This window comes from Oryctolagus cuniculus, chromosome 1 (genome assembly GCF_051225735.1).
Source record: "Oryctolagus cuniculus isolate XC-2025 breed Fujian yellow rabbit chromosome 1, ASM5122573v1, whole genome shotgun sequence".
Lineage (NCBI taxonomy): Eukaryota > Metazoa > Chordata > Mammalia > Lagomorpha > Leporidae > Oryctolagus > Oryctolagus cuniculus.
In genome coordinates, this window is record NC_142867.1 from 9,299,181 (window position 1) to 9,371,269 (window position 72,089).

Below are 72,089 nucleotides of genomic sequence, written 5' to 3' on the forward strand. Positions count from 1 at the left end.
AAAGATAAGTTCTAATATATGCTTTGAATTCCCTGTGATCTTTTGCTGTGAGGTTTCCTTCCTTGGTTTCCTTCCTTTACCTTCTTTCATATTGATGACCGTGTTTCTTTTTTTCTGTGTGTAACACATCTTTAAGCATCTTTTGCAGGGCTGGACGAGTGGCAACAAATTCTTTCAATTTCTGTTTGTTATGAAAAGTCTTTATTTCACCTTCATTCACAAATGATAGCTTTGCAGGATATAATATTCTGGGCTGGCAGTTGTTCTCTCTTAGTACCTGGGCTATATCTCGCCATTCCCTCCTAGCTTGTAGAGTTTCTGATGAGAAGTCAGCTGTGAGTCTGATTGGAGATCCTCTGAGAGTAATCTGACGTTTCTCTCTTGCACATTTTAGGATCTTTTCTTTATGTTTCACTGTGGAGAGTTTAATTACAACGTGTCGTGGTGAGGATCTCTTTTGGTCGTGTTTATTAGGGGTTCTGTGAGCTTCCTGTACTAGGATTTCTCTGTCCTTCTCCAAACCTGGGAACTTTTCTGCTAATATCTCACTAAAAAGGCCTTCTAATCCTTTCTCCCTCTCCATGCCTTCAGGAACTCCTAGAACCCGAATGTTGGGTTTTTTAATAGTATCCTGAAGATTTCCGACAATATGTTTTAGATTTCTAGTTTCCTCTTCTTTTCTTAGCTCTGACTGTATCCTTTCCTGTTCTCTGTCTTCTAAGTCCAATATTCTCTCTTCTGCTTCACCCATTCTGTTCGTAAGGCTCTCTATTGTGTTTTTCATTTGATCTATTGAATTCTTCACTTCAGTCACTATCACAGTTTCCTGTTGTACTAGTTGTTTCGTTTCATTTTGATTCCTCCTTAATATTTCATTTTCATGAGAGAGATTTTCTATCTTGTCCATTAAGGATTTCTGTAGTTCAAGAATTTGTTTTTGAGAACTTCTTAATGTTCTTATCAATTTTTTGAGATCTGCTTCTTGCATTTCTTCTATGTCATCATCCTCATAATCTTGAATTGGGGTGTCTTTTTCATTTGAGGGCTTCATGGTGACTTCCTTGTTTTTATTACCTTGGTTTTTGCGTTTGTTATTTGGCATATTGGAGATATTTGGTTTCTTCACTGTGGTGCTTTTTCTTGTTATACTATGACTCTAGATTAAGTGGACTATCTGTTTTTGATGGAGCCTTAGGGCTTGAGATGGGTGTGGCCTGAGAGCTCTGTTTGGTGTGCCAAAGGTGACCCTCCCAGGTTAGGCGTGGTAAACCTCTCTCTCTCTCTCTCTCTCTTTTTTTTTTTGATTCAAAAGGGAAGTAATTCCACACAGCTGATCGAAGTTGGAGGTAGTTAGCAGGCAAATGATATACCCACAGGAGCCAGAGATCAGAAGCTCTTTCCCAAGGACCACACAGGGAATGTGTTCTGCCCTCAGAGTGGGCTCAAATTCTCCTTCAGTCTCCCACTGGGTTGCCAAAGTTACGGAATTGTAGCGTCTCTGGAGAGTGCTCACGTGAATTCCGTGAGTTCTCTCCCCCACCGTCTCTTTTTTCACAGTCTCAGTTCAGTAGCACCACAAATTTACTAGGTCCTAATCTCCTGTTAATTTGCCCCGCCCAGAGTCAGGTTTTTCTGCTAGGCTCAGGGCCGGTGCAGACCTGAGTTCGCTCTGCTTATGACGTATGTCCAAGATGGTGCCTGCTCTTTGTCTTGCTCGCCCTTGAGAGGTGAGCGGAGAGAGAGAAACCCGTGTCCGTACCAGTCACCTTTTTTTTTGCTCTCTCTCCCAGGTAGCCTGGTGAAGTTCCCCCCCCCCGGGGGGTCGTTCCCTCTAGTCTCCTCTCTCCGCTTGCCTGCCGGTGTCTCAGGCTATTGAGGTTCGGCTCACCTCGCGTTCCAGCGCTGGTGTGTTGAGTCTGCCCCTGGTGTCCCGAACTGTGGGCTCCCACGCTCTCCACGCAGGTCCACTCCCCTTCCAGCGCCGATGTGTGGACTCGGAGCCCTGGACATCCCAAATCTCCCCGCTGTTGTCTGTGTGTCACGCACTCCCCTTCGAGCACTGGCGCGCAGACCCTGCAGCTTGCGCAGCTCGGTCCCGCGGCTCGGCTTCTGCGGCTCGGTCCCGCAGCTCGGTCCCGCGGCTCGGCTTCCGTGTGGTGGGCGACCTTGTTCTCCCAGTAGGTCCTCGGATTCACGGCCACTGGATCCAGAAGAGTTTCCTCTGCAATATTTTCCTGGTTCTTTTTTCTGAGGCTACCTTAACTCCCCTTTTATTAAACTAAATTTTCCCGGACTATCGGTGCGCGCCCTCACTATTCCGCCATCTTGGCTCTGCCCCCCTATTTTTTACTTATTTATTTATTTATTTTTTGTAACTTGAGTGGGCTGGTGTCAGCGCTTTGAGGTACCAAATCCGCTGCTTTGGGGGCCGGTTTCCTTGTTCCTATGTTCGCCCTTACATGTCTGTGCCTGGGGTTCATTGGTCAGCCACTCTCTTTCACTGCACCTCCTGTGTGAGGGGTGTCAAGTAGCTCCAGACTACCTTTGGACTCCGCCCCTGCTGCTTCCTCCTTTGGAGCAGAGGCCAGCCTCCTTTAACCCTGAATGTAAACAAACAAGATGGCTGCACTCTGCCCACTGCAGCTCTGATTGTGGGTTGGGCAGCTCCTAAGGATCATGGCATTTTTGATCCCTCAGTTTGTCCCCCTGGATCCTGCCCTCTTCCCGCAGGCGCTATTCAAAAAAAATTTTTTTTTTCTGGTAACTTGAGTAGACTGGTGTCAGGGCTTTGAGCTGCCCTCCCTCGCTGCCTGCCCCTGCACAAGGAGTGTGGTGTTCTCCACTCCACCTTTGGGCTCTGCCTCGGAAGGTTAGTCGGAGGCAGAGGCAGTTCTCCTTTAAGTCCGAATGTAAACAAACAAGATGGCTGCTTCCCGCCCACTGCAGCTCCGATTTGGAGGAGAGTTCCTGGATTGTTTAGTGCCTCAATTAGACCCCCTGAATTGCGCATTCTTTCTGCAGGCACTACTCACTCTGTTCCGTTTTCTATTTCCTCCCCCACTCAGTTGTGCGTGTCTCAGTGTCTGTCCCAGGGTTGGTTGGGGGAGGGGTGGTGGTGGCTGTTGCCGAGGTGCTGGGCGATTGCCCTGTCTCACCTTGGCTTCCAGCGCTGGTGTGTACACACTCCTGTTGGTTCCCTGCTCCTCAGGCACCTGCGTCCTCCTCGCAGGTCCACCCTGTCTCCCCCGTTTCAGAAGAGCTTCCCTTTCCCAGAAACTACAAATTCTCACCCCTCTTTGAACCTTCCCTTCCAGGACCATCGGTGTGCTCCCTCCCTATTCTGCCATCTTGGAACACTCTCCTCTCCTTTTTCAAACCCTAAAATCCTTTAATCAAATAGCATGACTGTATAATTGGCATGAATTAATGCTATAGAACTGATGTCTTAAAGCTAACTTGTATGGAAGTTCTGTACCATTTTTTCTAACAATCTTGGAAAATTGGAAACATTCAAATATGTCTCCTTTTTCTCCTAATGTTATGGAAGGCTAGCATTCAGAGATCCAGAGATTACTGACCCTTCCTGAATGGGTATAAAAAAAAAACATCTTCCTGCTACAACATTGCACACATATGAGTTTATAAGACACTGGTTAGGAGGCCAGCATCCCATATTGTCACTGGAGGGAAGGCTGTGGAAGCTGTGGGGTTCTTGTTTTTGTGCAAGAAAGATTTCAGGTGTGAGACAGAGAGTGGAGTGATAAGGCTTTATCGGGGACAGGGCATCTGTCAGAATGGAAGGGAAAGAGAGAGTGCCCAGTTGCTTAAGATTTATGATCAAGATCATTTTTAGATATTTATGAGCATATTAATATGCATTTTTCAAAAACCTCATTGTCAGAAGATTGGGCTTCAATTTTAGGTCACTGTAACTTTGGCATTCACACTTAACTTGTAGAAAACTCTGTAAACAATATTTTAAAATTATAAACTTTTCTTCTAAGATTTATTTCTCTCAAACTTTTTGTGACATTAATACCTTCTGAAACTTAAACCCATAGTTACTTTTACATACTCTTAAGTTGTCGTGTATGGACAACCTATGAGAATACATGTTAACAAGCCTGAACAGTCTCCCTTACAGAATTTAAGATGTTAAAAGTACACATAATAGGGGCCGGTGCTGTGATGCAGCAGGTTAATGCCCTGGCCTGAAGTGCCAGCATCCCAAATGGGCGCCAGTTCAAGTCCCGCTGCTCCACTTATGATCCAGCTCTCTGCTGTAGCCTGGGATAGCAGTGGATGATGGCCCAAGCCCTTGGGCCCCTGCACCCGCGTGGGAGACCTGGAAGAAGCTCCTGGCTCCTGGCTTCGGATCGGCGCAGTTCTGGCCATTGCAGCCATTGGGGAGTGAACTGTTGCATGGAAGACCTCTCTCTCTCTCTCTCTCTCTCTCTCTGCCTCTGCCTCTCCTCTCTCTGTGTAACTCTGACTCTCAAGTAAAAAATAAATACATCTTAAAAAAAGTACACATAATACGTTTTCCCAAGTTCTACTTAGCAACGATGCCTTGATGACTTAAGACACTGAGATATTAATGAATACCAGGCCATTATCTGAATTATCTTTAAGGTTGAACTTGCACTTCTATGCTCTTAAGTAACTGACAAGGATAACGCCTCCTGAACAGCAAACACAGACACGATAACAGCTTTGAAAAGATCTTCATCTCTTAAAGAACCAAGTTTAAAGCATATCAATGACATGCAAAACTGAGTGAACCAAAAGGCATTTGGAGTAACCCAATTTTCTGAACCAATCTGTATTGGCTTACTTTAGTTAACAACATAACGGCTTGTATACACAGAATTTACTTTCATTTTTATAAAACCACTCTAGCTGGAAAGCAATAACATGAATACAACATAGCTATGACATAATTTACAACGTTTTAATGTACTTTATATAATCTGAATCGACTCAAACAGCTGTTATTTTAACAAATTAAGATTCTCATCCTTTGAGAGTTCCAGGGATCTGATTGGAAGCCTCAAAGTCAGAAGACTCGCTGTAGAACTTAAACTGTCAGAGAGTCAAACTGTTTAGCCAAAATAGTACACTTAACCTGAGCATTTTTACCAAGGCTATGGGCTAGATCTGATCAGAGTTAAGGTAATTTCTTAAACATTACAAATCGGCAGATAACGTAAACAATGTCGAGCACAGTTTTCCCAATCAAGACAGTACTGGCAATAGAAAAACTCAAAACCTTTAAGAAACGTGAAAACTCTCACCAGCTAAGTCAGGGACAGCAGCACAGAAGAGAACCAATTATCAGCATATAATCCCATTGCTTAGGACAGTGAAATACATCATGAAAACAAAGAGGCAGAGAATCAGCCTCCTGTGGGGCTGCAGAGAAGAGAAAAACCCATCTGCTGGGTTGTAAAGGGTTAATGGATTAAGGTTTTCCGATTAGGTGGAGAAACCTGAAAGGTCAGCCTTAGACCAAGGCACTTCCCCTCCCCCTCCTAGTGAGGAGGGGTATTGAATTGGAAATGGAGAGAGTACATATCCCATAGTTTCTTTACTCTATGGAACACTATACGGCAGTGAAAAACAATGAAATCCGGGCATTTACAACAAAATGGAGGAAGCTGGACAACATCATGCTGAGTGAAATAAGCCAGTCCAAAAGGGACAAATATCATATGTTCTCCCTGATCGATGGCAACTAAACGAGCATCTAAAATGATACCCATTGAAGTGAAATGGACACTATGAGACAATGACATGATCAGCCCTTGTCTAGACTGTTGAGGAACAACTTACTATTTTATTCCTTTTAGGATTTTTGTTGCTGTTGTTGTTGTTGTTGCTCTGTTTGTTCTACGTAAGACCACTGGTTGAACTCTGTAAAAAACGCACAATCATTCTTAAGCGTTCAAAAATTAACAGAAAAGTGATCTCTGTTAAACATAGGAGGAGAATAAGAGAGGGAGGAGATATATAGGTTGGCACATGCTCTCTTGGACTTACCTTCAATGGTGGAACTAGAAATTCTCAGGGGATTTCAACTCAATCTTACCAAGGAGGCAGGTACCAATGCCAGTGCACTTGGTAAAGTGATAAGTATAAATACACAACCGATCAAAAAGATAGGGTAAGTGTCGATGAGATTTCACAAGTAAGACCAGTGTAAGCAACTAATGAAGGATAGAATTAAAAGGGAGAGAATGATCCTGCAGGGGAAACGGGACCCACAGCAGACTCATAGAATGGCAGCATTCCTGCCTCAGAATCAACCCTTGGGACATTCGGATCTGGCTACAAGGTCCATGAGAGTCTCACAGGCATGGAAAGCCATGACACGGTGGCAAAAAACAATCTAAATGAAAGATCCTGGTGAACAAGACCCCAGCAGAAGGAACAGGCCCTCAAGGAGGGAGGCGCCTTTCTCTGAAGGGAGGAAGAAACCTCCACTGTGATACGGCCTTGACTAAACAAGTTCAGAGTCGGTGAACTCAAGGGGCTTCCATAGCCTAGAGAGCTCGTAGCAAGAGTCTCAGGTGATTGCTGACGACATAAATAAGAGTGCCAACTGTTAATCAACAACGGGAGTCACTGGGTACATGCTCCCCACGTAGGATCTCTGTCCTTAATGTGTTCTACTATGAAACTTAAAAACAACACTACTAGTCGAACAATACCCTATACCTTGTGTGGTTGTGTGAGTGCAGCCTGTTGAAATCCTTGCTTAGTATATACTAAGTTGATCTTCAGTATATGAAGGTAATTGAAAATGAAACTCGATGAAGGGCAGGATGGGAGAGGGAGTGGGAGAGGGGAGGGCCACAGGCAGGAGGGAGGTTGGGGGGGAAGCCACAACAATACAAAAGTTGCACTTTGTAAATTCACATTAATTAAATAAAAAAAATAACTATATAACAAACAAACAAACAAACAAACAAAGGAAATGGAGAGAGAGGAACAAAGCAGCCCTGGAGAGCACTCTACATTTGCCAAAGATATCCGGCTGTGCCTGCGTGGGTGCAGCAGGCCATGTTGACTGGAAGAGAGCGCAGGGAAAGGCCATGGTGCCCCATTTACAGGGAAGACTGTACACGCCTGGGCCTAGCAGGACTGGCCATAGGGTTGGGTAAGCACGTTGTTTCACTGAGTGCTCAGAACCTCCTGTTGCTCACGATTGCCTACTACCTTTGTTGTCTGAGTTTACCTGGGGATCCAATATTAGCCTCCACTGAAGCTAAGCCCCACTTGTGTAGCAGTGGGCAGTGTGATCAGGTGTCTCTCCAAGAGAGGCAAGGTCATTGGGTTGCAGTCCTTCTGCCAGAAAGCAAAAGCGAGCTAGGGGGTTTCTGGGCTCTTAGCCAACTGCCATTCCTAGTTGCCCTCCCCATTTCTAACAATACCTCTGGAGTTTTGGCGATAGCTACACCAGGGCCTAGGGGACTCAGTGTTCTCATAGAGCTGTGGGGCACCAGACAATCAGCAGTCATTCCCAGCAGATCTGGTCCTGCTTGGGGGAAGGAATACTGACCTGGATGGAGTTTTCTTTTAATCCCTTACTGACCCCTTCATGAATTCCCTCATGGGTTTCTTCGTGGATCCTTTGTGCATGGATCCCCTCATGCATGGAGTCCCTTCATGGTCGCCAGAAATGCCACCTGAGGGAAGGCCATGGAAGCTGCAGGGTTCTTGTCTTCACACAAGAAAGAATTCAGGCGTGAGACAGAGAGCAGTGTGATAAGGCTTTATTGGGGACGATGCATCCGTCAGAACAGAAGGGACAGAGAGAAAGTGAGGTTACATGGTTGAATGGAGAGAACACACCTGGGCAGGCCATCAGGCAGTTCAGCCGAGAGCAGAGTTCTGAGTGCGCAGTCTGTTTGGACTCCCTAGGTCTTTTTTTTTTTTTTTACAGGCAGAGTTAGACAATGAGAGAGAGAGAGAGAGAGAGAGAGAGACAGAAAGGTCTTCCTTTCATTGGTTCACCCCAAAATGGCTGCTACAGCCAGTGCACTATGCCGATCCGAAGCCAGGAGCCAGGTGCTTCCTCCTGGTCTCCCATGTGGGTGCAGGGCCCAAGCACTTGGGCCATCCTCCACTGCCTTCCCAGGCCACAGCTGAGAGCTGGACTGGAAGAGGAGCAACCAGGTCAGAATCTGGCGCCCCGACCAGGACTAGAACCCGTGGTGCCGGCGCCAGAGGCAGAGGATTAGCCTAGTGAGCCGTGGAGCCGGCCAACTCCCTAGGTTTTTAAGGGAGTCTGTTACCCACCTCCCTCTCTCTTCCAGGACAAAGGATAGAGAGTCCTGGTGGAAGAGTTTTTTGGGTGAAAATTAGCAAATTCCTCCCCAGATTTGCTGGTGCCCGTGCAGAGTAGCATGGCTTCCCTTAGGGCATCTGAGAAGGTTTTATTGCTCCATGTTATCAGGTACCCCTTTTGGTCCTGAGGAGAGAGAATTCTCCTGGGAGCTTTTCTTGGGGGAAGGGCTGGGACCACCTGGGAGGTTATCGGGGTCTGAGCAGGACTTTGAAGTGCAAGATGCTGGGCTTCTGGAGCTTCTGCAGTAGGTGTTGGTCTTCAGGCCTGTCTCACAAACACAAAGGCTAAATTTCTGACTTCCTACCTAACAGTATCAGACTAACTGTGTTTGATTCCTGGCTCTGACTCTTGAAAAATATTTCTGCTAAGGTAGATCCTGAGAAGTAACAGAATGGCTCATGTGACTGGATTGCTGCCACCCACATTGAAGATCTGGATTGAATTCTCAGATTCCAGATATCATCACCTGCCAAGTACTGAACACTGAGGACATTAAAGGAAGAGGCTAGAAGAAGTGGACTCTTGGTGTTGTAGATAACATGCCAGTTAAGATGCCTATGTACCATATCAGAATGCCTGAGTTCAATACCTGATTAAGAATCCCAACTTCAGCTTCATGCTAATGGAGACACCAGGAGGCAGTGATGATGACTCAAGACATGGGTTCCATGACACCACCCAGATGGAACCTACATCAGACTGCTCAATCTTGGTTTGGGTTATGCCCAATAAGAGTCATTGTAGGTAGCTCAGAAGTACACCAGCCCATATGGTAGGATTTCTTTCTCTCTCTCTTATCCCCCTGATTCTCAAATAAATATATAAATTTTTGAACTATATTAAAAATAAAAGAAACTTGAAGAGGGCAACTGTTTATCTGAAGACCAAAATGCTATTGAGTAGCAGACCCCAGACTCAGACCCAGACCCGTTGTACTCTGTTGATTTGGGGTATATATAGGTCAATCAAGGAGTGAGGCTACAGCCTGTCTCACTAAAATTTCTTCCATTGATTTTCTTGCCAATACTTCTAGATGTTTGAAAATATAAAAGTGAGCCCTGGATTCCTGGGTAACTCATACATACCCTGGAATTATAATCTGACCCAGACACCACCCCATTACAAAAGTGTGCACAGAAAAGTGTTACCAGGCCCACCACCAATGATACTGACATTCATAGTAGCAATGGAATAGAGTGACAAGGAGGAAGTCTATTTTTCTTTGAGCTTTCAGATTCAGAAACTAAAAGGGGATCTGACATTGTGGCAAATGAGTTTCAGGTGGCTCTTGGGACATCTCACTTCATATTGGAGTGCAAGTTCATATCCTGCTACTCTCCTTCTCATCCAACCTCCTGCTAATGCATCCTGGGAAACAGTAAATGAAGCTCAACTATTTGGACCCCTGTCACCCCTTGGGAGGTCTGGATGGAATCTGGGGCTACTGGCTTCATCCTAGCCCTAGTTGGTTGTTGCAGGTGTTTGAGGATTGAACTAGTGGATGGTTAGAAGAAAGCCATGAGAGTTCTGTCCTCCATACCAAGAACTGTGGTTGGCTATGGATTCCAAGCCCTGAGTATCCAGTGAGCTTCACTGTGCTGCCCGCCATGGCTCAAGGCAGGCTACTAGATCTGGTTTCCAGGCATCACTCCATAGGGAGGGCTGATGCCATACGTTGGAGTGAATCCTCACATTCCTCCCATCTTGACAAGGCACCTCTGCTCTGTCTCCAAGGAGTACACTCTCAAGCCCTAGAAATGAGGCTTGGGGCCTATTTTTGAGTCTGTGCACTCTTTGTTTCATCTATCAATGCAGACCACAGATGTATTCCCATAACAGGAAGACGGGACCAGAAAATTTAGGGAGCTGGGGAACCACACATTGGCTATAGGTGTGACACTCAAGACTCCAATATCCATCCTTTGCCTGTGTGACAGCTGACCAGCAGTGTTTCAGTTGTACACTCCTCCTGTCCAAATAAGAATTTACCTTCCATCACCACCTTACCCACACAGGTCCTTAAAACATTGCTGAATTACCTCACTCTGGGAGAAGTCCCTTTGGGGGAACAGTTGCTATACCTGTTTATGTTGGCCTCATTCATCAACCAGTTTCACTCCTTATGTTTCACCTGGACACTCTTCAGAGGTTAATGTTTTCAGTCTGTTAAGAGTAAAGCTAGGGAGTGATGTCAGCAAGTAGGCATGGCAGGAACTTATAGAGGCTCCTTTCCCTCATAAACACAGAGGGGACCAAAAATTCAAAGAAAAATTTCCTTTGTGGAAAATAAGAAACCAGCTGAAAGAATTGTATATCCAGGTGAGCACAAACTCAGATGTTTGAGAATAAGTAGGAGGCAACCTGGACATCCTTGCACAGGATACCATGAACCCAGTGTGACCTCATAGATCTGGGAGATAGCCTAGTTCCTAGCTTCACTCAAGCAAGGGAACTGACCAGTGTCCAGCATTGCCCAGGTGACAACACAGGTTCTGCCTTTTGTTTTGAAGTCTTGGGGCCAGCATGGCTCTGATTGCATCACCTAGGCAATAATGAAGCTACTGACTTGGTTTCCTAGACATCATTGACTATTGCTTATCAATAAGGAGTGCACCCCCCACCCCAATTTCACATACACACAAAGAATCTATCTCATGATCTTCCCAGAAAACACAATTTAATCAAGGCAACCAGGAATCAAAATATATCAGAGGGGGAATAAAGCAACCTGTCCAGCCATGCATCCTTAATTTTTAAATGTATTATCTGCATCTGCACACACAGGCAGGCGGTCCACGAGGCCTTTAATACCTCCACTTCTATGGGAGAAGAAAGAGAACTTCAGCTTTTTTGCAGTGAATTTATTGAAATTAAGTGTACTTTGGGTTTCAAAAACTGTCTTGCAGATTATTGATCAAAGGGGAAAAATAAGAAAAAAAAAATTGTACTGTATGTCAGCCTGCAGTTGATTGGATGCCACAGTCTGGATTCCTCTTAGTCGCAGGTCTTGGGACCACTAATATGCAGCACAGTAAAGGCTGTCAAATACTGCATACTGCAAAACAAAAGCAGACAAGTCATCTAGCAGGCCACTGTTCTCTTCAATGATCTAATATTGAAATCAAGATGCTTCTTATATTTGTCTCACATTATAGCTAAGCTAAAAGCAAAATTGGAATAATTTTTCCCATTTATTCTGCCCTCCAGGAGACACTTATGGATGCCCTATAGAAGTCAGTACTTTGAGTACATTCTCTTTTTAGGGATTCATTTGCTGGTTTTTTAATCCTCCAAAATTACTATTCTTTAAATAAACTAGGCAGTACAGATGCTTTCTGTACTATTTGTTGAGGGCCTACCTATTTGAGTTGTTTCTGAAATCACATTTCAACACAGAAATCTGCAATCTGAGCTCTCACACAAGGTATGATGTTGCTGAGTTCCTGTGCGACTTTAGGTTGAAAACTATTTTAATAGTCTGTCCACCATTAACTTTGGAACTTACAACACACAGCAGCAATACTTTAAAAATCATTACACTAGACTATGTTTTCATTGTTTCTTGTCTTTGGTTGTTCTGAGTGCATTTTAAAACTATTTATTTGTTTATTTAAAAAGGAGCATTTACAGAAAGAGAGGGAGAAGCAGAGAGAACAAGATAGATAATCTATCCCTGGGTTCACTCCCCAAATGTTCCCAACAAATGGTGCTGGGCCATGCTGAAGCCAGGAGATAGTAGCTTCATCTGGATCTCCCATGTGGGTATCAGAAGCCCCAGTATGTGGATCATCTGGTGGCTCCCATGAACATTTGCATGAAGCTGGACTGGAAGTGTGGAGTAGCCAGCGATCCAATCTGGCACTCTAATATGAGTGTGGTTGCTTACCCTGCTTAGCCTCAACACCCATCCCTTGAGTACATTAAAACTTTTTATTAATTTTCACTTCATTTCAAAGCCAGATACCCAGAAAAGAAGAAAGAGAGAAACAGAGATCTGTCTTGTGTTTCACTCCCCAAATGCCCACGATAGCTTAGGGTAAGATTGACTAAAACACTGGACACTGGTTCTCAGTCCTATACCCTCACATGGCCAGTAGGGACCCATGTACTTGAGTTATCATTTCTTGCCTCCCAGGGTACAAATTAATAGGAAGATGGAATCAAAAACAGAGACAGGATTCAAACTGAATCACTACAGTTTGAGATGTGGATTCCATAAATGATGCCTAAATAACTGTGCCAAATACCTATCCAAAGTGTATTTTTGAACATACAATGACTCCACTATCCTAAATTGTCTACCATGTTTGCTTAACTCATTATGTCTGTAGGTATAATTCTACATTTCCTTTTGTGGACTGTTTTTGGTGGATATTGATATAATACTAAAAAACAAAACAAAACAAAACAAAAAAACCCAAAACTAAAGGACAAGGATTTTAGGCAGAGATACCCATTGTTACCTTTGAGGTTTGAATTGAACAATTCTGCCACCCATGCTGATTTCACACTCATGTTTGGCATTTGTTCCCTTATGAGGTGCCTGGTGAAATGTTGCTTGAACTCAACCACGTATCCTAACACAACATGGTTGCTTGCATATGTTTTTATATTATTTACATATATAATTATGTATAATTGACAAAAATACTATTTTCGTGGACTCAAAAAAATTTTAATACCTTTCCCACGATTTCCTTTTTGAAAGAGGAAAGTTTCTTTGCTGGTTGGTCCTGCAAATAAGTATCTCCTCAAGCATCAAAGCTTTTCTCTTAAACAAAAATATATGTATGTTTCCGTGTGTGAATCTTGTCTCTGTGTTTGTGTATTTGAATCAATGTGTGCATGGACTTGGTTAAGCATTAGTAAAGTTATTTCTAAAGCTCTCTTGTCCCTACTTGGACTTTTAAAATTACTACTAATCATAAATTCCAGAGCAAAGTATCAAATTATGCTCAGGCAACATTAATTTTACTGACACACACACACACATACATATGTACATATACATGTATGAATACATTATATATATCTATATATACAGATATATATCAACATATATATGTATTATCTATACATATATAGGGGTGTGTGTGTGTGGTGTGTGTGTGTGTGTGTGTATGTGTGTAAACCAATTGTTTGTCATTACTGATAATGAACTTGGAACTTACTCCTTCTGGGTGAGTGAATCATAAGGCAGAACCTGAGGAAATCAGCATTACCTCCAAGACCTTAACGTTGGCCAGAGTCTCATTGCTTTGGCTGAGGAAGCACTGTTTTAACTCCTCCAAGGCTACTTTAGCGGCATCAGTGAGGATGTACTTCTGAAGATACGTTGTATAGTCCTCCACAGAAACTGAAGGATCAATGGTCTTGTCAAGGACACTCTCCAGGATAACGCAGCCAGAACCTGGGGAGAAAGCATGAGAAAAGGGGCTCATAGCCTGAGATGGGTACAAGGTTTATGAGTCCTAGTTGTGTTAGTCACTTTTCTACATATACATATATAATGGATTAAAAATGTTATGCAGTGAAATCCAGTGTTTTTAATTGTAGATGGGGGTTCCTTTACTGAAAATTTGTCTTACACATATTCTTCTACAATTATGACGCCTGGGTGTGGTGCCTGTGTGAGACAGCTAAATTGGAGTAGGATGGTATGTGGAGCCCCCATGATCAACTCATGGTGGCTTTAAAAGAAAGATAATTGGGGACTGGTGTTGTGAAGCAGTGGATTAAATCACCACCTATGATATCAGGATATCATGCAGGTGCTGGTTCAACTTTTACCAGCTCTACTTCTTATCCAGTCTCCTGCTAGTGCACCTGGGAAAGCAGCAGAAGATGGCCCAAGTACCTGGCATCTCCCAATCATGAAGAAGACTTGTGTGGATTTCCTGGCTTTTGGCTTCAGTATGACCCCATCTTGGACACTGAAGCCATTGAGGGAGTCAACCAACAATAGAAGATCTTTAAAAATGATAAAAAAACCCTAGATGGACATGGAAGACAGTCTGATTCCAATCTGTCTCTCTATTTCAAAGTTTACCAAGTGGCACTCTGCTATCCTCATCAAACACTAGACTAACTTGGATTCTGGATGTTAAACTATGAACCTCCAAAATTGTGAGCAAAATTGCATGAGGAAATGAATAAATTATGTATATTGACAGGAAGTGTTTTTGACATCTGGGACAATTTCTTTGAAAACTGAGAGTGGTTATATTGGTGATTTCCCTTCCTAGGACTGATACATACCCTCTTTCTCACAACCTTGTTAACACCATGTATGTTAAACTTTCTTACATCTTGTGTTATAGAGGAATAAACAATGGGAAGTCATGAAACTCCAGGAGGTACTTCAGACAACACCCCTGAGGAAATCCACATTCTACCATGGACTTAGATTAATCATCAGAAGAATACCAAACTGTTTCCCTCAACTACTCTACTTCTCAGCATGAAGCAGCCAGAAAGCTCATCACTCCAATATCGCTAATGGCAATTAAGGCTCATTTTTCTAGGGGAGGGAATGGGAGATAGATGACCAATAGGTCATTCCTCATCAGAATGAGGAAAGAAGTATCTTTAAGAGGGTGAAAAATGCTTGCTTATCTCCAAAAGCTATGTTTAGTAAGATAAGTAAGATAAGATAAGCTGAGTCCCATTCCTGAATTTTCAGTTTTAACACAAAAATAGCAAGGAAGTAGTGATTCTACCCTTCTGAGTTTTGGTTGTCATGAGAATAGAAGGGAGAAATTACAAATCACATCTTTCTAATGGCTGTTAGCTTTATCATGAGCAAGCTAGAAAGGATAGACAGTGTTACTAATCTCGCCTTTTGATGGATATTGTCCAATCCTCTGATTGATTGTTAGTTGTTCATCTGTTTTTTCTCCCTCAAAATTGTGCTTAAAGACTCCATTTCCACTAGTTTCTTGGGTGTGCCTCTCTTGGAGCCACCCTCCTGGCTCTGTGGCAGGAGGTCTCTGATTTTAATGAATCTAACTTTGCTAAAAAAAATCCAAAATAGCAGCAACAACAACAAAAATATGAACCAAAATAAACCTTGCTTTTTCCTCTCTGTCTCTCACTGTCTGTAACTCTACCTGTCAAATAAAAAAAAACACCCTTGCTTTGTATGTAACTAATGCCAATATTTTAGCTAAAGTCATGAAGAGCTGACCAGTACATCATTTCAATATTATAATTCAGAGCAACAACAAGATTTCCTAAGAGCATAGATGTACTGAGTTTAAAGAGTGTTCATTAGCTATATTAAATTTGTTATTTGTAAGTAATGCAACACAAAATGCAATGCTTAGGAAATTATCTGATGTGACCTGCACTGTGCGTGAGGGTAGGGCATCAAGATTTGATTTCCTCACTGGAATTCTTAATTGACCCTGGAATCTTTTACATGATTGTGATCATATCACTTTTACTTTTTCTACTCTTCTGCACTATCTTCAGGAATCAGTGATGTGAGCCCTCATTTGATGCGGGGCATTGGGTCACACAGTCAACTCCCTGGCCTTTTGTTAGTGAGGTCCCTGGTCTCATCTCACAGTGAAGAGTTTCCAGGAGAGCCTCAGACAGGAAACTCAACTGGATCAAAATGTCAGGGTGCCATGGAGTCAAGCCCACCTTTATTCCCCTGAAGTAGTTACATCTAACATTAAATTCTGAGATTCGTCCTTGTTTTCATGGTGTCCATATCAATGGTGAGGCAACATGGCATAATATACAGCTCCAGAGCAGGGTCAAAGCCTATGAGAAAAAAGTTGAGATACTTACATGCACTGAGGCTGTCCTGTACTGGGATAAAGGAATTAGGATGTCATCCGCAAGGGCCCAGGTAACAACTGCTATACAAAAGACAGCCCTCCTGGCACGTAACCCACCTGCATAGCAGTAAAAGGGAAGGGTAGCCAGCACCAGCACCAGCACCATCATCAGCTTCATGTTGAGCAGCTTTGTTGGTTCTTCACCCGTAGGTGACTGAGCTGAAGGAATTCACTCTGGAGGCAGCAGGGAGTACTGTTGTATTTATTTCACTGGGGATCACTGCGCCTCTCCCATGAATGAGAGGAGGGGTCATGGATTTAAGCTGAGATTGAAAAGGAAACATCAAACTACCCACATGGAATCCAGCCAGCCTGATCTGTTTGCAAAAGCCAGGAAGTAGTGAATTTGGATCCATGACTACTTTGAGATTGTCATGATGATACAGTTGTATTGTGTCATTATTATAAATTTGGAATTGAAATGCTTCCTTTTCTTTTCTTCTACTTAGTTCTTATCTTCTTCATCCTCATCTTCACTGACTTTCACTTCTCCTTCTTCAGTGTGGAAACAATTTCATGACCTGTATGTCTGGGGCTCCTTTAATCAAACAGCTGGGAGCATTGCAATGGCAAACATGCCAAGATGCAGGTACTATTTTAATTGCATGAAGATGTTCAACAAATGTTCAGTTACAGAGGAAAACAAAACCATTATGTAGGAATACTCAACAGTATTCACAGGGGGCCTATTTAATCTGCACCTCAGCAATGGAATAAATGGCAGGACCACTTATTTGTTCTTTAATCTGGAGCACCTTGCAGGATGAAAGGAGACATGAAATGAATTGGTATGCCAGTAAAACAAGCATCTGACTGTCCTGACTAAGATGGGATATGTGGTCAACTCTCTATGATGTGGGGACATCATTTATCCCCATTGATGCAAAATGCAACACACAAACAATTCAACTTCCCTGAAGATGTTAAGGAAGCAGCAGAGGCAGGATATGAAGTCCAGTGTTCTGAATCTACAGGAGGCTTTCAACTCATCATGTCTAGTGAGTATGACTGTCAGGGAGGTACATCATCTGTTGGGTAGACCTTTGTGGTCAGACTGTTACACTTGTCCTATGTGAATTCCATGTTGAATTTTCTGAAAGACCTATAATGTTCTGCCTGAGACCTGGGATATCTGTGGTATCCCTTCCTCTAGTGTATCTTTCATTATGTCAAGAAACACCTTATTCCGCCCCAGCTGGACATGAAACAGAGCCCCATACTTAGCGCTATCTTGTCTCTTGCATCTCCACGTGTCTACTCATGCATAAGACCTGGTGGTTCTCTGAGAACTTCTCTCCTAACATCTCTAGGACCCTGTCCACTGACATCTTCATACTGTATTCAAACTCCATGAGGACATTCACCTTGCAGTTCTTGTCTTCATACAATTATTATACTGTAGTTGTCTAATACATGATTGTGTAATTGATTTGGGTAGGGTTACTTAACTTATTCTCAAAGATTAATGAATATGTTCTAAGCAACCTTCCCAGGTTTATGGAGAAACAGGAATTTATCTCAACAAAATGCATTGGTAAAAACAAAGATGACAAACACTCTAAAACCAGTCATCAGTCCCATCCTGGCTCCTGACATGTTGACATTTGATTTTCTGCTTGAGGGCTTGGGTGTCTTGAATGAAGGAGGCAGGTGGGCAGAGGATGTAATTGAGCTCCTTCATGCACAGCCTGTGTCATCCTTGGTCCCCTTCTCAACAGTGATCATTACCTTATGATCTTCCCTGGGTCCAGCTATTGTCTTAGGATTGTAACCAGATTAGATAACAGAGCCTAGGTCAGATCATGACTAATTCTTCTTGACTCCTTCACAAAAATTCTAAACTTTATGCAAGTTGAAGTTACTTGATATGCATACTTAAATATTTAATCTTCACACTCATGTGAACATTGGTTTGGACCATTAGCTGTTTTCTTCAACCTTTCCTCTGATGCATGAGTAATTTGTTTTTCCAATTCAGTGCCAACATTTTCCTGCTGACTGTAGTTCCTCATGTTTGTTGTCCTCTAATGCTTAGATGAGAAGCATGAAAGGAAGTGGATGTAGAATATCCTCTGTTAAAATAGTTCTGCTCTGCTAGAAGCAATTCATTTCTTTAGTCCATCTAGGAAGGAGTGATTTTTGGTTTCAAGATCAGTGGTGTCTATAGAGAAAGTACTTCTGTACTGATTAAAGCCAGTATTGTGAGCTTGTGCTGTCATGATTGTTAAAGGCCCATATTCAACCTAACACCAACACTATCAGTGTGACATTATGAGCACTAACACCAGTTTTGCACTTTCCTGGATGAGGAACTGGATGAGGGAGGAAATAGGTAAGGAGATGAGATGGTTGGGGACTGGGTTGACAAGGGCCTCTGTTTCCCTTTTCTTCTGATGTGATCAGTTCCATGACACAATCTAACCTGGTTGCATCTACTGAGCTTGAACAAAGATGTACTTAGTGGTAGGAAAAGGGTCAGGTGTCAGTCCCTGGCTGAATCTCCTTGGTTCTTTTTCCAAAGCCGTGAACTTTATTCAATTTGACATTTCCCTGCATTGTTTGGTAATAAGATTAATCTCTCCACATGTGACTGTTGATTTTCTATCTGAATAGACTCCATGAGGTTAGTAATTTTTTTCTCAATAATCAGATGGTCCTTCTAGCTATATTGCTTTCACAGTTGTGAACCTATAGTTCAGAGGGGCATTAGAAAAAGTATGTAGAGGAACTGATAGGGAGATTTTTCCCCTGCTAGGGTAGTGAGTCTGTACTAGACACATAAATCCACACATCCACTCTCCCTTGAGGATGTAGACTAGATACAGTTTGGTTGTCACAGTTAGTTGGTGTTGGATGTGTTTGTGACATCATGTGTTCAGGACCAGGTTGATTCTCAATATTTCCCATTCCCCAACATAGGTCAGCATCTAACAATAAAAATTATCCATTTTTCTTTCCTGAACACAGTGTTATTTCTATTTACTGTTGAATTCTTTCTTTACTGAAGGATTAAGCTTGTGATTATAAAGTAAATTCAAAGCATGCTATTGCAAAGATTAATGAAAGATAAGAAAAGAAGAAATGAAGAGGGAGGGAAGTAGAGAGAGAGGGTGTGAACTTTCAGTATGGTCTTAAAATTTTGTATATGAAATACATAAAATCTGTTTTCTGTATAGATATAAAATTGTTCTAAAGATTTTTCTAAAAATGTTCTCTTCTCTGAGCAATAAAGATTAGTGAGAGGGAGATTCACACTAATGTGATTGACAGTAGGGTCCCAGCATAGCGAGATGCTGGTGGGAGTGTGGCTCTGTCCTCTAGTGCACTGAGATCAACCTGATGATTAGTCCTTTTACCAGGCTGCATCACACACCTGAGGGGCTTTACTTCCTCCTACTGTCATCCTCTTGTTCTAGGTCCTCCTCTGTCCCACTGAACCATCATTTCTTCACAATCATTATTCTTCTTGGAAAATGCCCATGCCAAATGCTTTTATTCTTTTTTGAATATCTAGAGGGCTTTGTTTTTATGATAAAGCTTCATTTTAGTAATATACTTTGTGTTTATTTTCATTACTACATCTTAGCACTCAACTTGCTAATTAATTATTCAAAGAAATTCAGCAAATAAAGTGTATCTTCTCCTGCTTGATTTAATGCAGTATAGATTTCAGTTTGATCTAATATTTACTGGCAGCATATTAACCTCTTTCTTTGACACTACTACTGGTTTTTTCTCCATCCTTTCATAACTTTTCATTTATGCCAACCATTTTCTATATTTTTTAACTTTAATTTTTATTATTTATTTATTTTTTTTTGAGAACTAGAGTAACAGACAGAGAGAGGGAGAGACAGAGAGGAAGAGAAAGAAAGGTTTTTCATCTGCTGGTTAACTCCCTAAATGGCCACAAATGGCTGGAGCTGGGCCTATCCGAGGCCAGGATCCAGGTGCTTCTTCTGTGCCTCCCACATGGGTACAGGGGCCCAAGCACTTAGGTCATCTTCCATTGCTTTCTCAGGCCATGGCATGGAGCTGGATTGGAGGAGCAGCAGCTGGATCATGAACTAATGCCCATTCACAATTTGGTGAACCAATACCCATTCACAAGCTGGTACTGCTTGTGGATGCTCAATGTACTATGCCATGCTTGGTCCCAACAGAATTTTAATTTTTAAGATGCACTATATATGCACTCTTGGGATAGGAAAAAAGGTTTCCAATGTGAAATATTTCTTCCTTTCCCTATAGAGACACCAGGTCCCACCCTCATCTCCCCTGATTTCATTATGTCTTCTGTTTCAAACTGTTGCCTACTGAGTCATCTGTTAACCCTTATTTTTTAATTTTAGTTTTATTTGCTAAAAGACTTTTAAATTTATTTGCAAGGCAGAGGTACAGACACAGAGAGGGAGAGACATAGAATGAGGTCTTCCATTGCTGGTTCACTCTCCAAATAATTTCAATGGCTAGAACAGGGCTATCTAAAACCAAGATCCAGGATTTTCTTCCAGGTCTACCACATGTTGCAGGGGGCCAAGGACTTAGGCCATTTTCACTGCTTTCCCAGGCCATTAGTAAGGAGCTGGATCAGAAGTGGAACAGCCGGGCCTTGAACCAGTACCCATATAGGATGCTGGTTTCACAAGCAGAGGCTTAACCTACTACACCACAGCACTGCCCCCTTAACCTTTATTCTAATTCACTATTTACCAGTAGTACTATGTCCTTATACATCTATATCTACTCTATTTGGTGGAAAATCTTCTAACAACTTATAGAGAATGTTTCATTGGAGACAACAAGTTTTGAGAATTCATACATCTGGAACTTCCATTATTCTGTCACCAAGTTCCAATGACAGTAGTCTGCATAAAATTGTTCATTGTGGCAGAAATACAGATGGAAATCTTATGAATTCATAAGCTTATTCCTTTACTTTCTAGTTCCCAGGTTAATTGCATTCCTTCCTAGGTCTTAATGTTTCTCTCTGGATATTCCAAACATCACCAAAATGTCCCTGTATGTGAGGAATCATTTTTTTCTATGATATTTTCAATTATTTTTCTGACTTCAGAGGCAAAAATACAGAGAGAAAAGGAGAGGCATAGCGTAGTAAAGGTTTTCAATCACTGAGTCTAAAAATAACTTCTGTAGTTCAGTCTAGTTGAGGGAATACATTTCAAAATTCCAAGGTGCAGATACAGAATCCAGTTATTTGAGTCTTAAGCTTTTCTTCCCAGGCTCTTCTCTGACAGAAAAATGCAATTAGGTGGGAGTGCCAGGATTTGAACCCAGACACTCTTAAGTGAGACACAGACATCTAAATCACTAAGCTAAATGTATAGTGTCACCATAGATCTTTCATTTCACATGTTTTTTTCCCCTGTATTATATTTTCTTATACTGTTTCTTTGTAGATTTTCTTCCCAATATCACTTTTCTCAGGTGCAATGCTATAGTTCAGATTAATGGGTTCATCCTCCATGGATATTTCCTTTACACTCAGATCTTATTTATTTTCTTTAGGATCTTTCCCCTACTTTGTAGCACCATTTTCGTTTTCATAGTCAATTATTTTTAATGGTTTTTTAAAACTACAACATTGATAATTTTTCTAAAACTCCGCTGTGTGTTGATTATTTTGTAAACCATAAAAGGAATGTGATATACTCATCCTGTGTGCTTTGAGAAGTTCCCATAGAACATCCCATGAGGCAAAGCACCCGTAATACTCAGACAACCTGACCAATCAGAGAACCTGATGACACAGTGAGAATTTCCTCAGTACCCTATATTTCCTCTTTCCTGGAAAATCACTCAGTGAAAAATCTGGTTTAGATGGTGGGTAAGCAAAAGTAGATGGCCAAAGAGAGACAAAAACAAAACTTACAACTTTGAAGATAATGTGAGGGTTGAATATTACAAGTCTCGGTATCCTAAACTCACAATGATATATTGAATTTTCTTTTTACAAAATGTAGAGTATAGGGGTTGGACAATCCATGCACTGTGACTTGTGTCCTCTATCACAGTGCATGGATTCAACACATGGCTCTGGCTGCTGATTCCAAAATTCTGCAAATGTATACCATAGGTAGTATTAGTGATGGCTTAAATACTAGAATTCCTGCCACATAAATGGGAAACCTGGAATGAGTTCTGTTTCTTAGATTTGTCCCCATGTCTATCATGAGCATTTGGGGAGTAACTCACTCAGCAAATCTCTTCATTTCTCTCTCTCCCTCTCTGTTACTCTATCTTATTACTTTTAAACTAAGATTTTTTTAGTGAAGGTTCCTTGAACTTTTACTTTTAGGAAGTTGAAACAAACAAGAACTATTTTCTGGAAGATCAGCCTTGCCAAGGAGTGTTAGGTAGAATTTATGAAGTTGTGGGAAGAGGGGAGCCCCAGAAGAGTTGGATCACATTTTTGGCAAGAGAACATGTAAGATCTAATCTATTAGTAATGACTATGAAAATAGTCAACAAAACATGAAATAAAATTTTTATACATGAGTCATTAGATGAATGGCAATCTTGTTAGCCAATTTAATTTTCACACTGGTCTTATAAGTAGGGTGACAATAGTATTTGTTGTAAAATGTGGGTTCTTAAGGAGCGTGAAATAGAACATCACGTGTATGGGATAACAGAAGAATGAAAAATAGGACTGTCCTGAGCAAACTCCATTGTGGTCAACTCACTGTGAGGTGATCGTAGTATCTCATCACAGAACAAGAAAGGACACAGACATTGGCCTCAGTTTCCAAAGGACACAACTAATAGGTGGCAGAATCAGAACTTGAACTGCTGTGTTGTCTCTAAGGACTGCTCTAGCTTTATTCCTTACCTTGAACCTTGGAAACCTCACATTAAAGTTCAAATGCATCCTGATAGACGTGACTGCATGACTGTGCTCTGTGAACAGTAGGTTAATTATTCACAGCGTAAATTTCTGCACATGCCAGTGCAGACAGACTAAGCCGTCACGGGTTTCCTATATTAAGTCCTAATTTTAGCTTTCCATATTTGTTGAAGGAGTCAAAAGTTAATATATTTTGAAAGGAATGCTGAAATGATAACGATATACCATTTCTCAATGACTCAATCATAATTAAAATATATGAATGTGGATGTGCGATTAATAATGAATTCTCTAGTTTTGAAATGCTTAGGCACACATTCCAAATCATTATTCTGGGCTACTGGGGAGACAATCAGGGTCACATTTCCACTTTAAGGAGATCTTTGTTGTGTGGATGGGGAGCGTAGAACAGGGACTGACAGCCATATAGGTCTTTGATTTGGATCCAATTCAGCTTTTGTATGAGCAGAGAAAGCTACAGCCTATATGGTGGTGGCTGGAGGGATGGGAATGAGAACCAGAAAAGTGATGCTGTGCTGTGGAAAGGAAAGATTTACCAGGCTGTTTTGGTTGTAACTGCCTTGTAGTATGTCTTGGAATCTGGTCTTGTAATGCCTCTGCCTTTGTTTTTGTTGTATAAGATTGCTTTTGCTATTCGAGATCTCCTGTGCCTCCATATGAATTTCAGCATCATTTTTTCTAGATTTGAGAAGAATGTCTTTGGTATATTGACTAGTATTGCATTGAATTTTTAAATTGCTTTTGGAAGAATGGACATTTTGATGATATTGATTCTTCCATCCATGATGATGGAAGTTTTTTCCATTTTTTGTGTCTTCTTCTATTTCTTTCTTTAGTGTTTTCTAATTCTCATCATAGAGATATTTGACATCCTTGGTTAAGTTTATTCCTAGGTATTTGGTTTTTTTGTAGCTACTGTGAATGGGATTGATCTTAGAAGTTCTTTCTCAGCTGTGGCATTGTCTGTGTATACAAAAGATGTTGTTTTTGTGTATTGATTTTTTTTTGACAGGCAGAGTGGACAGAGAGAGAGAGAGAGAGAGAGAGAAAGGTCTTCCTTTACCGTTGGTTCACCCTCCAGTGGCTGCAGCAACCAGCGCACTGCAGCCGGCGCACCACGTTGACCCAAAGGCAGGAGCCAGGTGCTTCTCCTGGTCTCCCATGCGGGTGCAGGGCCCAAGCACTTGGGCCATCCTCCACTGCCTTCCCAGGCCACAGCAGAGAGCTGGACTGGAAGAGGAGCAATCGGGACAGAATCTGGCACCCCAACTGGGACTAGAACCCAGTGTGTTGGTGCCTCAGGTGGAGGATTAGCCTATTGAGCTGCGGCACCAGTGTGTATTGATTTTTATATCCTGCTAATTTGTCAAACTCTTCTATGAGTTACAATAGTCAAATCTTTTGGGTCCTCTCTATATAGGATCATGTTATCTGCACATAAGGTTAGTTTGACTTCTTCCTTCCCAATTTGTATCCTTTTGATCTCTTTTTCTTATTTAATAGCTCTGGCTAGAACTTCCAGGAATATATTGAATAGCAAGGAGACAGTGGGCATCCTTGTGTGGTTCCAGATCTCAATGAGAATGCTTGTAACTTTTCCCTATTCAATAGGATGCTGATCATGGCTTTGTCATACATTATTTTGATTGTGTTGGGGAATGTTCCTTCTATACCCAATTTGCTTAGAGTTTTCATCTTGAAAGCGTGTTGTATTTTATCAAATGCTTTCTCTGCATCTATTGAGATAATCATATGGTTTTTGTTCTTCAGTTTGTTGATGTGACTATCACATTGATTGGTTTGCATGTGTTGAGCCATCCCTACATACCAGGGATAAATCTCACTTGGTCTGCGTGGATAATCTTTCTGATGTGTTGCTGGATTCTGGTCTGCGTGGATAATCTTTCTGATGTGTTGTTGGATTCTAATGGCCAGAATTTTGTTTGAGGATTTTGCATCTATGTTCATCAGAGAAATTGGTCAGTAGTTCTCCTTCTTGCTTGCATCTTTTCCAGGTTTAAGAATTTGGTAAAGGTGGTTTCATAGAAAGAATTTGGTAGGATTCCCTCTCTTTCAATTGTATTCAATAGCTTGAGAATAATTGGAGTTAGTTGTTCTTCAAATTCTGGTAGAATTCAGCAGTGAATCCATCTGGTCCTGGGCTGTACTGTTTTTGGGGGGTCTTTATTACTGATTCAATTTCTGTCTTGGTAACGGGTCTGCTTAGGCTTTCTATGTCTTCATGGCTCAATTTAGGTAGATTGCATGTATCCAGGAATCTATCCACTTCTTCTAGGTTTTTCCAGTTTGTTGGCATACAGCTCTTTGTAGTAATTTCTGATGATTTTTTATTTCTGTGGTATCTGTTGTTTCATTTCCTTTTTCATCTTTTATTTTATTAATTTGGGTCTTCTCTCTCCTTTTTTGGTTAGTTGGGTCAATGGTTTGTCAATTTTGCTCATTTTAAAAAAAAACCAACTCTTCATTTTGCTGATCTTTTGTATTATGCTTTTGGCTTCAATGTTGTTGATTTCTTCTCTAATTTTAATTATTTCTTTTCTCCTACTCGTTTTGTGTTTGGTTTGTTGTTGTTTTCTAGATCCTTGAGGTACATTGATGGTTCATTGATTTTGTGTCTTTCCAATTACTAGATGTAGGCATAAATTGCTATATTTATCTTTTTTAATTATTTATTTTTTATTTTTTCCTCCCACCCTCAACCCTCCCATCTCCTGCTCCCTCTCACATTACTTTCACACCAAATTTCATTTTCAATTATCTTTTTAAAAAACTTTTATTTAATGAATATAAATTTCTAAAGTACATCATATGGATTACAATGGCTTCCCCCCCATAACTTCCCTCCCACTCGCAACCCTCCCCTCTCCGATCCCTCTCCTCTTCCACTACATCAAAATTCATTTTAAATTATCTTTATATACAGAAGATCAATTTAGCATATATTAACTAAAGATTTAAACAGTCTGCACCCACACAGAAACACAAAGTGAAAAATACTGAATGAGTACTAGTTACAGCACAATTATCTTTATATACAAAGATCAATTTAGTACATATTAAGTAAAGATTTCATCAGTTTGCACCCACATAGAACGTAAAGTGTAAAATACTGTTTGAGTACTAGTTATAGCATTAATTCTCACTGAACAGCACATTCAGGAAAGAGATCCTACATGAGGAGTAAGTGCACAGTGACTCCTGTTGTTGGACTTAACAAATTGACACTCTTGTTTATGGTGTCAGTAATCTCCCTAGGCTCCAGTCATGAGTTGCCAAGGCCATGGAAGACTTTTGATTTCGCCGACTTCGATCTTATTTAGACAAGATCATAGTCAAAGTGGAAGCTCTCTCCTCCCTTCAGAGAAAGATACCTGCTTCTTCGATGGCCCCATTCTTTCCTCTGGGATCTCACTCACAGAGGTCTTTCATTTAGGTCCTCTTTGTTTTTGCCAGAGTGTCTTGATTTCCATGCCTAAAATACTCTCATGGGCTCTTCAGCCAGATCCGAATGCCTTAAGGGCTGATTCTGAGGCCAGAGTGCTATTTAGGACATCTGCCATTCTATGAGTCTGCTGTGTGTCCTGCTTCCCATGTTGGATTGTTCTCTCCCTTTTTGATTCTATCAGTTAGTATTAGCAGACACTAGTCTTGTTTATGTGATCCCTTTGACTCTTAGACCTATCAGTGTGATCAATTGTGAACTGAAATTGATCACTTGGACTAGTGAGATGGCATTGGTACATGCCATCTTGATGGGATTTTATTGGAATCTCCTGGCACATTTCTAACTCCACCATGTGAGGCAAGTCGGTTTGAGCATGTCCCAAATTGTACATCTCCTCCCTCTCTTATTCCCACTCTTATATTTAACAGAGATAACTTTTCAGTTAAAATTTAAACACCTAAGAATAATTGTGTGTTAATTACAGAGTTCAACCAGTAGTATTAAGTAGAACAAAAAATACTAAAAGGGATAAAGTATTAAATTGTACATCAACAGTCGAGACAAGGGCTGATCAAGTCACTGTTCCTCATAGTGTCCATTTCACTTCACCAGTTTTCCTTTTTGGTTCTTGGTTAGTCGTCACAGATCAGGGAGAGCATGATATTTGTCTCTGGGGCTGGCGCCACGGCTCACTAGGCTAATCCTCCGCCTAGCGGCGCCGGCACACCGGGTTCTAGTCCCGGCCGGGGCGCCGGATTCTGTCCCGGTTGCCCCTCTTCCAGGCCAGCTCTCTGCTGTGGCCAGGGAGTGCAGTGGAGGATGGCCCAAGTACTTGGGCCCTGCACCCCATGGGAGACCAGGAAAAGTACCTGGCTCCTGGCTCCTGCCATCGGATCAGCACGGTGCGCCGGCCGCAGCGCACTGGCCACGGCGGCCATTGGAGGGTGAACCAACGGCAAAGGAAGACCTTTCTCTCTGTCTCTCCCTCTCACTGTCCACTCTGCCTGTCAAAAAAAAAGATTAAAAAAAAATTTAAAAAAAAAAGATATTTTTCTCTGGGACTGGCTTAATTCATTCAGCATGATGTTTTCCAGATTCCTCCATTTTGTTGCGAATGACCGGATTTCATTGATGAAAACTCTAAGCAAATTGGGTATATACCAGGGGATTCCAATTCAATCCCATCAAGGTGGCATGTGCCAATGCCATCTCACTACTCCAAGTGATCAATTTCAGTTCACAATTGATCATAGTGAAAGGACTAAGAGTCAAAGGGAGCACATAAACAAGTCTAGTATCTGCTAACACCAACCGATAGAATAAATAAAGGGGAGAGTGATCCAACATGGGAAGTGAGATACTCAGCAGACTCATAGAATGGCGGATGTCCTAAATAGCACTCTGGCCTCAGAATCAGCCCTAAAGGCACTCGGATCTGGCTGAAAAGCCCATGAGAGTATTTCAGGCATGGAAAGCCAAGACACTCTGGCAAAAAGATCTCTGTGAGTGAGATCCCAGTGGAAAGAACAGGTCTTCAAAGAGGGAGGTGCCTTTCTCTGAAGGGAGGAGAGAACCTCCACTTTGACTATGACCGTGTCTAAACAAGATAAGAGTCGGAGAACTCAAGGGGCTTCCATAGCCTTGGAAACTCATAACTGGTGCATAGGGAGATTACTGATGCCATAAACAGGAGTGTCAATTGGTAAAGTCAACAACAAGAGTCACTGTGCACTTACTCCTCATGTAGGATCTCTGTCCTTAACGTGCTGTACACTGAGGCTTAATGCTATAACGAGTACTCAAACAGTATATTTCACTTTGTGTTTCTATGGGGGTGCAAACGACTGAAATCTTTACTTAATGTACACTAAACTGATCTTCTGTAAAAAAAAAAAAGAAAGAAAGAAATTATCAATTCCCAACTTGACTCTCCCTGGGATTAAACATGACAATAGGTCTGATCTGATTTCATCATCATTTAAAAAAAATCATCTATTATGTTTCACTTTATGTTTCTGTGTGGGAGCAAACTGTTGAAATCCTTACTTAAGGTATACTAAGCTGATCTTCTGTATATTAAGATAATCGAAAATGAATCTTGATGTGAATGGAAGGGGAGAGGGAGTGGGAAAGGGGAGGGTTGTGGGTGGGAGGGATGGTATGGGGGGGGAAGCCATTGTAACACATGAGTCGTACTTTGGAAATTTATATTCATTAAATAAAAGATAAAAAAAAAATTGGGTATATAAAGAACATTCCTCAATACAATCAAAGCAATTAAAAAAAAACAAATATAAGTTGGCTGTAGATGTTTGGATTGATTTCTGGTGTTTCTATTCTGTTTCATTGGTCTATCCATCTGTTTCTGTACCAGTACAATGCTGTTTTGATTACTACTGCCCTATAGTGTGCCCTGAAATCCGGTATTGTGATGCCTCCGGCTTTGTTTTTGTTGTACAAGATTTCTTATCTATTCGAGGTCTCCTGTGTCTCCATTGGAATTTCAGCATCATTTTTCTAGATCTGAGAAGAATGTCTTTGGTATTTTGATTGGTATTGCATTGAATCTATAAATTGCTTTTGGGAGAATGGACATTTTGATGATACGGATTCTTACAATCCATGAACATGGAAGTTTTTTCAGTTTTTGGCATCCTCTTCTATTTCTTTCTTTAAGCTTTTGTAATTCTCATTGTAGAGATCTTTAACATCCTTGGTTAAGTTTATTCCAATGTATTTGATGTTTTTTGTAGCAATTGTGAATGGGATTGATCTTAGAAGTTCTTTGTCAGCCATGGAATTTTCTCTGTATACAAAGCAAGGTTCTTTCCCTAATTTATTCCTAAACAGAATCAGCAGAACAGGGCATAGGTCAATGTGCAGGGAGGCTCCATTATTATTGTTAGCACTGGATGGATATGTGGATGAATGGTGAGTGGATGGTAGCTACTTCCACAAGCAGTAAATAATTCATAAATTTTCATATTTGATCACATGATAGAAACTTCATCTAGAGCATTTAACAGATCTGGAAAATCAGTATTATTTTATTAATATATTTTAAAAAGAATCAAAGAAAGCTCCATGTCACAAGCACTGTCACTTGCATAAAGATACATCATGAGCAGATATTCTTTCCAGGATTCAAATCTACATCCTGCGGAGCACAAATATCAACCTCACTCACTGATCAGCAATTCCTGCGCTAAAGAACTAGGTACTCCACTGATTCTGAGCAATCTTTGAAGAAGTGGAAGGAACATTCTAAGTAGCCACAAATGAGACAAGGAAAAAAATTCATAAATTTATAACAGAGTCAATGTCTGAAATTGAATAAACGGAATTGCTGTTAAAATTTTTAGAAAGTTTTTTAGTGGTGATTTGATATTATTAGTAAATTTTGTCCAAACAAAAAGCCCCTTGTGAAACTGTAGTCTATGAGTAACTGTAGATGTACTGCCAGAGGAGTATTTCAGAGTATCTCTTCAGTCCACACTGTTTACTAGGAGAGGCATGCAGGGAATGACATCAGCAAATGAGAAATGATGAGAAGAGCAAGAAGAAGAAGAGGAATAGGAAGAAAACAGGATGAGCAGCAAGTAAGAAGAGGAAGAACAGACAGCACAGTAAAGTCTGAAACACTAATGAGAGCTTAAGATCACACTGCGAGGTTTGAAAGTGCACAAGCACTTTCAGATTCATTTCACTCCAAGCCTTATGTCATCATTGCAGACTCGAATGGTTTGGGAACAGAAATTACTACCTTCCTGGGTAGATTGAAGGAATGCATTGAGCAGAACTACTTTAGCAGAGCAAATGCTCATGTCAACTGCCCCTTATACCACTTCTCATATCCTAAGGAGAAGAAGCAGCCCACAAATGTGGAAGAGTATGATCAACAGGAAAAAATTGGCATGGAATTGGAATAACATATTATTCACGCCTTGCTGAACAGGTTGATGTAATATATCTAATGAACCAAATCACTTTAATAAGGATATAGGGATTAAATGCTTAAGTACAACAAATATTTGAGTGCACATATCACATAAGGTCAAGCTTTGTAAAGTTTAGGCATTTCTGAAGCAGTAAAGAAGGATTAGTCAGTGCCTTGCTCCTGACCTTGGCTTGCTTTCTAATCTGGTAGTGATCCCAAGACATTAGATAGATCTGGATTGGAACATAAGGTAAGATCACTGGTATACAAGGAGACCTGAAATGAATGAGGCCCAGCATGAAAAGGGCTCAACTGAATTCTCCATTCACCTTCGTCTTTCATACAAGACACCCACATTTTCAGTCAGAAAATGAAATGTGGCTGGGAGATGACCCAAGATGTTAATCTGTTAAGCTGATGCCTGGTTTTAGAGTGTACTGTGATTTTTGTCTTTACTAAGGCTTTATATATAAATGAGGTCTTGTTTCTCAATAAACCTAGGAAGAAAGCATGCAACATAATCAGCAAAGTTTTTGTTAAGCTAAATTTTACTCCCCCAACTGATGCCACAATTATTCTTGGCCACTATTTTATGACTTTTTTAAACAAAGGAGAGTCCAAGGCCTGCACCCTCAACGCATCAGAAATAGTTTGAAGAGGCCAGTGATCAGGATTTTGGAGATGTTGAGAGAGGGTTACTCTCAGAGCCAGGGGTCCTGTGAATGAGGGGATAAACAGAGGTGGAGGAAATAAGAAAGAGACCAAGGAGTGGTGCCTTTGGGTGAAGGGAGTGTATAGGGATCAGTGTTCTGAAGCAAAAATCTATGGGACTTCTGCAGATACAAACCAGGAGTTCACGTATCACAAGTGTGAAAATCGAAGTCACAAAGATCCATCTGAGGCATCATGGAGGTACCTGGTGGTCATAACCATGAAGTAAGACAAGTCACATATAGGTCTATAGAGCAAGAACACCGCACTGCATATTCTGGGTCAGCTACTTAGTAGCAGTGTCCCAGGGAAGTTGAATTATCTCTGTACTACACTTCCTGAAACTTGGAGAAAGGATGGGATCCACTCACAGGGAGTTAGCTCCACACTGCACCTTTCTCAGGACCATGAGGTGCATTTCATGTCGCCTTTCACCCTGCAAGATGCACCATATCAAGTAAATTGAATGGTCACGCTCCCTAAGGGATTGCTGTAGTACATATTAAAGAACCCGCAGTCCCTGCCACTGAGTGGCGCTATGGAGTGGCTTTCCATTCATATTTCAGTGAGCATTTCTTAGCATTTTAACACTATTAAAACGGAAATTGCATGTTTGGAATTTTACATTCTTGCAACCATTTGTGCTGTTTGATTAAAGGATACCAGACATACAGGTTACAGATTTGTTTCCTATGAAGATTAAGGAGAGGTAGATGTGAAAGCCAATTGATACAAGAATAGAAATGGAGAGAAGAGAAGGAGAATCATTTGAATTCCAAATTAATAATAAAAATGCTAACACAGGACAACACACTGCTGTGTTTTACTTATTTTAAAAAACATTCCGACTTCATTTTCCCAAAGGAAGTGTCACGATGACAGTCTAAATGTTGTCCTGAGTCCAAATTTGCTCTCTCCAGGTCTCTACAAACAGATTAGACTGGCTGGGTTCCATTTGGGGAGGCTATTTTTTGTCCAATCCCATGACACATTCTTTCATTTGTGGGAGGGGCTAAGTGACCACTGGAGGAATAAATAGAGCAATTCTGGGTGCTGTCCTCCAGAGTGACTTCCTTGATTCCTGTCACCTACAGGGAAGAGCCAAACACAGCAGCCTCAACATGAAGGTGGTTATGGTCCTCCTGCTTGCTGCCCTCCCCCTTTACTGCTATGCAGGTGAGTTCTGTACAGGGAGGGCTGCCTTTGGACTAGACGTTGTTAACTGGGCCTCCAAGGGTCCCAGCCAATCCCTTAGTGCCAGTCCAGGTGAGCTTCAGTAGAAAGGGCCAGGTTTAATTGACCTACAAATTACCATTAGTTCCAAGAAAGAACTATTTTCTCAGGGTCTTTTCCCCTGCACCGAAACTGTGTTATGTTTTGCTCCCATTCATTGTGCTCCACCATTTATATAGCTACCATGAAAACCAGGATGGATCTTGGGGTTAAATATTAGAATTGAGTATTTCAGGAGAGCATGAAAGGGCAATACTGATGGCACCATGACATTGCAATGCAATGGAGCTTCCTGAAGTAGGCACTCACAGAATCTCTCCACTGTGAGAGGAAGCTGGAGACCTCCCAGGGGAAACCTTAGGCTGCAGTGTGTAACCCAGTGTCCCACATCAGTTCTGGGCCCACTTCACTTATTGCTTACACCAGTGAAGATGGGTTTTAAAAGTGATAGGATTACATTCAACTAAATAAAAAATCCTGGAGCTGATGTAAGAATTCATTTAGAGGGATCCAAGCCCTGAGCTCTTTCTTCTCCTGAACAGAGTGATCCACAACAGATTCTTTCATGAGGCTCAAATTCTCTGTATTTTTTTTTTTTTGCTTAGAAATAACAGAGTGAATAGAACTAATGGACACTATTGTACTCCTCCTACTTCTGCGGTGCTGGACATCTGTCTGATTGCACTGAATTATAATGTTGAAGTATTATATTAGTAAACTTTTCCTTACTTTACTGAAAAATCCTTGAGACAAGTAGGAAGAAATTTTTAAATATGTAAACATTTATCTATTTTCATGGTTTTGAATGCTCACACTCTAAAATCCAGGAGCTTGTGGGTTTGGCATTTGATGATGGTGGCAGAATTCTTACTCAGACAGTGTCTCATCCTGAGCTCGGAAGCACAGTGAGACCGAAAGCATGCTGTATTCCGTCTCTCTCTCTCTCTCCCTTTAAAGTTTTTGCTCCTAGGAGAGAACTGTGGGAGCATTTCAGGCCTTTTGCCTCTGCTGGTACCTGCCTTTGTTTTTTAAAAAAGATTTATTTATTTACTAGAAAGTCAGAGTTACACAGAGAAAGAAGGAGATGCAGAGACAGAGGTAGGTCTTCCATCTGCTGGTTCACTCCCCAAATGCCCACAGTGGCTGGAGCTGTGCTGATCCAGAGCAAGAACCAGGAGCATCTTCCCAGTCTCCCATGTGGGTACAGGGACGCAGGAACTTGGGCCATTTTCTACTATTTTTCCAAGCCATAGCAGAGAGCTGGATCAGAAGAGGAGCAGCCGGGACTCTAACTAGCCAGTAGTGCATGCCTGGCTTTACCTGCCACACCACAATGCCAGTCCCCACCGTATCTATCTTTTAAAACCACCATGCTTTGATCTTGGTGACTCTACCCCGTCATTTTAATCCAATATAAGCATTTTCCAAAGGCACAACACTCAGATATCATAATCGCATAAAATTTCCACCTTTCATTCTTTAATCATTAATCAATTTCCATTAACATAAGAATTGGCAATACTTTAACACTTGGGCTTTTGTGGGCCACTGAGACTAGTGTTATGTCTAATGATATTGAATAAACACAAAAGGTGTCTTATATGTACTCCACCAAATCAGAACATATCATTTCTTGAACTGCTTAATTAAACTAATTTGTACAGTTTGTCTTCTTTTGGCAGAAAAGAGGAGGTCAGGAAAAGCATTGTCAGTATCAGAGGTGACCCCAAGAGCCTACATTTCCTGTCCTAGAATTGAGAATACTGGACCTTGCTCCTAAAGCTTTCTGAATCCACGTTTCCATGGACATGTATGAAGATGACTAATATCACTAGGACTCCACAGAAGTGCGCTCCCACCTCCTGGAATTGAGCACATGTTGTCATGCTTACTCCCCAGGTTCTGGTTGCGTTCTTCTGGAGAGCGTCGTGGAAAAGACCATCGATCCATCGGTTTCTGTGGAGGAATACAAAGCAGATCTTCAGAGGTTCATCGACACTGAGCAAACCGAAGCAGCTGTAGAGGAGTTCAAGGAGTGCTTCCTCAGCCAGAGCAATGAGACTCTGGCCAACTTCCGAGTCATGGTGGTATGTTGATTTTCTCATCTTCTGTCGTGTAAATCACAGACGAGGAAGGAGCAGGTTCTAAATTTATCATCAATAATGACAAACAGCGTGTGAAAAGGTTATGTAACTATAGATCTGTCCAGCTATCATAAGTTTAATCTTGTCCTTAGGGTGATTTGGCACTTCATTTCAGGAATGTTCAAACAATGATATTTGAAAATGGCCAAATAGGGAAAAGAACACTTCAGAAACGCCTTACCTAACCTTCACTCTCAGGTCCATGCACACAGAAACACACAAATTCATACATATAGATTCAGGGTGCACAGAGAGGCCCTCACACATACACACACACACACTGGGAGAGACACATTTTCTGTTAAGATGAAAATGTGACACCTGAAGTGACACACATTCACAGGAACAACCAAAAATAAGTTTCCTCTTTCAAAATAAATGGTAGAAAAGTCCTTAAAAGTTCTCAGAGTACAGCAAACAACATGTGTGCAGCTCTTGCTTCATTTTATATAAAGAATTCAAGTGCACATGCCACGAACCATGATTTCTTTGCATACATGACTGAAATCAATGCAACATTTCTATATGGATCTCATGCATGTACAACTAGAGGTCATGGGTGTGAAAGAACCATGGCTGAAAGAATTGTTGCAAGCAGACATCAAGAGTAATGACAGCAAATGCTTTTTAAATTTCAGTGTTCTTGAGATTTTTAAAAGTTTTTCTAAATATCCAAATATCCTATGAATACATTACATAATAGAAAATTTAGAATTATGTCATAAATGTAGGGAGAAAAAGAGTAATGCCTGCAATTTAAGATGGAGGGGTTATTTTATCTTGAACAATCCACTTTGAATGGTTGATTTGTGTAATTAAGACATTGCTTAGGATTCGTACATATTATTATTATTATTTTTTTGACAGGCAGAGTGGATAGTGAGAGAGAGAGAGACAGAGAGACAGGTCTTCCTTTTTGCCGTTGGTTCACCCTCCAATAGCCGCCGCGGACGGTGCACTGCGGCCGGTTCACCACGCTGATCTGAAGCCTGGAGCCAGGGGCTTCTCCTGGTCACCCATGCGGGTGCAGGGCCCAAGCACTTGGGCCATCCTCCACTGCCTTCCCAGGCCACAGCAGAGAGCTGGTCTGGAAGAGGGACAACCAGGGCAGAATCCGGTGCCCTGACCAGGACTAGAACCCGGTGTGCTGGCGCTGCAAGGCGGAGAATCAGCCTAGTGAGCCGGAACGCCAGCCCCCACATATTATATTTTAATGGTTAGTTTTGAATCTTGATTCTGCCTCCAATTGCAGGTTCCAGTTAATTTGCATCCTGGGAGTCAGGAAGTTGTGACTGTAATGCTTAGGACCCTGCCTTCCAAGTGGGAAACCCAGATTAAGATGCAGAGTCTTGGCTTAAGCCTGACCCAGACTAGGCTGTTACAAGTATTTTGGAAATGAATCAACAAATGGGAGATCCCTCTGTATGAGTCTTTCTCTCTCTCTCTTTTGCTGTCTCTCTCTCTCTCTCTCTGTCTCTTTCTCTCTCTCTCTCTCTCTCTTCCTCCCTCTCTCCCCTCCCCCCACCTCTGGTTTCAAATAAAGTAAAAACAAATAAATTAAAAAGTTAAAATGTATTTATATGGCAGGCCTGGCAGGTCAACAGGTTAAGCTGCCTCCTCAGAGGCCACATCTCAGATTTGAGTGTGTGGTGGTAGTCCCACTTCTGACTGCACTTCCTGGTAATGTGCCTGGGCTGCAGTCAGTTCTTTCCAATCACATGGGAGAATCAGCTGTTGCAGGCATTTGGAGAATGGAAGATGGAGATGGAAGATCTCTATAGCTCTGTGTCTCCCTCTGTTTCTGTTACTCTTCCTTAAAAATAAATGAATTCATATTTATATTTTTAAAGTTATACCAAAAGAGACAACTAAAAGCAAATGGACAAATCTTATGAATATACAGTTTACAGATAATACGGTGGCTCCTAAACATGTGAAATATCAGTAATAATAATACAAAAACTGTAATTAATACATTGATGATGAGAGCTAAAGCAATTTCTGCAGAAAAAAACCACAACAATATAGTTAAATATTAAATGGGCACATTTTCCCCTTTTTCTTTGAAATCTTTTGTAATTTTAATGATCAATGAGGTTTTCACAGACTCAGTGTGATTTGCAGATTCAATTCTAAGAACAAAATGATATTCCCTTCCCACACGTTATCTACATGACACCTCCCTTATGTTTCCATTTCTTTGTCTATTTTTAGTTTTTGAAATAACATATTTTTTATTTGACAGGTAGAGCTATAGACAGTGAGAGAGAGAGAGACAGAGAGCAAGGTCTTCCTTCCGTTGGTTCACTCCCCAGATGGCCGCTACGGCCGGCACTGCGCCAATCCGAAACAAGGAGCCAGGTGACTCTTCCTGGTCTCCTATGAGGGTACAGGTGCCCAAGCCCTTGGGACATCCTCCACTGCCCTCCAGGACCACAGCAGAGAGCTGGACTGGAAGAAGAGTAACAGGGATTAGAAACCAGTGCCCATGTGGGATGCCAGCACTGCAGGCGGAGGATTAACCAAGTGAGCCACGGCGCCAGCCCCCTGAAATAGCATATTTAAATTACATTACAGTAAAAAGGCTTAATACTTCATCAAATAAGATTTTAACAAGTAAACAGTGAAAAGACCTTGGTTTAATGGGAACATAGATGATAACTATGAACAAAAATTAAATGTGATAATGAATTAATATTTTTAAAAGGTGTACTCAATACCAAACCACCAACAAAGGAAGACACAGATTAGTGGAATAATTCCTAGCACAGTGCTGTTTTAATTGTAGGTTCCAAAGTCAATGATGGATATCCCCAGACTATTATAATAGTTTTCAATCTAAGGCCATTGAGGAACTTTGAAACATCATACCTTGTATGAAAGCAGAGGTTGGAAAAACCCTATGTTGAACAGTGGTTTCAGAAACAGCTCCAGTGTGTAGATCCTCAAGCAAAAGAACAGACAGAATTTGTACTGGCTAAATTATTGCAAAGAACAGTTCTTTTGGAGAAAAGAAATATTGACATTATCAATGGTAGGGAAGATTCCCAAAACACCAACTTCTGCTGTGAATCCAAAAGTGTCTCTCTTGTTGTAGAATAAGTGAGAACATGATTCTAATTTTGCTTTCAGTCCTAGTTTCTTAGATGTTTACCTTTTTAAACAAAGGCAAGGGAAATGACAAGAAGCATCTGGATATCAATATTTCCTTTTCAAAGAGAGTGTTGAAAGCCTAGGTGATTTGTCTGCTTTTGTTTTGCAGCATACGATATATGACAGCCTTTACTGTGCTGCGTATTAACTGTCACAAGAACTTTGGCTCAGAGGAATCCAGACGATGCTCACAACCCGACTGTGGACTGGCAGAAATCTCAACTTTTCCTTTTGACTTTCCCCTTTGATCAGTAATATGGAAGACGTTGTTGAAACCTGAAGTATAGTTAATTTAAATAAACCCACTGCAAGAAGTTTCCTTTTTCTTCTCTCATAGAAGTCAAGGTTTTAGAGGCCCCTCCCACCTGTCTCTGGGTGCAAATGTAGACAATGCATTAACAGAGTCAAGGGTGTGCAATTGGGCAGCTTGCTTTACTCCCCCGTAATAGATTCTGGGGTGCAGGTTGCATGTATCAAAGATTTCTTTCTCTGCACAGCTCATGAGCTGTGTTTTCTAGACTCATCCTTGTTGAGAAACAAAGGTCAATGGTATCTACCAACCCAAGCCACTACCTAAGTTCTTTGTTGGGTTACAAGGTTCTACCAGAACCATCCCAGTTCCAAGATTTCAGTATGGAGGTTACCTGTTGTTATTTCACCGAGGAAATGTGAGAACTGGACATGAGGTCTGAGCCCTTCCTAAGCCTGAGTGAAGCTATGAGCTTTCCTGATCTTTGCTGTTGCCCTGTGATCAAGGTATTCTATGCAAGGATGTCCAGAATTCTTTAATTTGTTAGAAAAATCTACAGTTTCTCCTGAGTTCCACAAGGAGTTCAACTCATTTCTCATTTCACAAAAAAGAAAAAGGCATTTCTCCCCAAATTTATGCTTGCTCTGTATCTTTGTGAGGGTAAGGAGCCTTCAAAAGTTCCTGCTATGCCAGCTTGGTGACACCACTCCCTAACTTTTCTCTTGGTGGAATGAAATTTGAATTTTCTTAAAGTATCCCTGTCAAAGTTAAACAATGAACCTGGTTGAGGAACAAAGTCGTCAAGACAAGGGTAGCAGTTGTTTTCTCTGAAGATAATTCTCACTAAGTAAGATCTTCAGCAATGTTTTAAGGTACCTATGTGGTTAAGGTGATGATGGAAGGACAGTTCTCTGGACTCAGAGTGGGTAACTGAAACAAACCTGGTCAGCTATCACTCAGGTAGAAGGGGGGCAATGTGCGATCTTGTGAGCATACATCCCATAACTGATGTGTGTTTTCTCAGATTTTGGGTCCCCTCATCCTATCTTCCTATTAAGACACTACACCTGTGGATCTACATGGATGGGGCAAAGACACGATGATCAAACTCGTAGAATAAACTGAGACTCAAGGAGTCAATTCTAGGACACATGAATAGAACCCTTGGGGACAGAACAGAGATGCCTCAGGCTGATACCCTGTGAGGACTGGAGATGTGGGGATTGATAGTAATTCAGGGATCAGTTTTCCCTGAGGAAGGAGACCTGGAAGCCAGGTCTTGGGATTTGCCATGAGCCTCTGTGGGCAGCCTTCCTGAGGCTCACTGGGCACATATAGGCCTGGGATCCTTGGCCCCACAGTTCCTGGTCTGGAGGACTGATCTGTCTTGGTTTTCTCTTTTTAAAATGTTGATTTATTTATTTTTCATCTATATGAAATATTTTTATTATTTTTAACATTTATTTAAAAATATAAATTTCCAAAGTACAGTTGATGGATGACAGTGGAATTTCCCCCCCAAAAACATCCCTCCCAACCGCAACCCTCCCATATCCTGCTCCCTCTCACATTCCATTCACATCAAGATTCATTTTCAATTATCTTTATATGCAGAAGATCAATTTAGTATACATTAAGTAAAGGTTTCATCAGTTTGCCCCCACACAGAACACAAAGTGCAAAATACTGTTTGAGCGCTAGTCAGAGCATTAATTCACATTGAACTACACATTAAAGACAGAGATCCTACATGGCGAGTAAGTGCACAGTGACTCCTGTTGTTGACTTAACAAATTGACACTCTTGTTTAAGGTGTCAAATCTCCCCAGGCTCTAGTCATGAGTTGCCAAGGTCATGGAAGCCCCCTGAGCTTTCCAACTTTGATCTTATTTCGACAAGGCCATAGTTAAAGTGGAAGATCTCTCCTACCTTCAGAGAAAGATACCTCATTCTTTGATGGCCCATTCTTTCCACTGGGATCTCATTCACAGAGATCTGTCATTTAGGTCCTCTTTGTTTTTGCCAGAGCATTACTTCACATTGGACAACACATTAAGGACAGATCCCACATGAGAAGGAAGTACACAGTGACTCCTGTTGTTGACTTAACAATTTGACACTCTTGTTTATGGCCTCAGTTATCTCCCTAGGCTCTAGTCATGAGTTGCCAAGGCTATGGAAGCCTTTTGAGTTCACCGAGTTCAATCTTATTCAGACTGGGTCATAGCCAAATTGTAAGTTCTCTCCTCCATTCAGAGAAAGCTACCTCCTTCTTTGATGGCCCCGTTCTTTCCACTGGGATCTCACTCACAGAGATCTTTCATTTAGGTCTTCTTTTTTCCAGAGTGTCTTTGCTTTCCATGCATGAAATACTCTCATGGGCTCTTCAGCCAGATCTGATTGCCTTAAGGGATGATTCTGAGGCCAGAGTGCTGTTTAGGACATCTGCCATTCTATGAGTCTGCTGTGTATCCCTCGTCCCATGTTGGATCGTTTTCTCCCTTTTTTATTCTATCAGTTAGTATTAGCAGACACTAGTCTTGTTTATGCGATCCCTTTGACTCTTAGACCTATCAGTGTGATCAATTGTGAACTGAAATTGATCATTTGGACTAGTGAGATGGCATTGGTACATGCCACCTTGTTGGGATTGTACTGAAATCCACTGGCACATTTCTAACTCCACCATTTGGGGCAAGGCAGCTTGAACATGTCCTAAATTGTACATCTCCTCCCTCTCTTATTCCCATTCTTATATTTAACAGAGTTTGCTTTACACTTGAATTTAAACACATAAGAATAATTGTGTGTTAATTATAGAATTAAACCAATAATATTAAGTAGAACAAAAAATACTAAAATGGATAGAGTATTAAATTGTACATCAACAGTGATGACAAGTGATGATCAAGTCACTGTTTCTCATAGTGTCCATTTAACTTTAACAGGTTTACTTTTTGATGCTCAGTTAGTTGAAACCATTCAGGGAGAACATATGATATTTGTCCTTCTGTGACTGGCTTATTTCACTCAGCATGATGTTTTCTGGATTCTTCCACTTTGTTGCAAATGACCGGATTTCATTTTTTTTTTACTGCTGCATAGTATTCTATAGAGTACTTGTCCCATAATTCCTTTATCCAGTCTACTGTTGATGGGCATTCAGGTTGATTCCAGAACTTAGCTATTGTGAATTTAACTGCAATAAACTTTCAGGTGAAGACCGCTTATTTTGTTTGCAAATTTAATTTCCTTTGGGTAAATTCCAAGGAGTGGGATGGCTGGGTTGAATGATTGGGTTCTATTCAGGTTTCTGAGGAATCTCCAGACTGACTTCCATAGTGGCTTGACCAGTTTGCATTCCCACCAACAGTGGGTTAGTGTTCCTTTTTCCCTACATCCTCTGCAGCATCTGTTGTTGGTAGATTTTTGTATGTGAGCCATTCTAACTGGGTGAGGTGAAACCTCATTGTGGTTTTGATTTGCATTTCCCTGATTGCTAGTGATCTTGAACATTTTTCATGTTCCTGTTGTCCATTTGGATTTCTTCTTTTGAAAAATGTCTCTTGAGGTCCTTAGCCCATCTCTGAAGTGGGTTGTTTGTTTTGATGTTGTGGAGTTTCTTGATCTCTCTGTAGATATCTGGTTATTAATCCTTTATCTGTAGCAAAGTTTGCAAATATTTTTTCCCATTCTGTCCATTGAATCTACTCTTTCCTGGTTGTTTCTTTCTTTTTTTTTCTTTTTTTTTCTTTAACTTTTATTTAATGAATATACGTTTCCAAAGTACGAATAATGGATTACTATGGCTTCCCCCCCATACCGTCCCTCCCACAGTTTGCTCCCACACAGAAACATAAAGTGAAAAATAATAGATGATTTTTTTTTTAATGATGATGAAATCAGATCAGACCTATTGTCATGTTTAATCCCAGTGAGAGTCAAGTTGGGAGTTGATAGTTTCTTTTCTTTTCTTTTTTTTTTTTTTTTTTTTTTTTTTTTTTTTTTTTTTTTTACAGAGGATCAGTTTAGTATGCATTAAGTAAAGATTTATTTTTCACTTTATGTTTCTGTGTGGGAGCAAACTGTTGAAATCCTTACTTAATGTATACTAAGCTGATCTTCTGTATATTAAGATAATCGAAAATGAATCTTGATATGAATGGAAGGGGAGAGGGAGTGGGAAAGGGGAGGGTTGTGGGTGGGAGGGACGGTATGGGGGGGAAGCCATTGTAACCCATGAATCGTACTTTGGAAATTTATATTCATTAAATAAAAGATAAAAAAAAAAGCAAAAAAAAAAAAAAACCAGCTCCTCATTTGGCTGATTTTTTGTAATTTTTTTTTTATTCAATCCTGTTGATTTCTTCTCTGATTTTAATTATTTCTCTTCTCCTACTAGATTTGGGTCTTGTTTGCTGCAGTTTTTCTAGATCCTTGAGATGTGTTGAAAGCTCATCTATTTGGTGCCTTTCCAATTTCTTGATGTATGCACCTATTGATATAAACTTTCCTCTTAACACTGCTTTTGCTTCGTCCCATAAGTTTTGGTATGTTGTGCTGTTAACCTCATTTACTTCCAGAAAATCTTTATTTCTCGTTTAATTTCTTCTATGACCCATTGTTCATTCAGGAGCATGTTGTTCAGTCTCCATGTGTTTGCGTATGCTCTAGGGGTTCCTGAGTTGCTAATTTCCAACTTCATTCCACTATGTTCTGAGAAGCTGCATGGTATGATTCTAATTCTTTTGAATTTGCTGAGACTTGCTTTATGGGCCAGTATGTGGTCAATCCTAGAGAAGGTTCCATGTACTGTTGAGAAGAATGTAAAATCTTTAGCTGTAGGACTGAAAGTTCTGTAGAAATCTGTTAGATCCATTTGGGCTATAGTGTCGTTTAAATCTACTGTATCCTTGTTGATCTTCTGTCCTGTTGATCTGTCTATTTCTGAGAGTAGAGTATTGAAGTCCCCCAGTACTATTGTATTGGGGTCTAAGTCTCCCCTTTTTTTTTTCCTGAGTAGCACAAAGATCAGAACTTGAGTTTATTTTTTTTGTATTTTTTTAACTTTTATTTAATGAATATAAATTTCCAAAAATACGATTTATGGATTACAATGGCTTCCCCCCCATACCGTCCCTCCCACCCCAACCCTCCCCTTTCCCACTCCCTCTCCCCTTCCATTCACATCAAGATTCATTTTTGATTATCTTAATATACAGAAGATCAGCTTAGTATACATTAAGTAAGGATTTCAACAGTTTGCTCCCACACAGAAACATAAAGTGAAAAATAATAGATGATTTTTTTAAATGATGATGAAATCAGATCAGACCTATTGTCATGTTTAATCCCAGTGAGAGTCAAGTTGGGAGTTGATAATTTCTTTTTGTTTTTACAGAGGATCAGTTTACTATGCATTAAGTAAAGATTTCAACAGTTTGCACCCCCATAGAAACACAAAGTGAAATATATTATTTGAGTACTCGTTATAGCATTAAATCTCAATGCACAGCACATTAAGGACAGAGATCCTACATGAGGAGTAAGTGCACAGTGACTCCTGTTGTTGACTTTACCAATTGACACTCCTGTCTATGGCATCAGTAATCTCCCTATGCTCCAGTCATGAGTTTCCAAGGCTATGGAAGCCCTCTGAGTTCTCCGACTCTTATCTTGTTTAGACAAGGTCATAGTCAAAGTGGAGGTTCTCTACTCCCTTCAGAGAAAGGTACCTCCTTCTGTGAAGACCTGTTCTTTCCACTGGGATCTCACTCACAGAGATCTTTTGCCAGAGTGTCTTGGCTTTCCATGCCTGAAATACTCTCATGGGCTTTTCAGGCAGATCAGAATGCCTTTAGGGCTGATTCTGAGGCCAGAGTGCTGTTTAGGATACCTGCATTCTATGAGTCTGCTGAGTATCTCACTTCCCATGTTGGATCACTCTCCCCTTTATTTATTCTATCGGTTAGTGTTAGCAGGTACTGGACTTGTTTATGTGCTCCCTTTGACTCTTAGTCCTTTCATTATGATCAATTGTGAACTGAAATTGATCACTTGGAATAGTGAGATGGCATTGGTACATGCCACCTTGATGGGATTGAATTGGGATCCCCTGGTATGTTTCCAACTCTACCAATTGGGGCAAGTCAGCCTGAGCATGTCCCAAATTATACATCTCTTCCCTCTCTTATTCCCACTCTTATGTTTAACAGGGATCACATTTCAGTTAATTTTCAACACTTAAGAATAACTGTGTATTAATTACAGAATTAAACCAGTCATATTAAGCAGAACAGACAAAAAAAAAACTACTAAGAGGGATAATGTATTAAGTTGTTCATTAACAGTCAGGGCTATGCTGATCAAGTCACCGTTTCCCATAGTGTCCATTTCACTTCAACAGGTTTCCTTTTTGGTGTTTGGTCAGTTGTCAATGATCAGGGAGAACATATGGTATTTGTCCCTTAACAAATCTTTTAGATAAACCGGTGCCCTGTCGTTAGGTGCATATACATTGATAATTGTTATATCTTCTTGTTGTATTGATCCCTTAATCATTATATAGTGTCCCTCTTTGTCTCTCTTAACAGTTTTTGTGGTAAAGTTTATGTTGTCCGATATTAAGATGGCTACGCCTGCTCTTTTTTCATTTCTGTTGGCATGGTATATGTTTTTCCAGCCTTTCACTTTCAGTCTGTATGGATCTATGTTGGAAAGATGTGTTTCTTGTAAGCAGCAAATAGATGGGTTTTGTTCCTTAACCCAATCAGCCAATCTGTGTCTTAACTGGACAATTCAGGCCATTCACGTTCAATGTGACTAATGATAAGTGGTAACTTTGCCCTGCCATTTGCCAAAGATAATTTCTAATATATGCTTTGAATTCCCTGTTATCTTTTGCTGTGAGGTTTCCTTCCTTTACCTTCTTTCATATTGATGACCGTGTTTATGTGTTTCTGTGTGTAACACATCTTTAAGCATCTTTTGCAGGGCTGGACAAGTGGCAACAAATTCAATTTCTGTTTGCAATGAAAAGTCTTTATTTCACCTTCATTCACAAATGAGAGCTTGGCAGGATATAATATTCTGGGCTGGCAGTTTTTCTCCTTAGTACCTGGGCTATATCTCGCCATTCCCTCCTAGCTTGTAGGGTTTCTGATGAGAAGTCTGCTGTGAGTCTGATTGGAGATCCTCTGAGAGTAATCTGATGTTTCTCTCTTGCACATTTTAGGATCTTTTCTTTATGTTTCACTGTGGAGAGTTTAATTACAACGTGTCGTGGTGAGGATCTCTTTTGGTCGTGTTTATTAGGGGTTCTGTGAGCTTCCTGTACTAGGATTTCTCTGTCCTTCTCCAAACCTGGGAACTTTTCTGCTAATATCTCACTAAAAAGGCCTTCTAATCCTTTCTCCCTCTCCATGCCTTCAGGAACTCCTAGAACCCGAATGTTGGTTTTTTTTTAATAGTATCTTGAAGATTCCCGACAATATGTTTTAGATTTCTAATTTCCTCTTCTTTTCTTTGGTCTGACTGTATCCTTTCCTGTTCTCTGTCTTCTAAGTCCGATATTCTCTCTTCTGCTTCACCCATTCTGTTCGTAAGGCTCTCTAATGTGGTTTTCATTTGATCTTGAATTCTTCACTTCATTATGATTTCTCGTCACTATCCCAGTTTCCTGTTGTACTAGTTGTTTCATTTCATTTTGATTCCTCCTTAATATTTCATTTTCACGAGAGAGATTTTCTATCTTGTACATTAAGGATTTGTGTAGTTCAAGAATTTGTTTTTGAGAACTTCTTAATGTTATTATCAATTTTTTGAGATCTGCTTCTTGCATTTCTTCTAACTCATCATCTTCATGATCTTGAATTGGTGTGTCTTTTTTGTTTGGGGGCGTCATGGTGATTTCCTTGTTTTTATTGCCTCAGTTTTTACGTTTGTTATTTGGCATATTGGAGATATTTGGTTTCTTCACTGTGGTACTTTTTCTTGTTATACTATGACTGTAGATTAAGTGGACTGTCTGTTTTTGATGGAGCCTTAGAGGCTTGAGATGGGTGTGGCCTGAGAGCTCTGTTTGGTGTGCCAAAGGTGACACTCTCAGGTTAGGCGTGGTAGATCTCTCTCTCTCTCTTTCTTTCTTTTTTTGATTCAAAAGGGAAGTAATTCTGCACAGCTGAATGAAGTTGGAGGTAATTAGCAGGCAATTGATATACCCACAGGAGCCAGAGATCGGAAGCTCTTTCCCAAGGACCACAAAGGGAATGTGTTCTGCCCTCAGGGTGGGCTCAGATTCTCCTTCAGTCTCCCACTGGGTTGCCAAAGTTACGGAATTGTAGCGTCTCTGGAGAGTACTCATGTGAATTCCGTGAGTTCTCTCCCCCACCTTCTCTTTTTTCACAGTCTCAGTTCAGTAGCACCACAAATTTACTAGGTCCTAATCTCCTGTTAATTCGCCCCGCCCAGAGTCAGGTTTTTCTGCTAGGCTCAGGGCCGGTGCAGACCTGAGGTCGCTCTATTTATGACGTATGTCCAAGATGGCACCTGCTCTTTGTCTTGCTCGCCCTTGAGAGGTGAGCGGAGAGAGAGAAACCCGTGTCCGTACCAGTCACCTTTTTTTTTCTCTCTCTCTCTTCCAGTTAGCCTGGTGAACTTTTCCCCCCTGGGGTCGTTCCTTCTAGTCTCCTCTCTCCGCTTGCCTGCCGGTGTCTCGGGCTATTGCGGTTCGGCTCACCTCGCGTTCCAGTGCTGGTGTGTTGAGTCTGCCGCTGGTGTCCCGAACTGTGGGCTCCCACGCTCTCCACACAGGTCCACTGTGAATCATGCATTCTGGAAGAGTTTCTTCTGCTGTTTCCTCCCCTACTCTTCCTTGAATCTGCAGTATCTCCACTTTTATTAAACTGTCTCTCCCGGACTATCAGTGTGCTCCCTTCCTAATCCGCCATCTTGCCTGTTATTATTTTCTTCCTGATGCAATCTTTCTTTCTCTTGCTGCTGCTGCTTCTTTTCTTTATGTTGTCTCTTGTTCCTGTGCTTGTTCTTGTTCCTCCTCCTCCTCTCCTCCCCTTCCTACTCCTCCTCCTTCTCCTCTTTCTCTTCCTCCTTTCCTGTTCTCCTCCTCTCCTCCTCTTCTTCTTCTTCTTCTCCTCCACCTTTTCCTCCTCCTCCTCTACTCCTACTACTGCTACTACTAATACTGCTACTACTACTTTTTCTTGTATAATATTCATGTTGCTCTTTGTCTTATTCATCTACATGGTGCAAACAGCTTCACATATTGAAAGATTGTCTGTCATGGTGCAATCAGAGCTGAGTCAAGTGTAGTACTGAAGTCTTCCTAGTGAAGCATGCATCGCTCACCAATTAACATTTCATTCTGCAGGTGTTAACCTTCAGGAAAATTTCTTAAAATTTAACCTCCAATAAATCTTTTTATGGGATTCACTTCATTAAATTAATTAAACTTCAAGAGGTGCTTGTTTGATTTTTTTTTTGTTTTTCACCCTTCACTCCTTTTCTATAATTTTCCTTTAACTGGTTTTTAAAATGCTGTGAATTGCATGACTAACTGCATGTAAAGCTGAATAGTGAATGATAACAGTATTTGTGCTCACACAGATTTGTATTTGATTCCAGCAACATATGGTCACCGTGTATCTTTAGACAAATTATAATGCTGGTATCTCTGAGCTTCCTGTGCTCACTGGTAAACTGTATATACATTAAGCTACACTTACATTTTTGTAGGGTGTATAGATGCTCTAGGTTAAGTTTCTATCGGGTAATCCAGCAAAGGATAATCACATAGATTATTTATAGATGGGGTTTCTTTTTTTAACATTATTTATTTATTTGAGAAGTAGAGTTACAGACAGTGAGAGGGAGAGACAGAGAGAAAGGTCCTCCATTCACTGGTTCACTCCCTAAATGGCCCCAATGGCCAGAGAAGTAGTGATCCAAAGCCAAATTCAGGAGCTTCTTCTGGATCCCCCACGTGGGTGCTGGAGTCCAAGTGCTTGGCCCATCTACTGATTTCCCAGGCCATAGAAGAGAGTTGGATTGGAAGATAAGCAACCAGGACTAGAACTGGTACCCATAAGGGATACTGGCCCCACTGGTGGAGGATTAACCTACTGCACCAAAGCACCAGATCAAATAGATGCAACCATCCATTCAGCAGTACACCATGCAGTGTTAAACACTTAACTACGGACCCCCTCCTATGCCCTGGACACTGCTATGTGTGATGGAGATTCATTTCCAGGAAGAATTTAGAACTGCTCCTTATTCTTCCAGAGCACACTTTCTTTTAAAGGATTCAAAAAACAAATTTATGAATAAATGACAGATGTCAGAAGATGATAAATCCTGAAAGTACAACAAAAGAAACCACACAATGAGAAGGAATTGGTAGAATGAAGAGTGGGGCTCCAGTAAGTAGTTAATGGTAACCATTAGGAGGTGATGAAGGTGTGCTGAGACTAGCATGAGTGGAAGGTGATAGCCACAAGCAAATCAGGGAATTATTCAGGGCAGAGGAAAAGCACAGACAGAGGCTGCAGGGTATATGGCACTTGCCAAGAAGACAGAAGGCAAAGATGGTGGCCACAGTGTGTCAAGAGAGGGAAGGAACAGCCTCATCTAATGGAAATCCCAACCACCTTTAATAAAACATACAATGTAATAAGAACACTGAAAATGTTACATAATACTACATAATAATATTTACATAAAATTATATACTAATGTTATAAGAACATGGAAAACATTATGTAATTTTGCATAATATATTCACATAAATTTCATAATAATGTAATAAGAACATGGATAATGTTACATAATATTACATAATAATATTTACATAAACTAGATGATAATGTAATAGGAACATCCAAAACAAGCAATGCATAGGTTATTGAAAAAGTACAAATGCATGTGAGACATGCATCCATTCCACATTGCTCATGAATGTACTATTTCTATCTGGACTGCTATCACATCTTTCATGAAATCATTCACGTGGAGCATAAGTTGTTCTCAGTTAAAAATACCTGTGGGGTCGAATCTGTGGGTTAGCGGCTAAAGCCACTGCCTGCTGTGCCAGCATCCCATATTGCCTCCAGTTTAGGTCTCAGCTTCTCCACGGGTCTGATGTGCCTCTCTGCTGTGGACTGGGAATGCAGTGGATTATTGTCCAGGTCCTTGGGCCAAAGCACCCACATCAGAGACCCGGAAGAAGATCCTGGCTCCTGGCTTCAGATCGGCACAGCTATGGCCATTGCAGCCATTTGGGAAGTGAACCAGCAGATACAAGACCTTCCTCTCCCTGCCCCTAATTCTCTGAAACTCTGCCTGTCAAATAAATAAATGTATCTTTTACAAAAAATACATTTGATTATACAAGTGTCCACTGAACCTCAATAGACATTTTTCAAAAGAAAAAATCCAAATGGACAACAGGCACATGAAAAAATGTTCAAGATCACTAGCAATCAGGGAAATGCAAATCAAAACCACAATGAGGTTTTACCTCACACCAGTTAGAATGGCTCACATTCAGAAATCTACCAACAACAGATGCTGGCGAGGATGTGGGGAAAAAGGAACACTAACCCACTGTTGGTGGGAATGCAAACTAGTTAAGCCACTATGGAAGTCAGTCTGGAGATTCCTCAGAAACCTGAATAGAACCTTACCATACAACCCAGACATCCCACTCTTTGGAATTTACCCAAAGGATATTAAGTTGGCAAACAAACAAGCTGTCTGCACCTTAATGTTTATTGCAGCTCAGTTCACAATAGATAAGACCTGGAATCAACCTAAATGCTCATCAACAGTAGACTGGATAAAGGAATTATGGGCTATGTACTCTATAGAATACTGTACAGTAGTAAAAAACAATGAAATCTGGTCACTTGCAGCAAAATGGAGGAATCTGGAAAACATCACGCTGAGTGAAATAAGCCAGTCACAGAGGGACAAATATCATGTTCTCCCTGATCGGTGACAACTAACCGAGCACCAAAAAGGAAACCTGTTGAAGTGTAATGGACGCTATGAGAAACGGTGACTTGCCCTGACTATTGATGAACAACTTAATATTTTATCCCTTTTAGTATTTTTTTGTTCTGCTTAATATTATTGGTTGAACTCTGTAATTAATACTCAATTATTGTTAAGTGTTGAGATGGAAGAGATGTACAATTTGGGAAATGCTCAATCTGACTTGCCCCAAATGGTAGAGTTACAAATGTGCTAGGGGATTCCAACTCAATCCCATCAAGGTGGCATGTACCAATGGCATCTCACTAGTCCAAGTGAACAATTTCAGCCAGTGCCGCGGCTCACTAGGCTAATCCTCCGCCTTGCAACACCGGCACACCGGGTTCTAGTCCCGGTCAGGGCGCCGGATTCTGTCCCAATTGCCCCTCTTCCAGGACAGCTCTCTGCTGTGGCCAGGGAGTGCAGTGGAGGATGGCCCAAGTAATTGGGCCCTATACCCCATGGGAGACCAGGATGAGTACCCAGCTTCTGCCATCGGATCAGTGCGGTGCGCCGGTCGTGGCAGACATTGGAGGGTGAACCAACGCAAAAGGAAGACCTTTCTCTCTGTCTCTCTCTCACTGTCCACTCTGCCTGTCAAAAAATAAAAAAATAAAAAATAAAAAAGTGATCAATTTCAGTTCGTAATTGATCATAATGATAGGACTAAGAATCAAAGGGATCACATAAACAAGACTAGTGTCTGCTAATATTAATTATAGAATCGAACAGGGAGAGAATGATCCAACATGGGTAGCAGGATACACAGCAGACTCATAGAATGGCAGATGCCCTAAACAGCACTCTGGCCTCAGAATCAGCCCTTAAGGCATTCGGATCTGGCTGAAGAGCCCATGAGAGTATTTCAGGCATGGAAAACCAAGTCTGGCAAAAAAAATGAGAGGACCTAAATGAAAGATCTCTGTGAGTGAGATCCCAGTGGAAATAACAGGTCATCAAAGGAGGAGGTACCTTTCTCTGAAAGGAGGAGAGAATTTCCAATTTGACTATGACCTTGTCTAAATATGATCAGAGTCGGCGAACTCAAAACACCTCCATAGCCTTGGCAAATCATGACAAGAGCCTAGGGTGAATACTGATGCCATAAACAGGAGTGTCAATTTGTAAAGTCAACAACAGGAGTCACTGTGCACTTACTCCTCATGCAGGATCTCTGTCCTAATGTGCTATACATTGTGATTTAATGCTATAACTAGTACTCAAACAGTATTTTACACTTTGTGTTTCTGTGTGGGTGCAAACTGTTGAAATCTTTACTTAATGTATGCTAAACTGATCTTCTGTATATAAAGAGAATTGAAAATCAGTCTTGATGTGAATGGAAGGGAAGAGGGAGCTGAAGAGGGGAGGGTTGTGGTTGGGAGAGAAGTTATTGTGGGGGGAGCCATTATAATCCATAAGCTGTACTTTGGAAACTTATATTCATTAAATAAAAGTTAAAAAAAGAAGTGTCCATTGAAGAAGGATGTGTACTTAGGGATGTGCTTTCACAGTGAACATAGGTGGGTCCTTTCACTTCCAAGCAATTCATCTCTTACGTGAAAGGAGTGACTGTCTTCTTGCTTCAGACTTAACAAGGTTCTGATTGCTGCAGCCACTTAATACAAACCTGCCCAGCCACCTTCTACACCAGAGAGAACTCCGGATAGGTCTTAGACATCTGAGAAATACTCTACATCAGGTGCAGGTGTCCACACTAAAGAAGTGTTTTTATTTAACCTTCTTATTTTCTCAGCAATCTGATTGTGTCATTCCTTATGAATCAAATATCAATAACTCAGTCTAGACAAATCAAACTTTCAAACCAGCAATTACATGTAGAATAGGGATAGCCTAAAACTCAAAATATTTGTATTGTTTCTGTTCCTCAAAAGGCATTTCAGTGGATTCACAAAAGTAGGGCAGGCATGTACTTGGAGGTGAATCTCTTGCTTTAAGACTTTCAAAGTCCAGAAGAGGAATAAACAGCTGCTTACCATGGAGAGAAACTTTGGAAAGGCCTCTGGTTAGTAGTGAGATAGCTGTATCCCAACTCGTTAAGCTTTCTCCTAGAGAAAATTTAAGGTGGCTATAAAGAGAAATCCAAACTTTGCCTCCTCCACCACCAAGAAATGACAAAGCATCTACTTATACAGCTGCTCAAGGAAGAGTTCCAGAACACAGTTGAACATCAATAATAGGCATAGCAGCATAGAGAGAAGAGAAAGAAGAACCAAGCCTTATTGGAGGTTCTGAAGTCCCAGCCTGGGGGCCAGGGAATTCCTGTCATAGGGGAAAGTGTGATAAGGAGGGCATAAATGAAGTTCATTGCTCACCTGAGCAACCCCACCTAGAAAAGAAATCAGCCACCAGAGACCAGCAGCTGGGTAAGGAGAACTCCTTGTAAAACCCAGGGCTCCTTGGCTTCAGAGAAGGAACTTTTGCTATTCCCTCTACACCCTGCAGGGGAAGGGATATAGCATGTGACAACAACTTGAGAAGGAATCCATTGCCTCTTTTCTTCCCAAGGTCTCCCCCAAAATATTCCTGCCATCTAGCAAGGCAGACTGAGCTCCATGGGTCCAACTGGACCCAACAAGGCAATGGTGACCCCAATGCCCTAGCCACACAGTGCTCTGCATTGATCTGCTGGCCCCATGAAACCTTGCAGTTTTCAGCTGGGGACTTAAGCAACTATCCAGTTTGACTAAGGAGGGCCAGAGCTCCCTATCTACTAGGCAGAGATCTTGCAGTAGGTTTTGAGGATGCAATATAAAATGTGTTTGTAGTCTACAGAGTGTGTTTGGCTGGGTGGTTTAAGTTTGCTGGTACTCTGCAGTCACTCTGAACAGTGAATCAACTTGTCTTCTCTGGCACAGTCCAGAACTAAGATACTAAACTTCTTCCCAGTTAGTTCCAGCGTCCCCAGACATCCATTATTCATGGTCAGAGATGCTTAATTAAGCCCACTTTGGGTGTCACTCTGGATTATTGCTTACCCATGAACAGTGGTCAGAGCTCTCTAGCTCTACCCAAAGCAAGCCTTTGAAATGCTGGCTTATGCACTATTTGTTGCACCTACCATACCAACACCTTGCTCTCTGGAACCCAGAACTGGGCGATCTCTTCTGTGCATGACACAGCACAATGCCATGGCTTGCTAGGATCTCTGGTCCAGAGTTTTGCACTCTTCTCAGGCTCAAGATAGAGCTCAGAGCTTCAGACCCTCCCATGGTAGCTGCCAATTTTGGATGCTGCTGTTCACTTGTTACTCAGGCCTGAGGATACTGCACACTACTTAGCCCAGCAAGAAGCCCATGGAGAGAATGGCCCAAGACAACTTTCCTGTTGTCACAGAGCCGAAGTCACTCACAGATGTAGCCACCCTCTCAGACAGCATCTGTGAGACCAGGTGCTCCAACTAGCATTAGTGATTAGTGCTGTTTTGGAGCTCTGGATCTGGGATGAGAACCAGCAGATGGAAGATCTCTCTCCTTCCCTTCCTCTCTTGCTCCCTCCTTCTGTCTTTCTCTCCACCCATCTGTAGCTCTTTGAAATAAATAGATAAATATTATAAAATTTGAGCAGAAGTAACTATACTCATATCATAAAAAATAGACTTGAAGACAAAAAATGTTAAAAGTCAAAGTGATAGTCAATACATAGTGATCAAGGGATCAATTCAACAACATGTGACTACTGTAATCTTATATGCACCTATTTATATGGCACCCAGTGTTATAAAAAATAAATAATGGATCTAATGAGAAACATAAGCTCTAATACAATAATGCCGGGGGATCTCAACACCCTACTTCAACCACACACACACACAGACACAATCAACAAAGTTACAACTGAGCTAATCTACACTGTAGGACAGATGTACCTAATAGACATTTACAGAAAAATCAGTCCAACAATGCACATTATTTTCATCAGGGCATCGAACATTCCCTAAGACATACAATAGGGGCTGGTGCAGTAGGCTAAGCATCTGCCTGCGGTTCCAGCATCTCATATGGATGCCGGTCTGAGTCCTAAATGCTCCTCTTCTGATCTAGCTCTCTGCTTATAGACTGGCAAAGCAGCAAAAATGCCCCAAGTGCTTGGGCTCCTGCCCCAGTATGGGAGACCCATATTGGCTGGCTTTGGCTCAGCCCAGCTCCAGCCGTTGCAGCCATTTAGGGAATGAACCAACAGATGAACGACCACTCTCTATCTGTCTGTTACTCTGCCTCTCAAATAAATAAGTAAAATCCTTAAAATAAAAGAGAAAACATTAGTATGCCATAAAGCAAATCACAGCAAATTCAAAAATATCAACATCATACCAGGAATCCTTTTCTGACCATAAAGGAATGAAGCTGTAAATTAAAAAATAAAAAAAAAAACTGTTGAAATTACATGAATACATTAAAACTGAACAGCATATTTTTGATTGAATAGTGGATCATAGAAGAAATCAAAAGGGAAGTTAAAAATTCCTTGAAACATGAAAATGAAACAACATATCAAAACTAGTGAGATTTATCAACAATAGTAAAAGGGAAGCTTAGAGCAAAAAGTGCTTGAATTAAATAATTGGAAAGGTATCAAATAGTCTAACAGTGCATATCAAACTGAGAAAAAAATTAAATCGATAATTAGTAAAAGTAAATGAATAATAGAAATGAGAGAATGCACAAAATGGAATTTAAAAACAATAAAGGATACATGAAATGTATAATTTCTTGAAAAAATAAGCAAAACAGAAAAATATTTTACAACTAATCAAAAAAAGAGAAGACTTAAATCAATAAAAGAAGAGATGAAAAATAGATACCACATCTGATACCACAGACATACAAATAATAATTAGGAACAATTATAGACAATATACTAAAAATTGGAAAATTCTAGAGAAATTGATAGATTTCCGGATACACATAATTTATCACTCTGAACAGTGAATCAACTTGTCCCCTCTGGCACAGTCCAGAACTAAGATACTAAACTCCTTCCCAGTTAGTTCCAGCATCCCCAGACATCCATTAGTCATGAAGACATAGAAAGCATGAATATACCAGTAATCAAAGTTGAGACTGATCAGTAACAAATAATATCCCAACAAAGAAAAGCCTAGGCCTCAGTGTCCTCACTGCTAAGTTTTCCCAGACTTGTGAGGAAGAACTAACAGCAATTCTTCACAAACTGTTCAACATGAGTAAAATGGAGGAAACGCTTCTGGACTCATTCTATGAGATTAGCATTACTTTAACTTGCAAACCGGATAAGAATACAACACAAAAAAAGAGCCAGATAAGAATACAACACAAAAAAAGAGCTATAGACCTATATTCCTGATGAATCCGTGATGAAACGCTGGCAAATCAAGTCCAACAACACATCAAAAAGATCTGACCAGTGGGATTTCTCCCAGCGATGCAGGGATCAAACGTGACACATGACATCAACAAAATGAAGGATTATAAACCATAAGATTATCTCAGTAGACGCTGAAGAAGCATTGGAAAAAATACAGCATCCTTTCCTGGTAAAAATCTTAAAAATTGAGTGGAGAGTGCAAAAAAAAAAAAGAAGACCTAAATGAAAGACCTCTGTGAGTGAGATCCCAGAGGAAAGAACGGGGCCATCAAAGAAGGAGGTACCTTTCTCTGAAGGGAGGAGAGAATTTCCACTTTGACTATGCCCCTGTCGGAATAAGATTGAATTTGATGAACTGAAAAGGCTTCCATAGCCTTGGAAACTCATGACTAGAGCCTAGGGAGAGTACTGATGCCATAAAAAAGAGTGTCAATTTGTTAAGTCAACAACAGGAGTCACTGTGCACTTACTCCTCATGTACTGTGCACATGTACTCCTCATGTACAATGTGAATTAATGCTATAACTAGTACTGAAACAGTATTTTTCTGTGTGGCTGCAAACTGATGAAATCTTTACTTAATATATACGGAATCGATCTGTATATAAAGATAATTGAAAATGAATCTTGATGTGAACGGAATAGGAGAGGGAGCAGGAGATGGGAGGGGTGCGAGTGGGAGGGAAGTTATGGGTGGGGAAAGTCAATGTAATCCATAAACTGTACTTTGGAAATTTATATTTACTAAATAAAAAATCAAAAAAATTTAGTGCAGAAGGAATATACCTCAAACCAATCAAGGCAACATATGGCAGTCCTACAATCAGCATCATATGGAATGGAGAAAAGTGGGAAGCATTTCCCCCATGATATGGAACCAGACAAGATTTTTCACCGTACTGTTTTCACCGTATTTATTCATTATAGCTCGGAGGTTTTAATCAAAGCTAGAAAGCAAGAAAGAAGCCAAGGGCCAGTGCCGCGGCTCACTAGGCTAATCCTCCGCCTAGCGGCGCCGGCACACCGGGTTCTAGTCCCGGTCAGGGCGCCGGATTCTGTTCCGGTTGCCCCTCTTCCAGGCCAGCCCTCTGCTGTGGCCAGGGAGTGCAGTGGAGGATGGCCCAGGTGCTTGGGCCCTGCACCCCATGGGAGACCAGGAAAAGCACCTGGCTCCTGGCTCCTGCCATCGGATCAGCGCGGTGTGCCAGCCGCAGCGCACTGGCCACGGCGGCCATTGGAGGGTGAACCAACGGCAAAGGAAGACCTTTCTCTCTGTCTCTCTCTCACTGTCCACTCTGCCTGTCAAAAAAAAAAAAAAAAGAAAAAGAAAGAAAGAAGCCAAGAGGGTACAAATTATAAAGGAGAAAGTCAAAATACTCCTCTTTGAAGTTGACATGACTCTTTATGTAGGGGAACCTAAAGACTCCACTAAGAGACTATTAGAACTGATAAGAGAAATTAGCAAATTAGTAGGATATAAAGTCAGCACACAAAAATAAATAGCATTTTTACACATCAGCCATGATCCTGCTGAGAAAAAGCATATAAGATCAATTCCACGCAGATAGCTACAAAAATCTAAATATGTTGGGATAAATTTAACCAAGGGTGTGAAAGATCTCTATAGTGAAAATGAGAATATATTAATGAAAAAAACAGAGGAGACAAAAATAGAAAATTTTCTATGTTCTGGAATTGGAAGAATTAATATTATCAAAAATGTCCATACTACCCAAAGCAATTTACAGATTCGGTGCAATCCCCAGCCAAATTTCATCCACAATATTCACACAACTATCTTTTTAAAGATTTTATTTATTTTATTTGAGGTTGAGAGTTACAGACAGTGAGAGGGAGAACCATTGGCCATTGGTTCATTCCTAAATGGCCACAATGGCAGGAACTGCTCCAATCTGAAGCCAGGAGCCAGGTGCTTCTTCCTGGTCTCCCACATGGGTTCAGGGGCCCAAGGACTTGGGCCATCCTCTACTGCTTTCCCAGGCCATAACAGAGAGCAGGACTGGAAGTGGAGCAGCAAACGAAGATTCTTCAATAAATTAAAAGCAGGAGGGTAGTCAAGATGGCTGAACAATGAGGACATGCACTGATAGTCCGGGAAAAGATAGTTTGAAAAAGTGGAGTCACTGTAGTTTCAGGGAAAGGCTCAGGGAAAAAAAATTGCAGAGGAAAATCTTCTGGATCTACTGGATATGACACGACGACCTATGGGGAGAGCAAGGACACCCACGGCTCCAGAGCCCAACCACGGAGTCTATACATCTGCACTGGAAGGGGAGGGGAGGCAAACCCTCTGTAACCTGAGACATTGGTAGGAAATAGCAGATAGAGCCTAGAGGGAATGTGGCTTAAAGCCCCGCTGGAGACAGTTCACCAGGCTAACTAGAGGAGAGAGGGAAAAAAAGGGACTGGTACAGATGAGTTTCTCCACCCACCTCGCAAGGGGGAGCAAGACAGAGAGAGCAGGCGCCATTTCGGACATAGGTAAAAGCTGTGCGACCTCAGGGCTGTGCACAACCTCAGGGCTGTGCCCGCCCTCAGTCGAACAGAAAAATCTGACTCTAGGGGGGTGAAATAACAGGAGGTTAGGACCTAGTGAATGTGTGGGGCTAATGAACTGAGACGGTGAAAAAAGAGACAGTGGGTGAGAGAACTCATGGAGTTCACATGAGTACTCTCCAAGACGCCACACTTCAGTAAACCTTGGCAACATGGTGGGAGACTGCAGGAGAATTTGAGCCCACACTGAGGGTAGAACAGATTCTTTGTGTGGTCCTTGGGAAAGAGCAGGTGAATGATATACCCACAGGAGCCAGAGATCAGAAGCTGACTACCTTCAATTCTGCTCAGCTGTGTGGTACTACTTCCCTTCTGAATCAAAAAGAGAGAGAGAGAGAGATTTACCACGCCTAACCTGGGAGTGTCACATTTGGCACACCCTTAACCCTGAAGAACCAAACAGAGCTCTCTGGCCACACCCATCTCAAGCTTCTAAGGCTCTTCCAAAAGCAGTCTACTTAATACAGTCATAGTATAACAAGAGAAAAACAGCGCAGCAAGGGAACCAGAATCCAAAGAATATCTCCACAAGGCCAAGCAACAAACACAGAAACAAGAACAAGGAAGCCCCCAAATGAATAAGACACCCCAAGCCAAGATTATGAAGATGATGAGATAGAAGAAGTGCAAGATACGGATTTCAAAAAATTTATGATAAGAACATTTGAAAGTTTTCAAAAACAAATCCTTGAACTACAGAAATCCTTACTGCACAGGATAGAAAATCTCTCTTGGGAAATGAAATGTTAAGGAGGAATCAAAATGAAATGAAGAAACTAGTAGAACATGAAATCATGATAGTGAAATTAAAATCAAATTGAATTGAAGAATTCAATAGATCAAATGACAAACACATTGCAGAGCCTTAAAACCAGAGTCAGTGAGGCAGAAGAGAGAATATCGGACTTAGAAGACAGAGAACAGGAAAGTATACAGTTAAACCAAAGAGAAGAAGAAGACATTAGAAATCTAAAAAATATTGTTGGGAATCTACAGGATACTATTAAAAACACCAACATACGGGTTCTAGGAGTTCCTGAAGGCATGGAGAGAGAGAAAGGATTAGAAGGCTTTTTTAGTGAGATACTAGCAGAGAATTTCCCAGGTTTGGAGAAGGACAGAGACATCCTAGTACAGGAAGCTCATAGAACCCCTAGTAAACATGACCAAAAGAGATCCTCACCACAACACGTTGTAATCAAACTCACCACAGTGAAACATAAAGAAAAGATTCTAAAATGTGCAAGAGAGAAACATCAGATTACTCTCAGAAGGTCTCATCAGAAACCCTGCAGGCTAGGAAGGAATGGTGAGATATAGCCCAGGTACTAAGAGAGAAAAACTGCCAGCCCAGAATATTATATCCTGCAAAGCTCTCATTTGTGAATGAAGGTGAAATAAAGACCTTTCATAGCAAACAGAAATTGAAAGATTTGTAGCCACTCATCCAGCCCTGCAAAAGTTGCTTAAAGATGTGTTACACACAGAAACACAGAAACATGGCCATCAATATGAAAGAAGGTAAAGGAAGGAAAACTCACAGCAAAAGATCACAGGAAGTTCAAAGCATATATTAGAAAAAATCTTAGGGAAAATGGCAGGGTGAAGTTACTACTTATCAATAGTCACATAGAATGTTAATGGCCTCAACTCTCCAGTTAAAAGGCACAGACTGGCTGAATGGATTAAGGAACAAAACCCATCTATTTACTGCTTCCAAGAAACACACCTTTCCAACAAAGATGCATGCAGACTAAAAGTGAAAAAGATATTCCATTCCAACAGAAATGAAAAAAGAGTGGGTGTAGCCATCTTAACATTGGACAACATAAACTTTAACACAAAAACTGTTAAGAGAAACAAAGAGGGTCACTATATAATGATTAAGGGTTCAATTTATCAGGAAGATATAACTATTATAAATGTATGTGCACCTAATTATAGGGCACCGAATTATTTATAAGATATGTTAAGGGAATTAAAGGGGGACTTAGACATCAATACAATAGTACTGGGAGACTTCAAAAAACAACTCTCAGAAATAGACAGATCAACTGGACAGAAGATCAACAAGGAAACAGTAGATTTCAACGACACTATAGCACAAATGGATCTAACAGATTTCTACAGAACTTTTCATCCTACATATAAAGAATTTAAATTCTTCTCAGCAGTACATGGAACCTACTCTAGGATTGACAACATACTAGGCCCTAAAGCAAGTCTCAGCAAATTCAAAAGAATTAGAATCATACCATGCAGCTTCTCAGAACATAGTGGAATGAAGTTGGAAATTAGCAACTCGGGAATCCCTAGAGCATATGCAAACACATAGAGACTGAACAACATGCTCCTGAATGAACACTGGGTCATAGAAGAAATTAAACGAGAAATCAAAAATTTTCTGGAAGTAAATGAGGTTAACAGCACAACATACCAAAACTTATGGGATACAGTAAAAGCAGTGTTGAGAGGAAAGTTTACAGCAATGTGTATAGCCTACATTGAGAAATTAGAAATCCACAAAATAAATAAGCTTTCAATACATCTCAAGGATCTAGAAAAACTGCAGCAAACAAGACCCAAATCTAGTAGGAGAAGAGAAATAACTAAAATCAGAGAAGAAATCAATAGGATTGAATCCGAAAAAAGATTACAAAAAATCAGCCAAATGAGGATCTGGTTTTTTGAAAAACAAAATTGACAGCAAATTCACCCAACTAATTCAAAAAAGAAAACCCAAATCAATAAAAGCAGAGATGAAAAAGTAAATGTAACAACAGACACCACAGAAATAAAAAGAATCATCAGAAATTACTACAAGAACTTGTATGCCAGCAAACAGGGAAATCTATGAGAAATGGATAAATTCCTGGACACATGCAATCTACCTAAATTGAACCAGGAAGACATCAAAAACCTAAACAGACCCATAACTGAGACAGAAATTGAAACACTAATAAAGGCCCTCCCAACAAAGAAAAGCCCAGGGCCAGATGGATTCACTGCTGAATTCTACCAGACATTTAAAGAAGAACTAACTCCAATTCTTCCCAAACTATTCAGAATAATTGAAAAAGAGGAATCCTCCCAAATTATTTCTATGCAGCCAGGATCACCTTAATTCCTAAGTCGGAAAAAGATGCAGCGTTGAAAGAGAATTACAGACCAATATCCCTGATGAACATAGATGCAAAAATCCTCAATAAAATTCTGGCCAATAGAATGCAACAACACATCAGAAAGATCATCCACCCAGACCAAGTGGCATGTATCCCTGGTATGCAGGGTTGGTTCAATGTTCGCAAATCAATCAATGTGCAAGACAACATTAACAGACTGCAGAAGAAAAACCATATGATTATCTCAATAGATGCCGAGAAAGCATTTGATAAAATTCAACACCCTTTCATGATGAAAACTCTAAGCAAACTGGGTATGGAAGGAACATTCCTCAATACAATCAAAGCTATTTATGAAAAATCCACAGCCAGCATCCTATTAAATGTAGAAAAGTTGGAAGCATTTCCACTGAAATCTGGTACCAGACAGGGATGCCCACTCTCACCACTGCTATTCAATATAGTTCTGGAGGTTCTAGCCAGAGGTATTAGGCAAGAAAAAGAAATTAAAGGGATACAAATTGGAAAGGAAGAACTCAAACTATCCCTCTTTGCAGATGACATGATTCTGTATTTAGAGGATCCACAGAACTATACTAAGAGACTATTGGAACTCATAGAAGAGTTTGGCAAAGTAGCAGGATATAAAAGCAATGCACAAAAATCAACAGCCTTTGTATACAAAGGCAATGCCATGGCTGAGGAAGAACTTCTAAGATCAATCCCATTCACAATAGCCACAAAAACAATTAAATACCTTGGAATAAACTTAACCAAGGACATTAAAGATCTCTACAATGAGAATTACAAAATCTTAAAGAAAGAAATAGAAGAAGATACCAAAAAATGGAAAAATCTTCCATGTTCATGGATAGGAAGAATCAACATCATCAAAATGTCCATTCTCTGAAAAGTAATTTATAGATTCAATGTGATACCAATCAAAATACCGAGGACATTCTTCTCAGATCTGGAAAAATGGTGCTGAAATTCATATGGAGACACAGGAGACCTCGAATAGCTAAAGCAATTTTGTACAACAAAAAAAGCCAGAGGCATCACAATATCAGATTTCACGGCATACTACAGGGCAGTAGTAATCAAAACAGCATGGTACTGGTCCAGAAACAGATGTATGGACCAATGGAACAGAATGGAAACACCAGAAATCAATCCAAACATCTACAGCCAACTTATATTTGATCAAGGATCCAAAACCAATCCCTGGAGTAAGGACAGTCTATTCAATAAATGGTGCTGGGAAAATTGGATTTTATCATGCAGAAGCAGGAAGCAAGACATGTACCTTTCACTCAATATGGATTAAAGACTTAAATCTATGACCCAACAACATCAAATTATTAGAGAACATTGGAGAAACCCTGCAAGATATCGGCATTGGCAAAGACTTCTAGGAAAAGACTCCGGAAGCACTGGCAGTCAAAGCCAAAATTAACATTTGGGATTGCATCAAATTGAGAAGTTTCTGTACTGCAAAAGAAACAGGAAAGTGAAGAAGCAACCAATATTATGGGAAACTATATTTGCAAACTATGCAACTGATAAAGGGTTGATAACCAGAATCTACAAAGAAATCAAGAAACTCCACAAGATCAAAACAAACAACCCACTTCAGAGATGGGCCAACGACCTCAATAGACATTTTTCAAAAGTGGAAATCCCAATGGCCAACAGGCACATGAAAAAATGTTCAAGATCACTAGCAATCAGGGAAATGCAAATCAAAACCACAATGAGGTTCCACCTCACCCCAGTTAGAATGGCTCACATTCAGAAATCTACCAACTATAGATGCTGGCGAGGATGTGGGGAAAAAGGGACACTAACCCACTGTTGGTGGGAATGCAAACTGGTCAAGCCACTATGGAAGTCAGTCTGGAGATTCCTCAGAAACCTGAATAGAACCCTACCATTCAACCCAGCCATCCCACTCCTTGGAATTTACCCAAAGGAAATTAAATTGGCAAACAAAAAAGCAGTCTGCACATTAATGTTAATTGCAGCTCAATTCACAATAGCTAAGACGTGGAACCAACCCAAATGCCCATCAACAGTAGACTGGATAAAGAAATTATGGGACATGTACTCTATAGAATACTATACAGCAGTCAAAAACAACGAAACCCAGTCATTTGCAACAAGATAGAGGAATTTGGAAAACATCATGCTGAGTGAATTAAGTCACTCCCAAAGGGACAAATATCATATGTTCTCCCTGATCGGCGACAACTAACCAAGCACCAAAGGGGAAACTTGTTGAAGTGAAATGGACACTATGAGAAACAGTGACTTGATCAGCTCTTGTCCTGACAGTTGATGTACAATGTAATACTTTATCCCTTTTAGTATTTTTTTTCTAGTACCATTGGTTGAACTCTGTAACTAACACACAATTATTCTTAGGTGTTTAAATTTTAACTGAAAAGTGATCCCTGTTAGGAATTTGGAAAACATTATGTTGAGTGAAATAAGCCAATCCCAAAGGGACAAATACAACTTGTTCTCCTTGATAGGTGACAACTAACTGAGCACCAAAAAGGAAACCTGTTAGAGTGAAATGAACACTATGAGAAATGGTGACTTGATCAGCCTTCACCCTGACTGTTGATGAGCAGCTTAATATGTTATCCCTCTTAGTATATTTTTTTGTTTGTTCTACTTAGTACTTTTGGTTGAATACTGTAATCGATACACAATTCTTCTTAAGTGCTGAAACTTAACTGAAAAGTGATTGCTATTAAATATAAGAGTGGGAATAAGAGAGGGAAGAGATGTGCAATTCGGGACATGCTCAAGCTGACTTACCTCAAACGGTAGAGTTAGAAACATACCAGGGGATTCGAATTCAATCCCATCGAGGTGGCATGTACCAATGCCATCTCACTAGTCCCAGTGATCAATATCTGTTCACAATTGATCTTAATGATAGGACTAAGAACCAAAGGGATCACATAAACAAGAATAGTGTCTTCAAATACTAGCTTTTAGAATAAAAAAGGGAGAGAATGATCCAACATGGGAAGTGAGATACACAGCAGACCCATAGAATGGCAAATGTCCTAATAGTACTGTGGCCTCAGAATCATCCCTTAAGGTATGCGGATCTGGCTGAAATGCCCATGAGAGTATTTCAGGCATGGAAAGCCAAGACACTCTGGGGGAAAAAAAAAACCTAAATGAAAGATCTCTGCGAGTGAGATCCCAGTGGAAAGAATGGGTCATCAAAGAAGGAGGTACCTTTCTCTGAAGGGAGGAGAGAACTTCCACTTTGACTATGACCTTGTCTAAATATGATCAGAGTCAGTGAACTCAGGGGGCTTCCATAGCCTTGGCAGCTCATGACAAGACCCTAGGGTGATTACTGATGCCATAAACAAGAGTGTCAATTTGTTAAATCAACAACAGGAGTCACTGTGCACTTACTCCTCATGTAGGATCTTTGTCCTTAGTGTGCGGTACATTGAGATCTAATGCTATACCTAGTACTCAAACAGTATTTTTCACTTTATGTTTCTGTGTGGGAGCAAACTGTTGAAATCTTTACTTAATGTATGCTAAACTGATCTTCTGTATATAAAAAGAATCGAAAATGAATCTTGATATGAATGGAAGGGGAGAGGGAGTGGATAAGGGGAGGGTTGTGGGTTGGAGGGACGTTATGGGGGGGAAGCCATTGTAATCTATATTCTGTACTTTGGAAATTTATATTCATTAAATAAAAGTTAAAAAAAAGAAAATAATGACAGCACAAACTCAGACTGTTGAACTAATTTGGAAAACACTTTCATAACCGTTTCACCCAAACCTTATGTCATCATTGTAGACCCAAATTATCTTGAGATAAACAAAATATCTGCCTTACTAGTTGAATGGAAGGACAAACATTTGCATAGCAGAAAATTTTTGCTCTAGCAGATGAAACAACTATATAATTTTCTTCCTGTACCATGGGTTTGATGTCCTCACATATTTGGTTCTATCTGGTTCATGGGGCTAATCAACACTCTGCATTAATATTCAGAGTGATGGGGTAGATCCAAGGTGGCAGAATAGGGAGAGAGCTTACTGCTCTATCCTAGGAGAAGATAGTTTTAAAAGAGTGGAGATAGTGTAGACCCACAGAAGAGTTAGGGAAAAAATGGAAGAAAAACTCTACAGAAATTAGGAAGACACAGTGGAGGTATGTGGAGGGTGTGGGCGTCCACAGCTTGGGATTCCAATAGCCAAAAGTCTATGCACAAGCGCTGGAAACTGAGGTGAGATGAGATCGCAGTATCCCGACAAGTGGCAGGAAGAGCCTAGGGAATGAAGCTTGAAGCCCCACGGGGGAAAGTTTACCAGCCAAACTATAGGAAAGGAAAAAGAACAGTACAGACATGTTTCTCTCTTTCTGATCCCCTCACGAAGGTGTACAAGCTGATAGAGCAGGTGCCATTTTGGACATATGTAACACCTGCACCAGCTCATGTCTGCACCAGGCAGTCAGCTGAGAGGAGACTCATGACTCTGGTGGGAAGAAATAATATGGGGCTAGGAACTTGTGAGTGTGTGAAGCTTCTGAAGTGGGACTATGAAAAAAAACCTGAAGGTGTGTGGGAGGACTCATGGTGTGGCTGAGAATTTGAACAGTCTCAGCGGGGGATGCCACAAATTAGGGTTCCTGGTTACATGGTGAGAGACATTGTTGGGAAATCTGCACTTACACTGAGGACAGAACAGATCCTTTGTGTGGTTCTTGGGTCATAGCAATCAAATATTATACCCACTGGGGCTAGCACTCAGGTGCTGGTCTCCATCAAGGAGAAGAGCAGAGCTGAGCAGAATATACTTCCCTTCTGATTAAAAAAAGAGAGAGAGAGAGGGTATGTCACCTTAGGCACACCCTTAACCCTGGAGAACTGCACAGAGTTCTCTGGCCACACCCACTACAAGCCTCTAGAGATTCACTGAAAGCAGACAGTCCACTTATCTACAGAGTCATAATGCAATGATAAAAGCCACCACAGTGGAAAAATATAAAAAAAGAAGAAACCAACAAGTATCTCCACAAATGCCAAACAACAAATGCAACAATCCAAGAAACAAGAAAAAGGAAGACAACATGATACTTTAAAAAGAACATGGCACTTCAATAAAATTATGAATGATGAGCTAGAAGAAATGCAAGAAATGGAAAAAAAAATTGATCATTAGATTATATAGAAGTAACCAAAAGCAAATGCATGAGAAATCCATGCAGAATATGAAAGAAAATATCTTCCATGAAAATAAAATCTTAAGGGGGAATCAAAATGAAATGAATAATTCAATAGAAAATGAAATTAAGATCTTGAAGAGAAATCAAAGTTCAAGGAAGAGTTCAATAGAACAAATAAAAAATGCAGTGGAGAGCCTTAAAAACAGAATCAGTGAGTTAGAAGAGAGAATACTGGACTTAGAAGATAGAGCACAGTGAAGTATGCAGTCAGAACAAAGACAAGAAGAGGAAATTAGAAATCTGAAAAACATTGTTGGGAATCTACAGGATACTATTAAAATACCCAACATTTGGTTTCTAGGAGTTCCTGAAGACATGGAGAGAGAGAAAGATTAAAAGGTCTTTTTAGTGAAATACTAGCAGAATACTTCCTGGTTTTGGAGAAAGAAAGAGACGTCCAAGTACAGGAAGCACACAGAACTCCCAATGGACTTGACCAGAAAAGATCCTCATCACAAACACTGGAATCAAACTCACCACAGTGAAACATAAAGAGAAGATTCAAAAATGTGCAAGAGAGAAAATCCAGATTACTTTCAGAGGATCTCCAGTTAGACTCACAGCAAACTTCTCATCAGAAACCCTACAAGCTAGGAGAAAATGGCGAGATATAGCCCAAGTACTAAGAGAAAAAAACTGTCAGCCCAGAATATCATACCTGGTGAAGCTCTCATTTGTGAATGAAGATGAAATAAAGAACTTTCATAATAAACAGAAATTCAAATGCACAGACTGGCTGGCTGAATTAAAAAATAAGGCATCTATTTGCTGCTTACAAGAAACACACCTTTCCAATGAAGTTGCATGCAGACTGAAAGTGATTGGTTGGAAAAAGGTATTCCATGTCAAAAGAAACCAAACAAGAGCAGGCATGGCCATCTTAATATCAGACAAAATAGACTTTAACACAAAAACTTTTAAAAGAGACAAAGAAGGGCACTATATAATGATTTGTGGATCAATTCAACAGGAAGATGTTACAGTTATAAATGTATATGCACCTAATTACGGGGCACTGACTATTTAAAAATGATAAGGGATTTAAAGGGAAACTTAAACCCGAATACAATAGTATTGGCAGACTTCAATACTCCTCTTTCAGCAATGGACAGATCAACCAGACAGAAAAGCAACAAGGAAACAGCAGATTTAATTGAAACAGTAGACCAATTGATCTAACAGATAACTACAGAACATTTCACCCTACAGATGCAGAATACATTTTATTCTCAGCAGTGCATGGAACTTACTCTAGGACTGACCACATACTAGGCCATAAAGCAAGTCTCAAAATTCATAAAAATCAAAATCATACCTTGCATCATCTTGGACTCAAAGATATCTCTAGAGCATATGCAAACACACGTAGACTGAACTACATGCTCCTGAATGAACAGTGGGCCATAGAAGAAATCAAAAGAGAAATCAAAAACATTCCAGAAGAAATGAAGTTAACAACACAACATAGCAAAACGTATGGGATACAGCAAAGGAGTGTTAAGAGGAAAGTTTAGGGGCTGGTGCTGTGGCTCACTTGGTTAATCCTCTGCCTATGGTGCCAGCATCCCATATGGACACCAGGTAGTCCTGGTTGCTCCTCTTCCAGTCCAGCTCTCTTCTGTGGCTCAGGAGGACAGTGGAGGATGGCCCAAGTGTGTGGGCCTCTGAACCCACATGGGAGACTGGGAGGAAGCACCTGGCTCCTGGCTTTGGATTGGTGCAGTGCCAGCTGTAGCGTTCATTTGAACCAATGGAAGGAATACCTTTCTCTCTGTCTCTCTCTCACACAGTCTTTAATTCTTCCTGTCAAATAAAAAAGTTTTAGCAATAGGTGTCACCATCAGGAAAATGGAAAGCCACCAAATAAATGAACTATCAATGCATCTCAAGGATCTAGAAAAACTACAGCAAAACAAACCCAAAACAAGTAGCAGAAAAGAAATAATTAAAATTATTTAAGAAATCAACAAAATTTAATGCAAAAAGACTACAAAGATCAGAAAAATGAAGAGCTGATTTTTTGAAAAATAAACAAAATTGTCACACCATTGGCCCAACTAACCAAAAAAAAAAAAAAAGAGAGAGAGAAGATATAAATCAACAAAATTAGAGATGAAGAAGGGAAAGACACCACATACATAAAAAGAGTCTCAGATTACTACAAAGAGTTGTATCCCAACAAACTGGTAAATCTAGCAGAAATGTATAGATTCCTGGACACATACAACCTATCTAAATTGAACCATGAAGACATAGAAAACCTAAACAGATCCAAAACAAAGAGAGGAATTGATTCAATATTAAAGGCCATCCAACAAAGAAAAGCTCAGGAGTGGATGGTTTCGATGCTGAATTTTCCAGATATTTAAAGGAGCTAACTCAGATTCTTCTCAAGCTATCAAAACAATTGAAGGCTTAATTCACTCAGCATAATTATTCTTAGGTGTTTAACTGAAAAGTGATCCCTGTTAAATATAAGAGTGGGAATAAGAGAGGGAGGAGATGTACATTTGGGGACATGCTCAATTGGACTTGCCCCCAATGGTTGAGTTAGAAATGTGCCAGGGTATTCCAATTCAATCCCATCAAGGTGGCATGTACCAATGCCATCTCACTAGTCCAAGTGATCAATTTCAGTTCACAAATGATCACACTGATAGGTCTAAGAGTCAAAGGGATCACACAAGCAAGACTAGTGTCAGCTAATACTACACGTGATCTTAGATAAAAGGCCAAGAAGCGATGGCTAATACTAACTGATAGAATAAAAAAGGGAGAGAACAATACAGCATGGGAAGTGGGATACACAGCAGACTCATAGAATGGCGGATGTCCTAAACAGCACTCTGGCCTCAGAATCAGCCCTTAAGGCATTTGGATCAGGCTGAAGAGCCCATGAGAGTATTTTAGGCATGGAAAACCAAGACACTCTGGCAAAAAAAGAGGACCTAAATGAAAGATCTCTGTGAGTAATATCCCAGTGGAAAGAACTGGGCCATCAAAGAAGGAGGTACCTTTCTCTGAAGGGAGGAAGGAACTTCCACTTTGACTATTACCTTGTCTGAATAAGATTCAATTCGGTGAACTCAAAAGTCTTCCATAGCCTTGGCAACTCATGACTATAGCCTAGGGTGATTATTGACACCATAAACAAAAGTGTCAAATTGTTAAGTCAACAACAGGAGTCACTGTGAACTTACTCCTAATGTGGGATATCTGTCCTTAATGTGTTGTCCAATGTGAAGTAATGCTATAAGTAGTACTCAAATAATATTTTATACTTTATGTGCTGTGTGAGTGCAAACTGATAAAATCTTTACTTAATATATACTAAATCGATCTTCTGTATATAAAGATAATTGAAAATGAATCTTGATGAGAATGGAATGGGAGAGGGAGTGGGTAATGGGAGGGGGGCAATTGGGAGGGAAGTTATGGGGGGGAAGCCATTGTAATCCATAAACTGTACTTTGCAATTTTACATCTACTAATTAAAAGTTTAAAAAAAACATTCAATATAAAAAAAATGTGATCAGGGATGGCTTTCCAGGAAAATTATTTAAACAGTATAAAGTTGACTCTTAGGTCTTGGGAGAACACTTAAGAATTATGTGAAACAACGGTAGCCAGTTACAGCTAGATGTAGCCTGGGCCCCCATTTTGTTTGGTTTTGTTTTTCAACAATAATATGACATCTGCATAAACACTAAGGAGTTTGGCATGCATTGATAGTTTTTTACCTAAGGAAAATGCACTTTTAAATTGACAGAAAGTGAGAAAATATTTGCAAATTATGTAACTGATAAAGGATTAATAACTAGAATCTACAAAGAGATCAAGAAGCTCTACAATAGCAAAACAAACAATCCACACTCTGGCCTCCAAATCAGCCTTTAAGGCATTCTCATCTGGCTAAAAAGCCCATTGGAGTTTTGCAGGTATGGAAAGCCAAGAAACTGTGGCAAAAAATGACCTAAATGAAAGATCTCTATGAGTGAGATCCCAGCGGAAAGAACGGGACATCGGACAAGGAGGTACCTTTCTCTGAAGGAAGGAAGGAACTTCCACTTTGACTATGACCCTGTCTGAATAAGATCAAAGTCGGTGAACTCAAAAAGCTTCCATAGCCTTGGCAACTCATGTCTAGAGCCTAGGGAGATTACTGATGCCATAAACAACAGTGTCAAATTGTTAAGTCAACAACAGGAGTCACTGTGCACTTACTCCTCATGTGGGATCTGTCCTTAATGTGTTGTCCAATGTGAAGTAATGCTATAACTTTTACTGAAACAGTATTTTACACTTTGTGTTTCTGTGTGGGTGCAAACTGATGAAATCTTTACTTAATATATACTGAATCGATCTTGTGCATATAAAGATAATTACAAATGAATCTTGATGAGAATTGAATGGGAGAGGGAGTGGGAGATGGGAGGGTTGTGAGTGGTAGGGAAGTTATGGGGGGGAAGCCATTGTAATCCATAAACTGTAATTTGGAAATTTATATTTACTTAATAAGTTAAAAAAGAAAGCTTATTCATGGATGGTTCTTCATGTTATGAAGGATCATGATATGGGTAATGTATGTGATCAAGTAAATAAAAAAATGGATAAAATTGTAGTATGCTACCAGTTTTCAGAACATATATTTCACAGAGTCACATGATTGGAATAAATATACCCTAATAATAATATTGGTAAAAAAAAGAATTAAAAAATAGAGGATGATCCAAGGTGGGAAGCAGGCCACACAGCAGACTCATAGAATGACCAATAACCCTAAACAGCACTCTGGCCTCATAATCAGCCCTTAATGCATTCAGAACTCACTAAAAAGCCCATGAGAAGGGCGGAGCCAAGATGGCAGAATAGTGAGGGTGCATACTGATAGTCCGGGAAAAGATAGTTTAATAAAAGTGGAGTTACTGTAGTTTTTGCCAGACTGTCTTGGTTTTCCATGCCTAAAATACTCTCATGGGCTCTTCAGCCTGATCCAAATGCCTTAAGGGCTGATTCTGAGGCCAGAGTGCTGTTTAGGACATCTGCCATTCTATGGGTCTGCTGTGTATCCCGCTTCGCATGTTGGATCGTTCTCTCCCTTTTTAATTCTATCAGTTAGAATTAGCAGACACTAGTCTTGTTATGTGATCCCTTTGACTCTTAGTCCTATCATTATGAGTTATTGAAGCATGGAGAGGGAGAAAGGATTAGAAGGCCTTTTTAGTGAGATACTAGCAGAAAATTTCCTGGGTTTGGAGAATGACAGAGATATGCTAGTACAGGAAACTCACAGAACCCCTAATAAACACGACCAAAAGAGATCCTCATCACGACACATTGTAATTAAACTCACCTCAGTGAAACCTAAAGGAAAGATCCTAAAATGTGAAAAGGAGAAACGTCAGATTACTCTCAGAGGATCTCCAATTAGACTCACAGCTGACTTCTCAGCAGAAACCCTACAGGCTAGGAGGGAATGGCGAGATATAGCTCAGGTTCTAAGAGAGAAAAACTGCCACTCCAGAATATTATATCATGCAAGGCTCTCATTTGTGAATGAAGGTGAAATAAAGATCTTTCATAGCAAACATAAATTGAAAGAATTTGTTGCCACTCATGCAGCCCTGGAAAAAATGCTTAAAGATGTGTTACACACAGAAATACAGAAACACAGCCATTAATATGAAAGAAGGTAAAGGAAGAAAACCTCAGAGCAA

The 72,089-nt window shown here is 40.6% G+C and overlaps 2 protein-coding genes across 2 annotated transcripts; one reads left to right on the forward strand and one right to left on the reverse strand.

The window, feature by feature from the left end:
* Nucleotides 1–11,202: 11,202 nt before the first annotated feature.
* LOC100008794 (lipophilin CL) lies at nucleotides 11,203–16,308 on the reverse strand (the record flags this gene model as incomplete). The annotated part of the gene is given in 3 exon segments (NM_001082094.1): nucleotides 11,203–11,405; nucleotides 13,573–13,760; nucleotides 16,255–16,308. Coding segments are annotated over 3 exon segments (281 nt in total), but the record flags the coding sequence as incomplete, so codon positions are not given.
* A 15,953-nt stretch (nucleotides 16,309–32,261) lies between these two features.
* Nucleotides 32,262–38,042, forward strand: LOC100008795 (lipophilin CL2). Its single transcript, NM_001082095.1, is given in 3 exon segments — nucleotides 32,262–32,376; nucleotides 34,333–34,520; nucleotides 37,840–38,042. Coding segments are annotated over 3 exon segments (282 nt in total). The 5' UTR covers nucleotides 32,262–32,321; the 3' UTR covers nucleotides 37,879–38,042.
* Nucleotides 38,043–72,089: the final 34,047 nt, after the last annotated feature.